General features: G+C 48.2%; 1 protein-coding gene across 6 annotated transcripts; it reads left to right on the top strand.

Moving 5' to 3' along the window:
• The first annotated feature begins 10,760 nt into the window (after nt 1–10,760).
• FHL1 (four and a half LIM domains 1) lies at nt 10,761–69,326 on the top strand. 6 transcript variants are annotated; one of them, XM_028094125.2, is made up of 8 exons: nt 10,783–10,870; nt 30,395–30,468; nt 64,497–64,678; nt 65,012–65,186; nt 65,808–65,977; nt 66,450–66,636; nt 67,217–67,416; nt 67,787–69,326. In XM_028094125.2, the coding sequence occupies exons 3-8, from the start codon at nt 64,523–64,525 to the stop codon at nt 67,868–67,870; spliced, it is 972 nt and encodes a 323-aa protein (XP_027949926.1). In that variant the 5' UTR covers nt 10,783–10,870; nt 30,395–30,468; nt 64,497–64,522; the 3' UTR covers nt 67,871–69,326. The 6 variants fall into 6 exon arrangements, with proteins under 6 accessions (XP_027949930.1, XP_027949931.1, XP_027949926.1 ...); XM_028094127.2 differs by lacking the exon at nt 10,783–10,870 and adding an exon at nt 11,748–11,766; XM_028094129.2 differs by lacking the exon at nt 30,395–30,468 and having other exon boundaries at nt 10,761–10,870.
• Nucleotides 69,327–70,917: the final 1,591 nt, after the last annotated feature.

The following is a 70,917-nucleotide window of genomic DNA, read 5'->3' as shown; positions in this document are numbered from 1 at the left end:
CATTGTTTAAAGAAGGCCTAAAGAAATTGAAAGACATCCCATGTTTATGCATTAGAAGACTTAATTGGTGAAGATGACAATACTCCCCAAATTGATCTACAAATTCAATGCAATCCCTATCAAAATCCCAGCTGGCTTTTTTGCAGAAATTGACAAACATCATTAGTCATCTGGGGGGGAATGCAAAATCTACAATGAAATACCACTTCACACACACCAGCGTGACCTACTAAAAAAGACAGACAAGTGTTGAGGAGGACATGGGGAAATCCAAACCCTCATGCATTTCCCTCCGGAGTGTAAAATAGTGCAGCCACTTTGGAAAACAGTTTGGCAGTTCCTCCAAAGCTTAAAGATATAGTTACCATCTGACCCAGCAACTCCACTCCTTGGTATGTATTTATTAACCTTAAAAATAAAACTGCCAGGGACGCCTGGGTGGCTCAGTCAGTTAAGCGTCTGCCTTCAGCTCAGGTCATGATCCCGGAGTCCAGGGATCAAGCCCCACATCAGGCTCCCCGCTCAGCGGGGAGTCTGCTTCTCCTTCTGCACCCTGCTTGTGCTTTCTCTCACTCACTCTCCCTCTCAAATAAATAAAATCTAAAATAAATAAATAAAAATAAATAAAACTCTCAGTTATTTTACCAGCAAACATGGGTTTCTTCAGGAATAGCACAGAGTTGCAATCCCGCACAAGCAAGTTAAGATAAAACCATAGGCCAATCCAGAGAACAAAGGAGAGGAAGACTCCAACAGAGGAAAGGGGGCAGTGGGGAGGGCTGTTGTAAACAAGAAGTCCACTGGAGTAAACTGGGAGTTCCAAGTATAGTGGCTTCTCATTGGCTGAGCTGTGACTGTCTCTCATTGGCTGGGCTGTTGCCAGGGTGAGAAGGAAGCCTTCCTTTGTCCCTCTGGGATAGTAAAGTAGTACCCTTATGCAAGGTCTCTCTCTTCCTGTTGGTTCTGCAACTGACAATGACAAATGACTCCTTTCTAAAGGAGGTTTCCCTTATTAATTTTCACTTATCCAAGAGAGCTGAAACATATGTCCATACAACAACTTGTACACAAATATTCATAGCAGCATTATGCATAATAGCCCAAAGGAGGAAACAACTCAAATGCCCTTCAACTGATGAATGGATAAACAAAACGGAATGGATGAACAAAATATCCATAGGATGGCCTATTATTCAGCAATATAAAGGATGAACCTTGAAAAGATTAAGCTAAGTGAAAGAAACCAGACACAAAAGGCCACATATTGTGTAGTCTCATTTATATGAAACATCCAGAATAGGCAAATACATGGGGAAAGGAAGTAGATAAGTGGTTGCTGGAGCTGGAGGGGTGGGGTGGGGGGGGACGGGAAATGATGGAGAGACCGACTGCTAGCGGGGTTCCGTTTTGGACAATAAATGTCCTGGAATTCGATGGTGGTGATGGTTGCACAAGTCGGTAAATATGCTGAAAGCCAATGAATTATACACTTAAGGGTAAATTTTATGGTAGGTGAATTATATCTCAATTTAAAAACAAACAGGTGTTAGCTGAGGCTACAATGGCAATCATGTTGCAATATGTAAATGTATCAAATCGACATGCTGTACAAAAACAGAACAAAAAACTGGAACTAAAGTCACAAACAACAAAAACACCAGAGTTGGGGTTGGAGTGGGAGAAACTGGGAGATGGATAGAGATACACATTACATTGGACTAAATGATATAAATAGTATGTATAATTTCTAAAAATGATGATGGCAGGGAAGAAGGAGAGGAATATATAAAGCCACGATACTGAGTCAAATAGATAAACAAGGGGCGCCTGGGTGGCTCAGATGGTTAAGCGTCTGCCTTCGGCTCAGGTCATGATCCCAGGGTCCTGGGATCGAGTCCTGCATCCGGCTCCCTGCTCGGCGGGGAGCCTGCTTCTCCCTCTCCCCCTGCTCATGCTGTCTCTCTCTCTGTATCTCTGTGTCTCAAATGAATAAATAAAATCTTTTAAAAAACCAAAAACAAATAGATAAACAAAAATAAGTTGCAGAATGATAGATACTAATGGTACCACTAATGTACATTAAACATAAAATCATAAAACAAAACCAACTCATAATAGTGGGTTGACGCAGGGGAGAGAAGGGGGGGTAGGACTGACGTCAGTGGCCAATATTAAATATTTATCTATAATATTTAATTCCTTTGTTTCTCAAAAGAGAAACTTAAAGTAAATATACTGTTATCAGCTGTTAATTCTGAGTAATGGAAGCATGAGTGTATGTTCTATTATTATTCTTTGTATTTTTCTTTTTAAAAATGTCTGAAAGTTAAACATAATGCACAGGGAAATGTCCCGAATTGGATTTTCAGCCCACTTTTATTGATTTTATGTGTCATCCTGGCCACATAACATTTTTTAAACATGCTTTTTAGGCTGTAAAAAAAAATGACTGTCAATGCTACTTGTGTAAAAATGGGCAAGTCAAGGTGGAAAGGTGGGGAAGGAAGCTAATATTTGCTGAGTTATCTACTCTACAGCTGACATTGTGCTCAGCGCTTTATGTGTGGTGTGTAATTCAATTCCATCCTCATATTAATCCTGTGAGTCAGATAATGCCAGTCCCAAATTGCAGCTGTGGAAACTGGGATGAGGTAAATTAAGTCAAACTAGGTCGCGAATAGCAATGGGCATACGGGAAGAATTGCCAGGAGTCCCTGGGCACATTCAGTTGTAAAGAAATCAATTTCTGGACTAAAACTGATCTCCTGAGAACAGGGAGTCTGCCAGGTGGATTCTCTTTCTCACCTCCTCTGGCTCAAGAGCCTTTCTCCCATTTTACAAAAGCAAAGCAATCCTGACCCCCGCCACCTCCCACCCCCCCACCCCCGTCACTAATTTGACTTTGGTGCGTAGCCCAGGGGTGGGGGTGGGGGGCAGAAACCTCCGGGGACCAAACAAAGGGAACAGCCAAAATCAGGGTGTTGGTGTGGAAAAATGAATGACCCTAATCACCGCCTAACAAGCCCTTGTGCAACACAGGTGGTTTCCAATTCTTTGCTTTCAACCAAACTGCTGAAGGCGCTAATGGAATTGTCAGCTAATAAATCATTAAAATTAATTTTTGACGATAGATCAAGATGGGATTTTTGGTACATAACTCAGAAGAAATACAAATAACTGTGGGACCGTGCTGGGAGAAAGAAAAATTTCATTTCATTCTACCTATTTTTGTGAACAAAGCTTCTCAAGCATTTACATTTTTAAAAAGTGAAAAAGGATCAAAATAAAATCAATACTGAATTCTGTCTCATTCTAGCAATAAGTAATATTTATTATCGCACAAATGCACGAACTAATTGAAAAAACACCTCATCCATCCTTAGAGATACATTTTCACCAAAACATTCTTTACATTGTCTATTTAAATTATGTTTCAAACTTCATAAAATATGTGTTCTTTTGATCAGTTGTGTACTAAGGCTAACTCTATCCAGAAAACTTTCTTTTTTTAAAACACACAGAGCTTTATGGTGATAAGACATTTTAAAAATTAATTTTAACTGCCCTGGCTTTATTGGTGGGAATGTAAATTGGTGCAGCCATTATAGAAAACAGTATGGAGGTTCCTCAAAAAAATTGAAAATAGAACTACCATATGATTCAGTAATTCCACTTCTGCATATTTAATTGAGAACACTAACTTGAAAAGTTATCTGCACCCTCATGTTCACTGCAACATTATTTACAATAGTCAAGATGTGGAAACCACCTAAGCGTCCGTCAGCGGGAGGAGTGGATAAAGAAACTGTGGTATCAAATGGAATATATGGAATAAAGTGAAATATTACTTGGCCACAAAAAAAAAAAAAGGATGAAATCTTGCCATTTGTGACAATCTAGATGGACCTTGAGGGCCTTACGCTAAGTGAAATAAGACAGAGAAAGGCAGAATCTAAGCAAACAAAAAACACCCCCAAGTCCATAGATACAGAGAACTAATTGATTGGTGGTTGCCAGAGGCTGGTGGGGGGGCGTGGTCGTGGTGGAGATTTTAATTTATGTTCATATTTTTGCTGCAGAGAAGTACAGAGTGATCAAAAATAGACTTAGAAGCATAAAATATGTTACATTAGGACAACCTTCTGTGGGAGAGGTGGAAAGGGGGAAAGGGGAAAGATGTAGAGTTTCCAACTGCTAAAGATCTTAATCATGTATTTTTAAAATAGCTGATGGTGGGTATGAAATGGCCATTGTATTCAGATTCAGTTGGACAGACTCAAAAGAGTGATGTAACCATTTTATTTTAGAATGTTGATATTTGCTATATACTAAAAATAACTTCCTTTGTAACTAAACATGGATGAAAAACTTAGATACCTTAGGGAGTGTGAGAGCAAAAACGGTTTTTGGTTTTGGGATTTTTTTAGGGTTTTTTTTTTTTTCCCTTCTTGCTATAGTCACCAGCCAAAAACTTTGAAGACACCTGAGTTTATAACTTGCCCTGGGCCACACAACAATCAGGTGGCCAACCTCGAACTTGAACCCATGTCTGCAAGATTCCAGAGCATGTGGGTCCTTTCACTGTACCTGAGGGAGACAAAGGAGTCTATGAATGTTGGTCTTAATTAAGCTCCATCCAGTAGAGAAATAATTTATTTGGTTGTTTAATATGAGCAAGGCTCTGTGCTTGGTGCCACTAGATACACAATAGTGATTAAGGTATATTACTTCGTAGAGCTGAAAATGTTACAGAAGAGATAAGCTGTCTCCACAAAATCTTTAATATAAGATTAAATGTAATAAGAGCAACAGATATTTTGAAAAATGTTATGAGGCAAGGGAGAGATTGCTTTTAGCTGGGGTCTCAGAGGGGAGCTGGAGCATACTCTGGCATCAGATAGATGGGTCTTTCTAAAATGGGTAGAATTTGGACTAGTGAAGATGTGTTAGTGAGAGAAGGTAGGGAGCATTCATTCATTCATTCATTCATCCATTCATCCAAGAACCATCAACTAGAGACATCAACCAGATATAATAAATGAGGCTTTAAAAATGTCCTGGTTGGAATAAATAAACTGTAAAAAACATTTGGGAGACATTTGGGGAATTCTGAATCTCGACTGGGTGTTTGTTGACATTAAGGAATTTTAGTTAATTGCTTTGAGGTGTGATAATGATGTAGCACTTCTGTTAAAACAAAAGAAGAAAGCTGGGGATGCCTGGCTGGCTCAGTTGGTGGAGCGTGCGACTCTTGATCTTGGGGTTGTAAGTTCAAGGCTCACTTTGGGTGTGGAGAACACTTAAAAATAAAATCTTAAAAAAAAAAAAAGAGGGGCGCCTGGGTGGCTGAGTCGTTAAGCGTCTGCCTTTGGCTCAGGTCATGATCCCAGGGTCCTGGAATCGAGCCCTGCATCGGGCTCCCTGCTCGGCGGGAAGCCTGCTTCTCCCTCTCCCGCTCCCCCTGCTTGTGTTCCCTCTCTTGCTGTGTCTCTTTCTGTCAAATACATAAGTAAAATCTTTAAAAAAATAAAAATTTCAAAAAGCCTCTATCTTTTAGCAATGTACACTAAATTATTTCGGGATGGAATATGATGTGTTGCATATGCTTTAAAACAGTTCAGTGTGGGGACACCTGGGTGGCTCAGTCGGTTAAGTGTCTGCCTTCGGCTCAGGTCATGATCCCAGGGTCCTGGATCGAGTCCTGCATCAGGCTCCTTGCTCAGCAGGAAGCCTGCTTCTCCCTCTGCCTGCCATTCCCCCTGCTTGTGCTCGTTTGCTTTCTCTCTCTCTCTCTGACAAATAAATAAAAAAAAAAATCCTTTTAAAAAATGATAAAAATTAAGATTAAAATAGTCCAGTGTGTGTGTGCGTTGGAGGGAATAGGTAGGGAATATAAATGAAGCCAAAATTGGTCATGTGTTGATAATTGTTAAAGCTTGTCGGGTACATGTAAGTTCATTATACTATTTTCTCTATTTTGTATATGTCTATATTTTATCATAATGAAATAATTTTTAAGATTAATATTAATTTAATGCCTACTGGGTTCCAAGAAACTGGAAGTATAAACAGGAAAGACACATTGCCTGCCCTGAAGAAGCCTACGATCTGTTGGGGGAAAAAGACCCCTGAAATCAGCAGGATTGTAAATGATTCCCTGCTGTGCTAATGGTATAAACCATTTGCCATGGGAGCAACAAATTCAGCCAGTGTGTCAGGGTTGACTCGGAAGAAGAGGTGAGGTTTGACTAATTTCCCAAGCAGAATTTATTTATTTTTTTAAGTAGGTTCCACGCCCAACGTGGGGCTCAAACTCATGACCCGAGATCAAGAGTCACATGCTCTACTGACTGAGCCAGCCAGGTGCCCCACAAGCAGATTTTACAGGATTTGGCAACTCAATGGATGTGAAGGAGTCAAAGGTAGTGGAAGGGGCGCCTGGGTGGCTCAATCAGTTGAGCGTCTGCCTTCAGCTCAGGTCATGATCTCGGGGTCCTGGGATCAAGTCCCACATTGGGCTCCCTGCTTAGTGGGAGTCTGCTTCTCCCTCTCCCTCTCCCCCTCCCCCTGCTCATGCACTCTCTCAAATAAATATATAAAATCTATATTAAAAAAAACCTCATGGAAGCTTTTACTTTGGGTTCCCTGGGTAGGTTCGGGCAGGCAGGGGGGCAATGGTCCAGGAAGTTGTTGAAACCATGTTGTCACCAAAGGGACTGCAGGAACAAAATTTTCCAGAGGGGAGTGCACAGGATGTATTTCAAGATCCTCCTAGACCCCAGGCTGCTGGCCCACTGAGTCTGAGAAGGAAGAAATAGGAGGTAAGGCTGATCAGAGAGGCGGATGTGCTCACTGGGAGATGTGCCAGGTTCCACAGGGTTTGATGATCATGAAATGGAGCAATCATCTGTAGGCTTGAGGCCCTTGTGGAAGAAGACACTTGAATCCCATGGGTTTTTTTTTTTTTTAAAGATTTTATTTATTTATTTGAGAGAGAGAATGAGAGAGAGAGAGAGCACATGAGAGGGGGTTGGGTCAGAGGGAGAAGCAGACTCCCTGCCGAGCAGGGAGCCCGATGCAGGACTCCATCCTGGGACTCCAGGATCATGACCTGAGCCGAAGGCAGTCGCTTAACCAACTGAGCCACCCAGGCGCCCCCCATGGGTTTAATTGATAGGGAAAAGTCATTGAGATGAAGGACTTGGCATCACTTCGGAAAAAAGAATCACTGACAGGAAAGAATCGGCCACTTTGGATGACCATAGTAAAAGTGATGAACTCTCCTCTTTTATGGTCTTCAAAGTATAGTATACTGCTTTGGAATGTGGGCTCTGGAGCCATGCTGCTTGGTTTTTTTTAAGCCCTGGCTCCAAAGTTGCTAAATCTCTTTTGCGTGTCAGTCTTCTCATCTGTACAGTGGGGATGAGTATCTAATGTGAAGAGTAAAGAAAATGAGGAGCAAATAAAAGGATGCATATAAACTGGTATAATAATACATTGGTACAGTAATACCCTCAAGAACTTAGAATCATTAGTCGTGATGGTACTTTTTGAAGAGAAGGCAAAGGACTTAACTATTTCATGTGCTGATAAATGCTTCATATTTCCTTCCAAAGGTGTTTTAAGTTCTGCTGAAATCTAAGACCCTTCTCCCGCCTATTTCTTTACTAAAACAGAAATTGAAAAGATCAGATCTGAGATCATACCATCTGAGTTTAGTCTGTGTAATTTATTTTTGCTTCTTAATGCTGAAAACATTACCAGAATGTAGGATGCAAGTTCACAATTTGGGTAGGCTTTTTCCTTTTATTCATTTTGCTTATTCTGCAACACAGTCCCCTACATACTTTAAGTGGAACAATGTGTTTCCATGACCCACAGAAGTTGAGTTCAAATCCAAGGAGATGAAGCGTTAAGAAGCAGACAGCACTGGCCTTGCACTGTAGACCCAGCGGGGGGCAATGTGGGAGATCCATGCCTTGTACCTACAAGGAGCACATCATGAATATCTGTGGAAGTGAGGAAGGGGGGGGAGGGAAGTGAGGGAGGCGGGAAAGAAGGTGGGGGGGGCAGGAAGGAAGGGGAAGCAAAGAAGAAAAGATGGAGAAAGGAAAGGGGTGGAGAACGGGGTCTAGTGAGAAATGAACCACAAATAACACTGATTGAGTGTCAAAGGATGGCCAGGAGGTTCCCGGGAGAGGGCCCTCCATTCAGAGCCCTCCATCTTTGGGTGTCTCTTGGCTACTTTTGGGCTGGACACTGGGCTGGTATTCCATTTGGGGAGTTTCCTGCCTATTCAGAGCCTTCTGGGGATCAGAGTGGGGCACATCAACTTCTTCTTTTCCTAGCAAGTGTGAAGCCGGAGCCTCTTCTGCCATCCAGAAAGACCAAACTTCAGTGTTTCTGAGGGCTTGGAATGGGAAAAGGGAAGGCCCAGGTGACTGGTGCCAGGGACAGAGAAGAGAACTTTGCAAGGGCTTACGGTCTCTCTTAGGAGGCCAGCACCCAGGGTGTGCACCACGGGAGAGAAGAGAAGTCATCAGACTGGATTTGCTTGATCTATACGTACAGCCAGCTGCCCCCACCCGGCCCCCCGATCAACATATACCTCCATGGTCTTGCGGTGGAGAAGGCCTTTGAGCAGGTGGAAGGCCCAGCCTCTGCACGGAATCCAGCTCTCATTTCATCTTGCCTGGGCAGGGACTCTAGGGAGCCCTTCTCTCATCAGCCATGCCTCCCTCCTGTCTATTCCCAAACATGCTCTCATCTCTCAAAATTCAAAAGAGAAAAGGGAACTTTCTCTGCTCCCTACTTGTCCCTCCTGTTCCACTCGACTTCTGTTCCCCTTTACAATGAAAGGTCTCAAAACCATTGTCCACACTATGCTGTCTCCACTTGAATTCCAATTTCCTCTTCAGATCCGGGAGGAATTTCCTCTTCAGATCCGTCAAGTCCAAAACCAAGGTGATCTTTTAAAAATATCAATCAGACTGGAAATATTAGTCAGCAGTAAAAAAGAACGATGGATACATGCAACAATTTGGATGAAGCTCAAGAGAATTAAGCTGAGGGGGGAAAAAAGCCAATCCCCAAAGGTTACATACTGTATGATTCATTTACATAACATTCTAGAAATAACAAAATTATAGAAATGAAGGGCAGATTAATGGTTGCCAGCAGCGAAGGACTTGGGGGCCTAGGGCAGTGAGTATGGCTATAAGAGAGGAACAGGATGAAGCCTTGTGATGGTGGAACTCTTTTGCATTTTGATTGTGGTGGTGGATACATGAGTTTACACGAGGGATAAAATTGTATAGAATTAAACGCACACACCCATGAGTCCAAGCAAAACCAGGGAAACCTGAGTAAGAGCAGTAGATTGTACATTAGTACAACATTGACATTAGTCAATATTGTGGTTGTGATCTTGTTCCATTGTTCTGCAATGGGGTAAGCTGTACATAGCATCTCTCTGTAAAAGTGTTTACAAATGTATGTGAATTTACAATTATTCCAAAAGAAAAAGAAATATAAATGAGATCATGTCATGCCCCGGGATAAAGCCATTCATTCAATGGCCTCCCATTGTTTTTGGAATAAAACGGTCTGCCCATCACCTAGGACGCAGTAGGAGATCCGGTCCCTGCCAACCTGTCCTGTCCAGCTTTATACTGTGCTTCTCTCCCGGGCTCTGCTGGTGCCAGTCAGTCACCACCTCTTAATTCTAAGGCATCAATATTTGCCTCCTTCTGGCCTTCATACATCTGCTCCCTCTTTCCGGAAGGCTTTTCCTATGGTTGCTTCTGTCCTAACTTTCAGGGCTCCGCTTAAATGTCACCTCCTCCTTTCCTAATCATACAATTTGCAACCTCTTCTTCTGCACAGGCCTTAGCCCAAATCCGATTATTTTCTCCCTTCTTTATCATCGGTCTCCCCCACTAGATTGCAAGCCCCCAGGGCAGGGTGGATGGTGCTTCGCATGACTCTGCGCTGTATCCCCAGCACCTGGCACAGTGCTTGGCACGTGGTGAGGGCTCAGTAAACCAAATGTCGAGTGAATGAGTAGCCACGTGCCGCTTTGCCATCAGTGCTTTTCTGAGTGCGGTAAAGCCCTCTGGATGGATGGAGCTCCTTTCGCTCCCACCAGCTTGTTACTAAGCGGAAGGGTCACCGGCGGCGTTCCGGCCCACGGGGTTCCGCAGTCTGGCGCCGAAACCGGGCGCATCCCGGACCCCGGCCGCTTTGCAGGGAGTGCGCAGGTTAGCGGAGGCCCCTGGTGAGGCCACCTTCGCTCGACTCTCTTTGTTGCTCCCACCTCCCCTGCCCTGGCCGCGGCTGCCTGCAGTGACTCGTGACTCCCCGCCGGCCTCGAGGGCTGCCGCGCGAGGGAGGGGGGCGGGGGCCCGGGCGCCCCCGGCCCGCCCTCCCCTCGGTCTCCAGACCAGTGCCGCCCCTCGGGGGAGGCGGGGGGAGCGCTCGCCCCCGCCTTCCCGCAGCCACCTTCCCCGCGCGCTCGCGCCGCGCCAGCAGCCCGGCCGCTCCCGAAGCGGGGGCACGTGGCCGCGCGGGGTGCGTGGCGCCCCCGCCCCCTGCCCGGCCCGCTCCCGCGCGCGCCGCGCCCCGCAGCCCCCGCGGGCAGAGCCCGGGCAGGCGCGCGCCGCGCCCCGCCCCCGCGCGCGCGCGCGCGCCCGCCCCCTCCCCGCCTCCCCCGCGCGCCCCTCCCCTCGCGCCCCTCCCGCGCCCTACATCCAGCGCCCGGCCCAGGGGGCTCAATCCGCAGCCGCCGCCGAAGCCGCCGCCGCCGCGCCTCGGTTTCGGTGCAGGCAGCGGCCGCCGCCGAGACAGCTGCGCGGGCGAGCATCGCCAGGCAGTAAGCCCGCTTTCTCTCCGCGTGTGCGTGCGGGTGCGCCGCCCGCCCGCCGGTCCCACGGCCCGGGGGAGCGGCCGCCCTCCTGCCCCGCCGCCGCCCCCCTGCCCCGCCGCCGCCCCGGCCGCCCGGCCTGCCGCGGCGGGTACCTGCGGCCTCGGGCCTCCCTCGGCCGCCCGGCCGGGGTGGGGGCCGCGGGGTCCCCTCGGGTGCGTGCCTCGGCCACCCCGGGCTTGCGCCACCGTGGTGGCGGGCGTGGGGATGGGGAGCGACTGGGGAGGGAGTGGCGTGGGGGCGGGGGAGCGGGCGTGCCAGGGGGGCTCCGGGTGCTTTCTCCGCGGAATGGGGGGGCGGGGCGGGGGAAAGGGGCCCCTGGTTTTCCTCCGGAGGCTGGAGGGCGGTGGGGGCGGGGTGAGGTGGGGGCACCCCTAGGTGTTCTCAGCCGGGATGGCTTGGGGACGCGAGGCGGGGGCTCCCCGCCCCCCCCGGGCGTGCTCCTGGGGTGGCGGGGATGGGGAGGGAGCGAGGGGGGACCTGCCCGGCGTCGCACAACGAAGAGGGCGGGGGTGGGGACGAGCGGGCGTGGAGGCGAGCGGGCTCGCGGGGTTTTCTCGACGGGGATGCTGGGGGCGGTTGGAGGAGTTGGGGGTGGGGTGCAGAGAAAGTGAGGGGGCCGGGAGGGTCCGCAGCGGGTCTTCCTACTGAGGGGAGGGCGAATGGGGGTGGGGAGAGTGGGGGATTTCAGCTCCAGCGTGGAACCTAGAGAAGCCAGAGGAAGGTTCTGTCACGTGGGTTGAGCCTTAGAAGGTGGATTTTCAGAACTGCAGGGTGTGACCTTTCCGCCTCGAAAAGCGTGAAATCCCTACAAGGTGCTGTTTGTTCTAGGTTCTGGGAGAGAGGTTTGTGCTTTCGAAGTTTCTCGTTCTCTTCCATTCCTTCTCTTTCCCTTCCATTCCTAGTGACCTCTTCTCAGCCGTCCAGGACTAGGTAGAGGTTTGCAAAGGAGCAAGGGAAGACTGTGTGTGGTTCGTGTTCAGTGCTATATTATTTTCTGCACTGGGGACTGTGCGAGTTTCTCAGGTTTGTTTGGATTGCCCTTTACAATAAAAACCCTGTGCCAGGGAGACCCCTTGGGAAAAGAAGAGGGAACAGGGTTTATAAAGGGGACTCCAGGTTTGGTTTTTTAATTTCCTGAAGGGAAAGAGATATACGTCGTGTTAGCATTTTGCTTGGCTTTTAGAAGAGGTAGAAATAGAATAAACGTATGTCTTTGCTGGAAGTCCCCTCTATTCGCTTAAATTATTCCATCGGGATTTTCTGAGCCCCCTTTGATTTGAATTTGGAAAAGATCCAGTTTTCCTAATTGGAGCCATCATTTCGTAATTGCCTGTAATTCTTCCCTGGGTTATCAAATCTATGGCAAGCTTATAGAGCAGTAGGAATAATTTTTTTTCGTTATCTTGATTAAGACAGTTTTAATGTAAATTTGATGTGAACATTTGCAGAATAGCAGAAGTTTAAATTACGAATCCCTTGGAATTTTGCAGAGCCTTTCCCTCCCCAACTCATCTTCTCCAGGAACAGAACCCTCCCCATTCTTTACACTGAAGAAGCAAGGGCTTCTGGGATGGTAGCTTCGCCTTTGGAAACTCATGCTTGTATTTGCTTAAGAAGAGTACATACTAAAAAGGCATACGCCTTTAATGTGGTGAGACTATACGTGCTTTCCCATTTTGGTTGCATAAGGTTCCAATCTAGTCTTTACCTTCAGTCTTTAAAAATGGTTATTTAACATTTTTAAGAGCAAATATAATCTTTATGCAACAGGAAATTGGTCAGATGGGCCATGATTTGTGAAAACTGCCTTGCAATAAGTACGTAGTCGAAGACTGCCATATAGGATCTGTAACCATATATGGTTTTTAAAATTCTACGCTTCCATTCCCATATTGAATTTTTGGAGAAGGAAAGCTTTTTTTTTTAACCAAGTCTAGATTTTTGAGTGAAACTTTCAAAAAAATTTGTGTAAGGTTCCTCTTGTATGATACCAGTGCATTGGAGCTAATTTAGTTATCTACCAAACGAATGGACCACTTAAATAATTACTTTGTTTACTGGAAATACTGAACTGGAAATAGAGATTCTGATCTCAGATTGATGAAATGCATTTAAATAAGCACTATTAAATGCACCATTTCTAACGTTACTGCGATACACATTCTGTATACAGGCAACAATCTAAAACTTATGCTTTTAAAAATACAATATAAGTCTGATTGTTTTCTCTCTTAGGAATAGAATGCTGAGAGTGGTAAAAAGAGGGAAGCCTGTTGATGGGTGTTGGGGACTTCAGTTTCTCCAGACAAGAGGAGTAAATCGATGTCTTTAGCCAGCTTTTTGAGAACATGTTGTTTGCCCTGCAGGACTGGAGGGGGGAAAAAAGATGAAGAAATCTCAGAAATTAATGAAAGTATGATCAAATATCTTTCTAAATAGTCTCAAAGATTTTGCTTATAGCCATTGGAAGAATAATTGGCAAATCAAGTCTTTGCATAAATTTGACCCTCACCCCTAAAGTTTTGACATTAAAAAAAAAATAACAGTTTGTTGAAAGAATGGAAGCCAGCCTTCAGAGGCCGATCCCTGTTTTTCTGCTCCCCACCTCCTGGTTCCCTTCTGCCCCACACCCCTCCCTTATCCCCCCTCTGGTGCCAGCAACATTGGGAGTTGAACAAATGTTTGTGCTTGCTTGAACTTTAGGCCTTATCTATTTGGCTGCTTTCCCCCAACTTTTGCCTACAAAATTTTTTTGGTTAATTGAACTTTCCAGTTGTTTGGATTTAGGGTAAAAGGGAGTAGGCTGTAATTATTTTCTCTTAAAAAGTTCCTTTCTTTCAGCTCCTGCTGGACAAGAGCAAAGAAAGGTTCTTTTTTTTTTTTTTTTTGTCAGCAGAATACTTAATTAAGCAGACTGTATGACCATTTATTCAACAAACGTTTACTGAGTTGCCACCTGTGTTGGAGGCTCTGCTCTAGGTGCAGGGATACATGGTGGATAAGAAATGGCTCCCGCCTTTTGGGGCAGTTATTAAAACGAAAAACAGACCATGAATTTGTTTTGAATAATCAAGGGGTGTCCAGGGTCTTTGGGGCATTAACATAGCACTTTACATACATTAAACATGCTTCAACCATGTGCACAGTGGAGTCATTTCTGGCCAGGGAAATATTCATGGTATAAATAGTACCTCACCTTCCCAACTAAGACATACTTTTTCATTTTGGGTAATAATATGGTTTATAAGTCATCTTTTAAAAAAAGATTTATTTATTAGAGAGAGAGAATGAGAGAAAGAGCACAAGCAGGGAAGAGGGAGAGGAAGTAGCAGACTCCCCGCTAAGCAGAGAACCTGATGTGGGGCTCGATCCCAGGACCCCGGGATCATGACCTGAGCCGAAGGCAGATGCTTAATCGACTGAGCCACCCAGGCGTCTGGTTTATAAGTCATCTTAAGGGTCTTAAGGCCTATGGCCTTTTTTAGCAAAAGATAACGTTTTAGGTGAAGTACATAGGACATAGGAGACTTCCTGATTTAAGGTCCACACTTTATATCACTTCATGGAGCTGTGAGGAGATAGCGGCCAGGCCAGCATTCCTTCCCGTGACTTAAAATCATCTGACAGCAGATGGGGCCAAACAAAATTATTCTGTGGTCAGCTTTGGGTTATGGATAATGGATGATGATGCCCAGAAGAGTGAATGATACTGAAGAGTAGCTCTAGTAAACCTTCGCCCTCCTGCCGGGGTACCTCCTGAGATCTTTGTGCATTGCCCTGTCTGTGGATAGTGCTAGACCAGTAGTTTTTAACTGGGGCAGTTTTGCACCCCCCCCCCCCCACGGGACATTGAACAATGTCTGGAGACATTTTTGGCTGTCATGAATTGGGATGCGGCATGCTGCTGGTGTCTAGCGGGTGGATGCCAAGGATTTGGCTTCGACAGTCTACATCACCTGGGGCAGCCCCCACAACAAAGAATTACCTGACCTGAAATGGAAGTTGTGCTGAGGTTGATGGAATTCCTTCTATGAGATGCAGTAAAACGTAACTTCAGGCAGAGTAGAAAGCAGTAACAGCGTCTCGACGAGACATTCAGTGTTTGCAGAGCTCACCCTACTAGTCTTAAAAGTGACTAGTCCCAGTACATCGACCTGAATGATTGAAAGACCAGTAAGAGGTACCATCTACGGGACTTGCACTGTGCCAGGCAGGCCCTTGTGTACATTCTATATTCTTTTCATCTTATACATGAGGAACCAGGCTCAGAGAGGCAAAGTGACTTGCTTCAGGTCTTTCGGCTGGTCAGGGTTGGAAGCAGACATCAAAAATAAGATCATCTTACTCCTCAAGAAGTTCATGATTTTTGAGCACAACGTCGTCGTACCATCTCCCTTGTGGCGTGCTCCATTCAAAATCTTACTTAACAACATTAAAATTACTACATGTCCTATATACCATTGAGCTTGCTTGAGAGTAATTAAAACCATGAACTTTAAATTTGATCATACTTGGAACTAAGTGGCCAGGAGTAGGGGGAGAAAGGGAACTGACATTACTTGAAGGCCTGCTATAGTTCTAGAAAATACATTCATTGAATTTACACCCACTGTGTAATTTGATCCTCCCAGCAACTCTGCAAAGGAACGATGCGCATTTCACAGATGAGGTTAGGAAAGTAACTTGTCTTAAGATTGCACAACTAAGTGGGAGAGTTGGGATTTGAACGTAAGTCCCATGACTAAGCCCCGGTGCCTTGCTGCTTTCTAAATCTTGGGGTCGGTGTAGGGGGTTGAGTTGAGCGTGCTGCAGAAAGGTGAGTAACTGGTCCTGGATTAAAAAAAGACTTCAGAGGTAACGTGTCATAGATGATGGATTATATTGAGGTAGAGAATGGGGAGGTGAATCACTGTCTTTTCCTCCACTGATGAGAATTGAGGTCAACAGGGAATTTGTTCTAGGGATCTACCCGAACTAAGCCTGTAATTGTCATTTTGGAGAACTTCATTTGCTCTCTTTGCTATCTTACTTGAATTTTTCAAATACTGTTTTGATAACCATGACACTGGAAATTAGCTAATGGTGTTTATATTCTTTCTGCGGCTCACCTTCTACCTCTTAGGACTCTCTTGTAGAACTTAGTAATGACAGCATTTGGTTCTGTCATCTTTTTAAACAATTTAAACATTTGTTTTTGCTATGGAAGTTGTTTTTATAATAAACGTCATCAAACTCATACTTGGGTTTTCCATATGAGGGGTGTGTTTTGTTTTGACAGCTAAATATTTATTTTAACTTTTGATGTGTTTTCGAACGTAACAAGAGGAGAAATTAAAAAAAAGAAAACAAAACAGCCCAATAACAATCATGTTTTGTCTGGCAAGCAGTTTTTTTTGTTTTTGTTTTTGTTTTTTGTGGGTAGAAGGAGGACTTCATGTTTCATTTCATTTACTTTAAATTGGAAAGGAATTTCAACCATGATTCTCAAGGGCCAGGGTGCTGGGGGGAAAAAAATGAAATGTTATTTAGATAAAATGCATACTTTGACTTCCACATAGGTCTGGGAGCCATAGATTCTGATTATAATAATAATGTCATGATTCGGACTGCAGCAATCAGCCACTGGGGTGATGAAGCACTGGGTATGGGCATGCATCATGATACGGATTTTGTACCCTCCCCCTCATGATTTTAGAGTAGACTTGAGAAAGCTGATAAAACTTGCAAGAATGCACAAATCCTTTAAAAACTCCAACTTTTTCATGACAGTAGTGGTACTTTTTCATTGTAGGGAAGTTCAGAAAATACAGAAAAGCTTAAGAATAGAAAAATCAGTTATAACCCACCACCCATAGATTAGTGACTGTTTTTTTTTTTTGTATTTCTTTTTAAAGGTGGATTTGAACGAGTGCACTGCAGAGAGTCCAACTTGCAAATGTAGCCCAAGTCATTTTTTAAGAATTTTACCAAAAGGTTTTTTGAGTTGCTATTGTATCTGTAGAGAGAAGTCATAGTCCTAAGGAGTGAAATGGGAACAGTGCTGTGGAGTTGGAGAACGATCATATACGCTCCTTAAAATTTCTCCTCCTCCAACTTGAGTGATAGAATTCCCACGCTAGAAAGGGCTGTCAGGACCCACTTCCCCTCCTTTTATGGATAAGTAAACTGAGGCTCACAGAGGTCGAGCATCTGCTTCCAGGTCATACAGTCTGTTAGTGTTGGAGTTCCCGTTTGAAGTGTTAGGTCTTCTGTACATGGGTAAGTTTTTATTTCCTAAATAAAAACTCTTTGCAGTCACGGACTTTTTGTTGGCCTGTCCCTCAGAAGAACAGACTTTTATGGTGAAAGTATATTAACTATATTAAAGGATACCAAAAAGGCCAAGTATTTCCCAATTTCAGAAAATGATCAAAACAGTTGGGAGTAGGGGCACCCGGCCAGCTCAGTTGGTAGAGCCTGGGACTCTTGATTTTGGGGTTGTGAGTTCGAGCCCCATACTGTGCGTAGAGAGGACTTAAAAAAATCTTTACCAAAAAAAAAAAAAAAATCAGCTGGGAGTATTACAGGAATTTGTCCTCTTGTTTGCTTTATTGAAATTGAAATTGAGTGTTAGTAGTGGGGAACCTCTTTAATGCATCTAGCCCTCAGTTTAATTTCCCCCGGCCTATGGAGCCAAGTACCAAGTACCTGTAGTCACAGAAGTGAAAAATGACTTTATGAGAGTCTTCCCATGTGGTAGTCTGGAAGACCACAGGGCTATTGTTGCAGGAATTTTTTTTTTTTCCTTTATAAAGTGGGATGTCTGTTCAAATTGTGGGAAGGAAATTTTAAAGATGGCATCTGCTTCCAGACTTAGGTAGGAAGTTAACAAAATCGTAGCAAATGCTGCCTAACACAGGCCCCCAGAGTGGTGGTTGTAATGTGGCACTCTGAAATCCGTCAGTAAGCTTCCCTCTCTTTCCTCCCCTACCCTTCTTTCTTTCTTCCTGTAGCTCGCTCTCTCTGTGTCTCCTTGGTCTGTGTGTCTCTCACTCTTGGGGCCACTCCCCTTTCCGTCCGGCAGACTCTCCCCGTTTGCCTTTCCTGGGCTCAGCGTGTAGCCACATCGCCCCATTCATCCGACCCCGCTTGCCAGTGTTAGGGTTACCCCACCCCCAGGCCGGGCAGGTATTTTCTGCCTGGCACGGCGGGGAAGCGGCTCTCCAGAGCAGGTGTGGGGTAAGGGGAGCTGACGTCCCTCGGTAGGGAAACGTCACCAGGAGACTAGAATTAAGCACACACTACGTATGGAGATCACGCGGGCTGCATAGACACAGAAACCCGCGAACACGACATCCTCCCTCGTCTACAGCCAGGGCCCCAGCAAAGCTACAGTTACGTGAGATAATGAGTATGGATTGGATATTCATTGCCAAGGGCTTACCATTTGAACAAATGAGAAAATTGTACCCTTGCCTAGGGGTGTGTTCTTAAGTTGTTTTTACTCCTGTTCCTCATTATTGCCTGCTAATGAGTATGTGCATTGTCGGAGAGCAACCAGCTCTTCCTGGCATCCTGGAGTACACCGTATTTCTCTTCCGAAAAGGGCTTTTCCTCTGTGTTTAAACCAGCGAGATTTGCTTGTGCTTCATTTTTGAACTGCCGTGGATCTAAAATGCATGGAAGATATACGTGCACTGGTTTTTAAATGCGGTGAAACCTAGAAAAAGAACACTCAAAATAAGTCTTTGTTGTCAGCACTTCAGTGCTAGTAGAATTCATATTTTATTTACCCACATAAAAACTCCCTGCGTCTTACGTATATTCCAAGCCAGAAACTGTTCCATATGCACCATAATCACAAGAATTTGTAACAGCCACAAGGGTTTAAATTTACTTTTCAATACTAAGAACATGATAGCTGGGAGTACACAGGTTTTATCGTCAAGGTGATATTTGATGAGAGGACAAAACTAAAGTTCTGTGTTTGATTAAGACTTGTTGTTCACTTTCAGTTTTCGGGTGTGGATAAGACTGCTTGACTCGTGTCGCTTTGGAAATGTGTGATTCATTAGGAAGACACCGAGGATTGGTTTTATACATCATTCTTGTTTGTGAAACCCAGGCATAATCCATCACCTGCACTATACGTGGCCAGGTGAAGGGAAGTAACAAGTGTCTCCTCCCCTCCCAGGTTCTAGAGACCAAAAAGTAGACACAGGCATACACATAGCAGCCATAAAGTCCAAACATTTCTTTTTTTTTTTAAAGATTTTATTTATTTATTTGACAGAGAGTGAGCACAAGCAGGGGGAGTGGCAGGCAGAGGCAGAGGGAGAAGCAGGCTTCCCGCCGAGCAGGGAGCCTGATGCGGGGCTCGATCCCAGGACCCTGGGATCATGACCTGAGCTGAAGGCAGGCACTTCACCAACTGAGCCACCCAGGCGCCCCAAGTCCAAACATTTCTGCATCACTAAGCCATGCTAGTGGATTTAGAGATTTGAATTAACATGATTTTATGTTTTTCAACAGCTTCTAAGAAACAGCCTGTAAATAACTGTAGTTTCAAATACCTAAAATGATCAGTTCCTCAGCCAGGTAGCTTCTGGAAGCTAAGGGGACACTAAGTTCCTTGTCAGCGATTCTGCATCTCCAGATGCCAGGGTCAGTTCAAATTTTCAAATCCTGGACCTGGGAAGGAATTTTGCAATGTAGTAATAAGCACCCCTCACCACACGAAGGAAAGAAACCAAGCAGCCAAATATCTAATAGGAGGTGAACGTTTATACTTGCATCTACGGATAAAGCTGTCTGCCTTTGTTAGAGCCCCCCCTTTTTTCCAGCTAGAGCCCCTTTTTTAATGTCAAATTTTCCCCTACTTTATTAAAGAATAATCAACAAATTGCATATGTCTAAAGGGTACCACGTGATGATGTGGTGCACATGTACATTGTGGAATGATCGAGATAATTTAAAATCAACTTCATTGATTATCATTTATGGACGATAAAGTGCATCCACTTAAGGCATACAGTTTGATGAGTTTGGGCAGATGTATGCACCCATTAAACCAGTGCCACCATCGGGAGGTAGGATATTTTTATCACTCCCCAAAAACTTTCCTTGTGCTCCTTTGGCCTTACGTTCTTCTCTCTGCCCCCATCCTCAGGCAAGCACTGATCTGCTTTGGTGTGAGAGCCACTTTGTAAGATCAGATTCCAGCCCAGAGAGAAACGATTCTGATAAAAACAGAAAAGTGGTCTATGTTCTTCGAAAGTAGTTACCATGAGCTGTCACATCCTCCAAGAACAGGACAAATAAAATAATTTGAATTTTGCTTCACACTTACAAAGTAAAAATGAAGAAAATGAGAGTAAATATTTTGCATCTCTCTCCATTTACACCTCTAGCTAGCGTATATACATAACCAGTATACAGGAATAAACAAACCCTATCCCTTGAGTCTTCCACAAGGTTTCAGAGGGCATGTTTTTGTGGGTGGAAGGCGTACCATCTTTCCGCGCTTAGGTGCAAAGCAAGCTTTTGATATGTTAAACGTTGCCTTCCCATTGACATATTGAGATGGAAGAATAATTAGGCAATTTCGGGGCCAGAGTACTGAGATGCAGTTTGTCCCTTCCTCCCTTACCCCCTCGAAAACAGTCCACATCACTGTTCTCTGCATCTGGCTGTCCAGCTAGTGTCCATCTGTCGCTCCTGCATGCCACTGCATCTGCCCTGCCCGGTCTTCCGCTCCCCATTTTCTTCTTCCTTGTCTTTTCCGTCTCCTGATGCTCCTGCTCTCACACTGCTCTGCTTTCTCATGACAGAGCTGTTTTTATAAACCTCTCCAGACTGAGTTGCCAACAGACTGACTAATTCCAACATGTCAGCTATCATTTCGGAGGCTGTTTTTCTTACTTTTTGTTTTGTGGTCCAATCATTTCTCCAGACTCCTTTCAAGTTTGGGGCCGTGCTGGAGGTTTGAGAGTGGTGAATGGTTGGTGTTCAGATAATCAGAGGTGAATGTGTTTGTGGGCTATGGGAGGGACAAACTTTGAAACCATGAATCATTAAAAAGAAGCAAATGATTTACATTATAATCCTATGAAACTTCCCTTTACAAAGCTAAAGCAATTACAATTGTCTCGAGGTAAGGTAGGTGATTCATCGCTCCTCAGCATGTACTCTAAAGGGGAGAAAACCTTCAACGTTTGTCAAAATCCGTAGAATGCACAACACCAATGTAAACTATGGACTTTAAGGAATGATAAAGTGTGAATATTGGCTCATTGGTTATGACAAACGTGCTACGGTAATATAAAATATTAACCAAGGAAATCGGGAGGGAGGTGTTGAGGGGGATGGAAACTGTACTTTCTGCTCAATTTCCCTGCAAACCTAAAACTGCCCCCAAAAGCTACTTAAAAACCCTTTAAGATTCAGAAATACAAAGACTATATCAGGCACTTTTTTTACTGTTAACTTGCAGATAGAAGTGCAGTGTGTGTTTTTCAGTGCTAGTAACATAAGAGAAGTGCTTCTCCTGGAGTGATGTAACTGGTATCCTGGGCCCCCTCCCCCCGCAAAGTGGAAGGGTGAGCTTCCAAGGGAGCGGCTCAGTTTTGCTGACCACTGGCTGGTTGCATAGTAGTTACTGGACAGGTCTGCGTGAGCATTGGGTTGGGCCTTGCTTTGTCTGCCACCATTGGGACATCATGCCATCTTTGTGTTGGAGAAGAGCCCTGGACTTAACATAATTCCCTGCCCTACAATCCCATGATCCCTTTTTTGACCCTGTACTTATGGTGTCATGAGCAACAGTGACGATTGGTGAGCTCACGCCGACTCTGAGCCAATATCCTGGCCAGAGTTGGATTGCTTTGGGCCAAAGGCTATCGCATGGCTTGTGGTAGCATAAGACCCAACACCAGAACCTCCATGCAGTTATTCACTGTGGCCAGCTCGCCAGGAAGCCCGGGTGAGAAGATTAGGGTTTTTAAGGTCTTACTGTAATTGGTTTCTATATACTGAAACCGGGTGATTATTATGAGCAACTGCAAGTGTGTGTTGCTTTCTTGAGTTGGCTGTAAAAACAGAACATTCTAGGGCCACCTGGCCAGCTCGGTGGAGCATGCAACTCTTGCTCTCGGAGTCATGAATTCGAGCCCCATGCTGGGGATAGAGTTTACTTAAAAACTAAACCAAAACCACAGAACATTCTGTGGCAGGTGGTAGTAAGCAGAGGTCAGGAGATGGGTTCTGAGAGGGGCATTGAGACTGAGGGAGACTAGAAGAGAAACAACTGATAAGACATCCAGGATTAAAACATAAATGAAGGTGATCACCCAAGGAACGGATACCTTGGGGATGTGGTTGATCAAAGAATGTGTCCCATTGGGTCTGTGATTAGACCCAGAGTGAAAAACTCCAGAGTTGCCTGAAAAAATACGAAGAAAAGGGACAGTTGGTTATAGAGCTCACCTATTTATTTTTTTGTTTTTATTTTTATTTTTTTAAAGATATTTGAGAGAGCGAGAATGAGAGAGAGAGAGAGAGAGCACATGAGAGGGGGGAGGGTCGGAGGGAGAAGCAGACTCCCCACCGAGCAGGGAGCCCGATGCGGGACTCGATCCCGGGACTCCAGGATCATGACCTGAGCCGAAGGCAGTCGCTTAACCGACTGAGCCACCCAGGCGCCCTAGAGCTCACCTATTTAAAACTTATTTTACGTATCAGAAGTAATTTTTTATGTATGGATCTGTTGTGTATACTTACCGTCACACTTGTTATTAGATAAACTTCTTTGTATTTTTTCTTGATGCCACCACGTGGTTTCACTGACCGACGATTCCTGTGCCCCTACCTCTGTTAGGCACAGAAATAAGCTCTCCCCTGAGTCACACAATCCATGTGGACGCTGGGGGAGTCCAGGTCAGCTGCCAAGATCACGGGTTAGTCTCTACCAGTGGTGACCAAATCGAGGCACAGCCAGCGCACTCTTCGTGGTCACCCTCACCATGGATACCGTGGCCTGCAGCTGACTTGATGGTACAGAAATCCCTGGCTGTCGTAGATGTGGCAAAAGTGACCATCCAACCACATCGTAATGTATTTGCCTCGTAGGTATAGACAGGCTTGGTGAGTCTCGAGGCCTCCAGTAGTCTTGCTCCTCCCACTCAAACTGCAGGGGAAATAGCTGGAAGGGCCGGGCAGGTGCAGTGGCCGGGGCATGCCGGGCACGCCTGTGACAACATCCTCTTGCCCCTTGCTGCTTGCCTGAGTGCCTCTCCCAGCCCTTTGGCGCCTCATCTCTTCCTTCCCCTCTGTCTGCTCTTCACCTGTAATTCCGTTCCTTGTGGATTTTCTGTTAAGGAACAAGGAGGACCTCAGCACAAAAGAGTTGGGGGACTGTTGGCCTAAGCATTCAAACTACGAGAGCAACGCCCTTCCCTAACGGTGGGGTTTTTTACTGCTGCACTGGACTGTGAGGTGGACGATGGATCCTAGGGGTACTTTGTAAGTGTTTTCTGACACGCAGCTCAAAAGTGGAATTGCGTCCCCTTATAAAGTTCTCACTCCTTCCACTTTTAAAGCCCCTGCCATTTTTCTTTGTGTGTTTATTCTTGTCCCTGTAGCAGATTCCAGCAGAGTGCACGCTGATGTGGAAGATTTACTCTGTGGCTAATTGATTGGAGCAGGGCTGCCCATTTGCCCACGTGTGAGGGAACAGGTCACGGAGTGCCAGACCCAGCTTATAAAGTAGGAGCCAGAGAACGTCATAAAATGAAATCAGCAAATGTTTACTGAGCGCTTACTCTATGTGCAAGGCACTTGGCTAAGCTTGCTAGATGCTGTGGAGAGTTACTAAAAACAAAAGTGATCTCTTCAAGCAAGAAATTTCCATTCTAATTGGAGAAGTTGTTAGAGACACGGGAAGGGTGTGGTGGAGAGTATGGAACTGACGGGGAGGAGGGGAGAGCTGGGAGTCTTGACTCCCAGCCCAAGTTTGCCAATCATGGAAGAGATTCCAGAAGATGGTACATTCTTTTTTGCCAAATGAAGTGTACCCACGATAGTTAACTGTAGTATGTACACAGTACATATGTGTACTATTACTAATTTTAACTACTGACCACTATTCCTCCAGGTGGGGTTCTTGGACCATCAGCATCACCTGAGAGCTTGTTAGAAATGCAGATTCATGGGCCCGCCCCAGACCTACTGAATCAGAAACACTGGGGATGGGGCCCAACACTTTGTGTTTGGACAACTCCCACTCCCCCTGGAGACCCTGATGCCCACTAAACTTTCACAGCTACAGGTTAGAGGAATTTGGGGTAGTGGTTCTCAAATTTGGTTACATATTAGATTCATCTGAGGGAATTTGGTTGGGGGGGGGGGCACCCAGCCGTCGCGAGTGGTTCTGGCTCTGCAGGTGCAGCCAGAATTTGAGAATCTCTGGTTTAAGGGGAGGGGGGCATGAGCCAAAGCACCTGTTCTTCTCCAGTGGTGACAAACCTTTTGGCCGGGAGTCTGCCAAAGCCAGAGTAGAGAATGGGGCAAGGTGAAAAGCGGGTCTGATGGGAAGGCCTTGAATTTCTTGCTAGAAATTTGGTCTTTAGATTATGATGGAGGAAGGTTTGGGAAGGGAGCGATGCATTCAAGGTGGTACATTTGAAAAATTATTCTGGCAGCTGTATGAAGAAGGGGGCATGTCTGATGAAGTGGTCCAGGTGTGAAGTGGTGATGGGCCAAATTAGGATCACGGACTTGAGATTGTAAGGAAGAGAAGGTCTGGAGGCTCTTTGGCAGGACAAACAGACGTGACTGGGTGATGGTTTGTGGGAGTGAGGGCAGTATTAAAATGTCTTTGACCCAGTACTTCCTCTCAAACTTCTGAGAGAGCCAGCACTCTCTAGATGCTTCTATCAGAATTGTCACATTCTATGGATCTGTGCTCATCCTTTGAGTTAGGGAGCTGGTATTCCCCAGTGAGTTATGTAAAAATACAGAACTGTAGTCACCCAGAAAGCTACCCACAGTCATCATGGCAGGGGAAACAATCCTGTCTCTTAACGAAAGAATGCTTGGAGTTGTGGGAAAGTCGTAAACTTGGCAATGACTAATTCGAGCCTATCAGTCAATTAAGTGAATTTTTATTTTATCATTTGTTTTATTTGGGAGCTGTTGTAATAGTCATTGAAAGGACATCAATCTTCATATTTTTAAAACAAAACAAAAATACCATTGGACATTAGGGCAAAGGACAAGAATTTTAAGGTTTTACCTTTTGACTTTAGCAAATATTTGCCACTTCATTTTTCTTGCTGGATTTCGCCATTTGATTTGTTTTGTTTTGCATTGTTCACATTTGTTCCTGATGCCTGATAATTTTAGTGTCCCCTTTTCTGTTATTGATGGCTTTTTTATTCTTAAGTATTCTTTTTTTTAAGATGTTATTTATTTGAGAGAGAGAGAGAGAGAGCGCAAGCAGGGGGAGCAGCAGAGGGAGAGGGAGAAGCAGACTCCCCGCTGAACAGGGAACCTGATGCAGGGCTGGAGCCCTATGCAGGGCTCGATCCCACGACCCCGGGATCATGACCTGAGCCGAAGGCAGACGCTTAATGGCCCCATGGAAAGGGCTTCTTAGTGTTTATTTGGGTCATGGTGAGGGCACTGCTCACCTTTCCACCTTTTGTTGATTTATAGGTCATGCTATATCGGGAAGGAAAGGCACCTTTCCTTACCTAGTTTGGCAACCTATAAAAACAAATTCAATATTTTAAAGTGTTATGTGTATTTCAATGCAAGGTTTAAAAATGGCTCATCACTCTAACTTTGGTAAAGCTGTACACTTTTTAGTTTTCTGAAGGAACTGTAAAAATCTAGGGAAAAGATCTAGAGTGATCACAACTTTAAACGTGTAGTGTATCTAGTGGATATCTTTTAAAAATATAACGTATCTTTTCTGAAACTGAATAAGGATCAAACCTTTCTCTTTCCAAATTGTGTAGAATAATGGTGAGCCCAGCCTAACGTGTAGACTTGTTGAATCACTGTGTTGTACACCTGAAACTAGTGTAACATTGTGTGTCCGCTAGACTCAAAAAATAAAAATAAATTAATAGAAAAAAATAAATTAATGGAAATAAAAATAAAGTGGGGTGCCTGGGTGTCTCAGTTGGTTAAGCATCTGACTCTTTGATTACGGCTCAGGTCATGATCTCTCGGGGTCGTGAAATTGAGCCCCGCGGCGTGGAACCTGCTTAGGATTCTCACTCTCCTTCTCTCTGTAAAAAAAAAAAAAAAAAAAAAAAAAAGCTAGACATAGTTAAAAAAAAAATTAAAAAAAATAAACTTACAATAGTACTCCCCAACAATGGACTACCAGACAGCTATTTAAAAATGAGGCAGCTCTGTGTATACCAATATGGAATGATCTTCAAAATAAATTGATAAGTAAAACAAAGAAAAAATTGTGAAGAATATTATGATTATAACATATAAAGTGAAGATTAGAAACTTGTGTGGAATAAATAAATGATATTCCAGAGTATGTTTTGTGATATACTCTATACTAAATCCTAATATAAAAACACAAAATTAGATTTTATTGCATTTCTGTAACGTAATATCCTTTCGGTTTTTGTTTATTAAGTTAGTATGTTGTTAAAGATCTGATGACGTTACAGATCTTAATTATGTTGAAATTACTACAAATGAGGCATCTTTCTTCTGTGTTTATTTTTACCAAGAAATTATTTTGCTGAATGACAGCCAGTTTATCAGTTCTGCTAAAGGAAACGAGCCCGTGGCCAGCTCATTTGTATTTATTGCATTTATGGTAACATTTAACATGTGTTTTGCACAGCGCAAATGCCAGTGTTTCTGACTACCGTAGTAGTGTGAGCACCTGAATAAAAGTAGGAAAAATGAGACGTCTGAGCTGCCCGTTGCCATGCTAAGTGTACCTGATGAAGACGTTTGGGGTTCACCGCTCTTTGGTTTCTTAGGTAAGAGAGAATAGTCTGAAGAGCATGATTAAGGAATGGTTACCATGACAATCACATTTCAGAGAATTTAGAGGAGACAATGAATCTGTGGGGCTCATCCGTTTTGATTGATTCAACTGGTCTTTCAGGTTCATTCAAACAGCTGCTGGCTCTGGATTTTCTTTTTCCACGTAATTCACCCAGTTGACTGGTGATCTGGGGATCGTTTAAGCTTGGCTGTCAGTAGTGGTGGGGTCACCACTGTCTGTGACCCCGATAAACTATTGTTCAAACCTGAAGGAGAATGATTACGTATGTTCAGTGTCACTAGAACATAGCTGCTGGCTTCTTCTGGAATCATACAATTGGTTTGCGTAATTTCACTTATTAATTTTGTCAGGGTGGGATGAGAGGAACGTGATTTATTTTAAAGCATGACTAACCCTAAAGTGTTTGGGTTTGACTTTGCTGTCATCACATTATACCCAGTGTGTTTGGCTGCCGTTGGGTTTTTATTCTTTGACTTGTGCACAGTCGTCAACACAATCTGTATGATGTCTGTTCAGAGGCACGGTCACACACCGCGGATCGGGAGGGGTACCCAACTCCCACCTGCCACGAGCGTCTTCATCTTCCCCTCCCCGACTCCATGTTCAGTGGGCCACACTAGCCCCGGCGGTAAAGTGAGGCGGAGATACAGATGCTGGTGAAATCTCAGTGCACGTTGTTATTGCCCTTGGCGGTCTTGTGCTTGATAGGGAAAGCACGAACTATGGCTCTGCTAACTCTGGGGGGGGCGGGGGGGCCCATGGGGGACCCCAGTGTGAGAACTCTGCCTGCTCAGCCTTTGGGCCTTTCTCTTCTGCCCTCTGGAGGGTGTGTGGGGACATGACATGCAAGGATTCCCTACGGAAAGGAGAACCCGGGTCTTAGTGTGGTTGCTAGAAGCCGGGTCTTTTGCCCCTCCCCCACCCGCCTCTCGGAGCCTGAACTTGTAGAGGTTGGGGAGCAGACCGAGAAGGCAGGAAAAGGTCCTGGCAGGGTTGGGGTGTTAGGGAAGAAGCTCTTCCGCTTCTTTAAGCTCAGAACCGATTCCCCCGGGTAGAGCCCAGTGTGTATCAAATCCCATGTCCAGGAAAAATCCATTCCAGAAGGGGGAGTAGAATGAAATAGTGTATTAAGGCTGGTGTGGGATGGATTCGGGTTCGAAGTTTACATTGGGTTGAATCTGAACGGGGGCGTATTTGGTGCCAGGTGTTTGTGGCAGTGCCTGAAATTGTTATCCGAATTTGATACCATTTTTATTTTTTTTTTAAAGATTTTGTTTATTTATTTGACAGAGAGAGACACAGTGAGAGAGGGAACACAAGGCAGGGGGAGCGGGAGAGGGAGAAGCAGGCTTTCTGCGGAGCAGGGAGCCTGATGTGGGGCTCGATCTCGGGACCCTGGGATCACGACCTCAGCCGAAGGCAGACGCTGAATGACTGAGCCACCCAGGCGCCCCGAGTTTGATACCATTTTTAGGGTGCGCCTGCGATCCTGGGGGTGATCATGGCCTGTCTCCTGTTCAGCGCCCTGTCTGTGTGAGGCGCTGCCCTCCTGCCAAACAGCTGCTCTGTGAGATAGCTTCCCATTATGAGGCTCAGAGGTTGTACAGTGGCTGTGAGGCAGGGCCGGTGTTTGAGCCCAGGTGTGAACAGCTGTGCCATGCTGCATTCGCACCCCAGCATGAAAGGGTGTGGCACCTTCTAGAAACAGTGAGTTCCGTGAGAATGGGTTGTGGGTAGTGGGAAAGGAGACGGGGCGAAGCCTTTTCTGTATATGTTTCCGTGCCCTGCTAATAAGTAGGGTCAGGAAAGAGAGGTGGGGTTTCTGGCCCTGCCCCCAAGACAAAGACACTTCAGGGTCCGTAGGATGGACGACACACAACCTGAAACAAGTAACACATATTCATATGACAGAATGTGAAAATGCCAGCTCTAGGTAAATAGAAGTGGGAAGGGGACTAGAAGGTGTTTCTTTGAAGTCCGTCCCTTTCAGACATTTGCTTTTGAAAGCTAGCTCTTGGCCTCTTGGCTGCAGATTGCCTTCCTCTGGGCTTCTGATCTGGGACCCAAGAACCTGTCCCTCTAGTCAGCACCCTTGTCCGTCCTGAGTTGGGAAGGGTTATCTTCAGTGTGACAGTTGTCATTAAGATCTCTACACAGACGAACCCGTCGGCCTGTTGAACTAACTGGACCAGCTACTGCTTTTCCAGCACACAACGCTTTTAAAACTCTCTAGCCCCTGCTTGTTGGGTGAGCAACCCAGAAATGGTTGGTTGGGGGCGGGAGGTGGGCATTCATGAGCCTGGTTATAATCCATGGTTTATGTCTGCCCTGCCTTGTTCCATAGATACTTCTTTTTAAAAAAAAATTTTTTTTATTTATTTTAGAGAAAGAGTGCAAGGGGAGGAGCGTCAGTCAGGCTCCCCCCCCCCCCCCGCCCCACATCGATCTCACAACCCAAAAGCCAAAACCAAGAATCGGAGGCTTAGCCAACTGCACCACCCAGACACCGCTCCACAGATACTTTCTGAGAGTCTCCTGCGTGTCCATCAGACACTGTTCCAGGCATGGAGATAGAGCAGGGAACAGAACAGATGGGGGGCCCTACTCTCAGGGAGCCATCTTTTCCTCAGTTCTCATTTGCTCATGTCCATTTCACAGTTGATGTAAAGGTGCTCTTGGTCTGTGTTTCAGGATTTCACGCGCCTCCTTTCGCCTTAGCCCCAGCCGGCCCTTATGGGGGGGGGCGGGGTAAGGCAGTGAGGTGCCTCTGTGGAGGGTGGCGTGTCAGGGGACTGTCTTTGCTTGGGTGATGGGAAAAGCACAGGGCACACCTGTTTCCTAGTGATGTGAGCCCTCCGCCCCTGGCCGGGATGAGCCTGCTCGCCTGCCCGCATCCTAATGCCATTGTTGATTGGAGATAACTTCAGTGGTCATGCAGCACCTCGTCTCCATGGCAACACCTCTAAATATTCCTCTGGTGACTTGTGTTCTACATTCTGCCTGGATCCGAGCCCTCCTGTGGCAAAATATTCTAAAGATGTTAAAAGAGGGGGGAAAAAAAGGCTCAACTAATAAGTCTATTCTAAACGACTGAGTCATTTGTTTTGATTACCCGGGTGATTGCCAAATGTTAATTTAAAACTGAAATAGGCCATGAGCTCACTGTGCTAACAATGCTGAGTGTTTGAGCTAATACAGCCTGATAATGAGGGGGCCAGATCCACCGCCGGTGCGAATGTTAGATGATAAACAGACAGTGGGGAAATATGCGGAACGTCTTGGCGGTTTAACTTTGAGGGTTGTAAATACAAAGTAGAAGGTGTTAACTGTGAGGCATTTCAAAAGAAGTAGACTTTGGGGTGTTTTGTTTTTGTTTTTGTTTTCAGAGTTTCTTTTCTTCTGAAAAGTTACCTTTGCATCTTGCTTCTCATTTTTTCCTGACTTAGGCGCATTGGAAGTGGTTGTCCACTGTGTCCAGCCCTTGCTCACTACATCCCAGTGTCCACACGTCCAGCGTGAGGTAAGTTTCACTGATTGTCACAAATTCGAACACCGATCTTCAGCCTTTCAATGGGTGATGTTGGGGTCGACACTGTAAAAAAAAAAAAAAAAAAAAAAAAAAAAAGCTTTATTTGTATAGTAGACTGAAGAGGATTCATTTTAATTGATCCAACCAATATCCCTGCTTATCCTAAATATTAGCTCTCTGGGGAAGGTCTTTTCGAGGGGGGAGAAAAATCTCATTAGCTTTTAATTTGGGGGCACGAAAAGTGAATGTGCCAAGCACAAGAGAACTGTTAGAAGGTCTGCCTGAGAATCAAGAGGTGCTCATGCCCCAGCGTGGACAGTAGGGAGCAGGAAAGCTCCGCGGAGCAGTAGTGGCATCGAGGGAGGAGATTGCTGCCCAGGCGACCACGTGAGAGGGTCGGGCCAACCCAGTCAGCTGTCCGGGGCGCAAGGAGCCAAGGTGTGTGCTGGTCCTGCAAGATGCAGGGTAGGAACGCCCGAGAGGGCTTCCGTGGCATTACGTCAGCGGGGGCCAGCACGTTGCTTGCAGATCGGAACCGAAGTTCGGAGCCTTGGGCAACCCTTTCACTTTAGCATATGTCCTCCTTCGTCTTCGTTTAGCCCGCAGGGCTGACGTCGAACTCTGGGATGATTCAGGGTTACTGTGCTCTCCCGGAGAGGCGGGGCATTCACCTGTGCAAATCTCAAAGATGGTTCATCCAGGCCCAGCGTCAGGGGCCCTGGGCTTTCCGCTTTCTGGGCCCCAGCCTCCCCCACACGTTTGCGGGAGAGGAGGTGACATGTGCCAGCGCCAGACTACTCAGGATTTGCACTTTCCATCCATCCAAGGCTTGCTGCATTTTTGCTTTTGCCTCCCCGCCCCCCGGGCTCAGTCTCACATTCGATGTAGGGCGTTGATTTCAGTGAGGGTAGAGGCTCACGAGCTGGCCGTTGTTGTTTCCCTGACGCCGACTTGCTGTAGAATTCTTCACATGTTTTGAAATATATAGATATTCATACCTTAAAGGATAAAAAACGTAGGACAGATTTTTAGGACCGTTTAATCTGAATTTTGTCAGTTTCCTCAATTACATGGAAGCTGGCAGATCTTCCCAGGGCCCGGGGCTTCCAACTGGCCCAAAGACAAAAGCGTCAGCAGCTTCTCAGCCACGAGCATTCTCGACTCTGCCCTCCGAGGGTCTCGGCCCTGCTGTGGCTGTCGTCTGTAGCCTTTACCTAAAAGGGTAGTTTTCAGACTTTCGTTTTTATAATGATAGAAACCGGTCTTCAAATAAAATCTTAGGCCTTCCTCCAGTAGAGAACACCAGAGCAGAACTGTGACTCTCACCATCCTCTGAGGAGCCCGAGGGCAGCTGGGAGCACGGTGCTCTCTGTCTGAGGAGCAGACGGTGCAGCTCTGTGCCTTCCCCCCCCCCCCCCCACCAACAGCCCATGCCTCTCTTTTCCCGCAGCAACAGAGACTAGATTGTTTAAGGAGGGCCACAGAAGGGCACAGCCCATCAACTTCGTTGGCCCTCTACAACTCCGATACACTTCATCAGAGAAAGCTTCCACAGAACCTGTGCGTGTTCTCAGAAGGAAACCTTTTCATTGGAGGCTTTTGAGTACATACTCGAAGCGGTTTTGTGATACTAAACCACCCTCGTGACATCTTTAATTTAACCAAAACTTAGCATCTGTGGGTTTCCTTTTAGAGCAGTGAGTTTTCTCTGGTGACTCGATGGAATCTGTTGAATGCTGTTTCCCTGTGGCGGGAATCTATAGGGCCTGACGGGAAGCAGTGCAGTGGTCACGATGCAGCTCTATCTTGTGACCTTCCTTCACTCCTCGTCCTGATTGGTTCATTCCCCCAGCCCTACTGAGTACGAGGCCAGGAGCGTAGGCCCACGTGAGAGGGTCGGGCCGACCCAGTCAGCTGTCCCGGGTGCAAGGAGCCAAGGTGTGCGCTGCCCCTGCAAGATCCCCTGCAAGTGGGCCAAAGACAAAGAATACCGCATTTTGGTCTCACGCTCTTCAAGTGTAGGCCATCCCTTGATGCTTTTCCTGTTTGCAGAGGGGGAAGCCAAAAGTTGATTTTCCTTTTTAATTAAATTGCCCAATATTGAGTAGGCCCGGATGGGTTCAGGGGGGCAGATCAAAGTCCCTGTCGCCAGTCTGCTCTCTGAGCCTGTGATTTATGCCACCTCCGGCGAGGCATGTGCAAATAATGAAGCATGCGAGCATAGTGCTGGGGACGCAGCTGTGCCTGGAACCCAAATGCCCCCAAAATGAAAGCAAATGTAAATTGCATATTCACACTACATTGTTTAAGTTTGCTCGGAACACTTGAATGGTTTAAGAAAATTGGAGTTTTGCAGTTTTCACGTGAGGATATTTTGTTTTTTAAATAATGAGTCCCAACTTATGTTTAATACAGCATTTGTCACAGGTCAACCTAATCGTTCAAGAATTTGAAATTATTTCATTTGGCCACCTTTTAATTATGGAATTACTTGGAATGAAAACTTAAACCCAACGTAATTCTTTTTTTTTTAAACTTTTTATTTACTTATTCATTCGTTGATTCATTGATTCATTCACTCATTGGTTCATTGAAGTCATCTCTGCACCCAGCGTGGCGCTCGAACTCACAACCGCGAGATCAAGAGTCGCATACTCCTTTGCCTGAGCCAGCCAGGCGCCCCGAACCCAACATAATTGTTAACACACCCATGAGCTGGGTATTCTATGTATTTGTTTCTGTAGTAGTGACTATGTAGTGAATGAATTAAACATGTATTTCACATCTAGGAAATATTTGTATCACTGACATATGGTCACTTTCGTTATTGATTTGGCAGTGTGTAATATTCACAAAACAAAAATTTAAAATCTAGTAGTCAAAGTGGTTTGGTTTGTACCATTCATATTGATGTGACCTCTCTTCTTGGTGCACCAGCAAGTAAGCATGAAAACCAGCACAGATGGGTTACACAAGCTTAAAGAATTTGGAAATCATCAGTCTAGAGCCAAGGTCTCAAACTGGTGGGCTGAATCTGGCACACAGAGGTGTTCTTTTAAAATTTTAAGTGAATTGCCAGCATTTAAAAATTGAGAGATTTCACATGTTTTAAAAACCCAGACTTTGAGCTTCTTTTGAAATATCGGAAGATCTGGTAACATCGAGCCTGCATTCCTGTTGGGCAACACTCGGCGGCAGAGCCGAGTAGCTGCTGTGTCTTCAGATGGAAGGCGAGCTCTGAAATTTGCCGTAGCTCCCGCCACCCTCTTACCTCCTCGATCCCAAGGACAGGGGTCGGTGGCCGTTATCTGTGTGTTTTACTCATTTTTCAGACCTGCTTGGCTCTTAGAGGCATGTAAGCTTTCAACCTCCGGTCTAGATGAAGTTGAGGCTCCAGACGGAGAGCCATCCTTTCAAAGTATTAGCTTTTAATTTTCAGGTACATGATGTTGGGTGATACTCATTTTAACTTAAGGGCATGCATTAAGAGGGCTGAGGATTAGGGCGCCTGGCTGGTTTGGTCAGTAGAGCGTGTGACTCTTAACCTTGGGGTTGTGAGTCCAAGCCCCACATGGGGTGTGGAGATGACTTCCCAAAAAAGGGTTGAGGGTAAACATTTGAGGAGAGAGCTACCTTCTGATGGTGTCTGATTAAGAAGGAGGAGCATTAACAGAGTTTGGGGGATTCCTGTGCTCTTTCCCCCAGCTTTTCTCAAACTTTCACACGTGGATTCTAACACGGGAGGTCTGGGGAAGGGCCTGAGATTGCCCAGTTCCAATAAGCACTGGATTGTACCACTGCTAGTCCGAGGACCCACGTCCCTTTGAATAGCAAAGGGACTCAAACCTAAAATCCTAAGAAAAAGCAGTCGTGCAGTGATGTTTTTACACATCTTTTTCTTTGGCCCTAGAAAGAGAAAGGAGATCTTGGACAGGCTATTTGTGGTTGAATCTTCATAGGTAAACCTGAGTTCACTTCTAGTTCACTCCACCAGTACGGTAAGTTTAGAAAGTCAGTTTTTTTTTTTTTTTTTTTTTTTTAAGATTTATCTATTGGGGCACCTGCGTGGCTCAGTCGCTTAAGTGGCTGCCTTCGGCTCAGGTCGTGATCCCAGAGTCCCGGGATCAAGCCCTGCCTGTGTCAGGCTCCCTGTTCCTGCTTCTCCCTCTGCTCCTCACCTTGCTCACTCTCAACTCTTCTCGCTCTTTCTCAAATAAATAAATAAAAATCTTTTAAAGATTTATTTACTTGAGGTGTGGGGGGGAGAGGTAGGGAGGGGCAGAAGGAGAGGGAGAGAGAGAATCGCAAGCAGACTCCCCACTGAGTGTGGAGCCCAGTGCGGGGCTCGATCTCACAACTCTGAGATCATGACCCGAGCTGAAGTTAAGAGCTGGATGCTCAACCGACTGAGCCACCTAGGTGCCCCAAAAGTCCATTATTTTTAATACGACATAGCCATGTAAAAGATAAATTTTATTTTAAAATGTGCTTTAAATTAAGTACTTACAGTAAAATAGCTACACATGTTAAAGCTGGAGAACCACAAAGTAGGAATTAGAGCTGTGAATTTTGTAACTGTAGGAGAATATATTTGTGAGACGCTTAGAAAACTTATAAATAAGATGACAGAAAACAGGACAGTTATCAAGTCCCTGGATAAATGATAACCTTGTAAGCTATAAAATGATAGAAGGTAGTCAGAAAGGAAGAGTATCAACAGACTCAAATATATAAAAATTTTCTGAGAGAGTGGATCTTCAGTGTTCTTAACCACCCACACAAGAAAGAGGAGCTCTGAGGTGGCAGATGTGTGAACTAACTTGATTGTGGTAATCAGCTCACAGTGTATACCTATGTCAAATCATCTTGTTGTTTACCTTCAGAAATATGTACAATTCTTGTTCATTAAACCTCAGGAAAGCTGGGGAAAATAATGAAAGGAAAACACACCAGGAAAAGTTTGTGGTGCATTTGATAAGATAGTTAATTTCCATATCATGCGCAGAGCTCATAGAGGTTGTAAGGCCTGGCACTTGCCTGGCTGATGGTAGTTGCTCCATAACTGTTGGTTGAATGAATTCTCCAGTAGGTAGAAGGGTAAAAGACACGCACGTTGTATCACAGAGTGAACAAATGCATGGAAAAATGTTCAGCCTCATTCGTATGCAAAGGAAAAAGCATATTCAAATGTCACAAAGGTGTATTTTTCACCTATTAAGTCAATAAAAACAAAAGGAAAACCTAGAGCTCATATGGTTGGTTGCCTCGAAACTGAGAAACACTCACTGCTGGTAGCACTGTAAGTTGGTAATAAGCCTTTTGGAACATTATTTGGCAGTTTATGGCCACAGTCCCAAAGATTGGTACCCCTTGGTCCAGTAATCCTATTTTGGGCAATGTGTTCTAAGAAACAAATTGTTCTAAGAGAAGAGAATGAAAGCTGTATGTTACAGGTATTCATCACAGGGGTATTTGCGTGGACAAAAAGTTTGGAAGAATTTACGTGTCCAACATTAGAGAAATGGTTTATGTACTCTAGAAGGACTCTTGGTTAAGCCATTAGGATACATCTGTGCAGTGGAATTCCGTGAATCTGCTCAAAATGATCATCTTGAGGCGTGCAGACGGATACGGAAGATATTGTGTAACACAGCCTTGCTAGAAAATGCACGATGTAAACTTGTTGATGTGCTGTGATGATGGCCTTGTGAAGAGCCGTGTGCATGCGGACAAGAGCGAGGGGTAACACTTCATTTGAGGTTTTTTTCCGTATTACTCTCCTGTGGTTTGTACATTGTACCAGAAGTCTACGGCTCGCTTCGAGGTTGAGCTTCCTCGGCTTTCACCTCCTTCACTCGTGTCACAAGCCGTTGGTGTTGAGTGAATACCTGTGAGACTATGAAACATGGTGAGGACGCCTGCCGAGAGCCTAGACCTGGGGTTCTGATGACAGGGTTCCTACTTGCTGCTTTGTCCCATCATCCTCCGCTTCTGGTTTTCTTCCCTTTTCCTTCTCTTCTCCCATTTTTCTTCTGTTTTCTGTGGTTGGTAGAGAGGCATCTTGGTGTCCCACGTGGTCGAGTGTAAATCTTTGTCCCTGAGCTTTTTTTTTTCCTTACTGGAGACGCAAGGGCAATGCCTAGTTCATCTTCTGGTGGCACTGAGCTAAGTGACAGAACTCGGCTCTGGTGTCCCGAGCCTCTGTACAGCGCCCACCCCCCTCCAGCTGGGTTCCCTGTGTCAGATAGACTTGTTTCCCTGCCGTAAGTGTCCTTTTCTCCTTTAATTAGGTCAGTTACTTCGTGTCTGTTTTTCTTTTCTGACATGGTTTCCTCTGGCTTGAGCACCACATATTTTCCCCATATGTCATTGCCTCTGGAGCTTCATGTTGCAATCGTCGTTCAAGGGGAACAGAGAGCACATTACTTGGGGGGGGGGTAGCTCTTGACTCTGCCTGCCCTTTGCCTGCATGAGCATTCCTATTGCTTTTGGGCCCAGTTCTGTTTGGTTTTGTAGTCTTCCTCGTCAGTTATGTTTGGACTGAGAGATACTTAAGTAAAAATAATGGTAAGTCAGAGATCTGTCTGGCAAAGGTGCAGCCCATTTGTTAAGGTTACTGGTTTATTTACCTCCCCTGTCTCTATGGTGACTAAGTCCGGCGCTGGGATTTAATGGACTTAATTTTGACCTCTTGGACATGGCCTAGCTTTCCCAGCCTCTGATACAGAAGGAATTCATTTTCACTGGAGGAGAGAAACTGCCTCACTTAGAGGAAGGGTCCTCACAGGACTCTTGAAAAGTGGAATCTCCAGAGTCTTGGATTCTTCAGCCGTCTTCGATCAGAGTTCGTATAGCACTTGTGAAGGAAGCTGAGAAGTCTTCTAGAGAAACACGCACGTGCACACAATATTACTGAAATCATTTTCTTTTCAGTGAAATAAAGTATTATGTAGTTAATGTGAAGGAACGGTCTGTAAGAACTTTTTATAAGAGAACCACTTGTAAGAATAGTCCATCGATGGGAAGGAACATTGACTGATTGGATGTTACATTTTTTTAATTTTTAAAACGTATCTTCTTTGGGCGCCTGGGTGGCTCAGTGGGTTAAGCGACTGCCTTCGGCTCAGGTCATGATCCTGGAGTCCCGGGATCGAGTCCCACATCGGGCTCCCTGCTCGGCAGTGTGTCTGCTTCTCCCTCGGCCCCTCCCCCCTCTCATGCTCTCTCTCTCTCTCATTCTCTCTCTCAAATAAATAAAATCTTTTAAAAAAAAGTATCTTCTTTATCCATTACAGGATTATAAATTCACATACATATCAACCGTATTTCAGAGTGGTTTTTTTTAAGATTTTTATTTATTCATTTGCGAGAGAGACAGATAGAGAACAAGCAGGGGGAGAGGCAGAGGGAGAGGGAGAAGCAGACTCCCTGCTGAGCAAGGAGCCCGATGCGGGACTCGATCCCAGGACCCTGGGATCATGACCCGAGCCGAAGGCAGACGCTTAACCGTCTGAGCCACCCAGGCGCCCTATATTTCAGAGTTTAAGCATATTAAACTGAGCCGCCGAAGTCCGTAATAAAGGTTGGGTTGGACGAGGATTCCCGTGGAAGAAGCCAGATTTGGACACTGAAATTCAGGTCTAGTGTTCCACCTGTATCCACTTGATGTGACCTCCAGGGTAGCTGGTGTCAAGCCATCTTTGACTGAAGTTGGTTCAGACTTTGGTCTGCCCTGTTAAAACTTTGGATCCTCTCCCATATGATGCTTTGAGACTTAGAAGGATACCCCGGTTTTAGGAAGTTTAACGATTTGTCCATAATCACGTCAGAGTGCTTTGCTTTACTTTATTTAAGGCTTGGGTATACTGTGTTAGTCTTTTCATGGAGAATGCACCTGTTTGCAGGTCCTTTCATCTTCTCTAGGAGCAAAGTCATATATGTGAATTTTCTTTAAAACCAAAGCAAAGGAGCCCATTGGTGACTAACAAGCATTGCGCGAAGGCCGAGGCGGGAGGTGACATGAGTGTGTTGCATCCTTATTCCTCAGTGAGATGTTAGGGTTCAGATCGGTCATCACATTTGGTTCAAGTCAAATAGGAACTTGTGAATACCTGATGTTTTTATTAAGATTTTTTAATGTCATAAAACTCCTTGGATGTGGAGGTTGTCTTACGACTTTCTCCGTCATCAGCTCGTCTATTAATAGGACAAAGACTTGAGGAGCCAGCAACAGATGCTCACCTGTAAAGGGATCCATACTTGGGAGATGAATGCTGGATAGTCACTTAAGTCCTGGGCTTGAAACTTCTCAGATTAAGGTCACCCCCAAATCATGTACATTTTTGTCGTGGTCAGTACAACAAGCCCAGCTGAGGTCAAAGCTTTTGCAGACCTCAAACCCTGAAGGCCGAAGCCCTTGACGATGCTTTCGAGAAAGAGTAGCACTTTTATCCTCCTTATTATCATTGTCACCATCATTCTCATCCTATCAGCCTTATGTGCGGAAAGCCCGGCATGGAGAACTGTGCTAATACTAGTCATAATTTATTTTATTATTTCTATAATTGTGAATATTTCCATTTTGTTTAAACAGCCCTAGGCATCAGGTCAATTTAACTAAAAAGGATGAAATATCCAAAAAAATGTGTTTAGAATAGCCGCCTCCCTCTTCACTCTCCTGTCCTGTCAGCCAGATAAGCTTCACACTTCGCATGGCGTCTCTCCCAGAGGGGTATCCAGGTGGCGGGTGAACAGTCAGTTTCTGTAACACTTCTTCGCCTAAGAAGTCAGGCAGTGCTCCCTGGGGAGTTTGGTGAAAATCTGTGCTCTTTGTGAGTCTGTGGCCATCTCTTCAACCATGTGATGTGTGTACACGGTATGACCATTTTCATACATACATTCTTCAGGGCTGTGAATTAGTAATTTACATAAGACATACTTCCAGAAGCAGTGGAGCTTTCTCTGTGGATTCTGGTGATGGGTTTGTGTACCCAGTTGTCAGTGTACGTGTGGTAGGGGATTCGTCGTCCGTAGTGTCTTCCGCTCCCTTAAAGTGGTTCAAATGCTCACGAACGGAGAAGGTGAGTTCCACTCTTGGTATTGGGCTCACGTGACAGGTTTGAACCCAGAGACAATACGGCATGCTGCGTTCTTTTAGCCCTTCCTTCATGTTCCTAGCTGTGTCCTCCATACCCTCGGGCCTTACAGACTTTACACAGGACCTTGCCCAGCTCCTGAGGGTATGGGGACAATCGAAGGCCCAAAGAGAGTCAAGGATTTGGTTGGGGCTGCCATCTTGTAGGGTGGTTCCCCCTTAGCTGCGGTTCCGCTTTCTGGGGGTTTGCCTCACCTGCAGTCAGCCATGGTCTGGAAGCAGGTGATCCTCCTCCCGACGTAGCGTCAAGAAGATCAGAAGTAGCCTGATGCTACGTCAAGGTGCCTCCATCCTTCACTTCGCTTCCTCTCATCACGGAGGCATCTCCCCTCACATGAGCCCCACGCGGAAGAAGAGTGCGCCACAATAAGATACGGAGAGAGGGACCGCGTTCGCATAACCTTTGTGACGGTATATCGTCCTAATCGGTCTATTTTATTGTTAGTTATTATCATTCGTCTCTTACTGTACCTAATTTACGAATGAAACTTTATCATCGGTGTATATGTACAGGAAAAAACATAATCTGTGTCGGGATGGGTACTGTCCGCGGCTTCAGGCATCCACGGGGGTCTTGGAACAGATCCCCTGCGGGTGAGGGGGCACTGCTGTCCTCTGCTTTCCCCCAGGAAACTGGAAGCTCTTTGGGAGTGGAAATACTGTGTTTTCTCTGATGTCCTCCATATCAGCTGTGGATTCAGTGCTAGAGGCTTTGCAAGCAGTCACTGGAGAAACTGTTAATTGAATGAAGGGCATTTTATGAATTAGAAATCATACAGAGCATTACCATGTTATTGCTCAGGGACTGCCTCAGGATCATTGTTTGACTCCCTGTTCCTCTAATACCGGACATCATTGGAGCATGTTCTCGAATAGGTCAGTCCCTCCTACCTCATTGTAACATGGCGTCATTGGTTTCCAACCCTTTATTATGCAGTTTTTCAAATAGGCAGAAAAGTTGAAGCTATACAGGAAATGTTCATATGCCCACCGCCCAGATTCTACGATTATGCATTTCACTGTGTTTGCTGTTTCGCATCCATCCATGCGTTAGTCTGTCTTCATTTGTGGGTGCATTTCAGCATAAACTGCCAGCATCCATGTACTTCACCCCTAAACACTTCAGCGTGCATGTCATTATGTGGTTTTAATTTTGACCTTCTTAGAGCTGCTTTCAGATTTTTAAGGTTCTGGCGCTTGTGGTGGCAGTGGCTAAGAAGAGACGGTAAGCTGAATGTGAAATAAGCTCCCTTTTCAGATGCGGGTGGGTGTTTTTGTTGTCTAACGACAGCAAGCATACCAACCTATACGTATCACTGTGCCCCCTTCCCCCCACGTTACACGGTCACGTTACTTGTATTGTTGAGACTTGGAATGCCAGCCGAGGACCTGGAGTTGAGGGTCTCATTTATATGAGGAAAACTGGAGAATTGGGGTTGAGGGTAGTGGGGCAGAAGGTTAGAGTTAGGTCCGACAAGAGATGGGGAAGGAGGTTCAGAGCCAGGAATCGAGCAGTGCGCTACTTCTTACAAAGTCTAGGGAAGGCTCAGTGGCTGTGTATATTACTTGGGGAGCCATGGGTCTCGTAAACGCTAATAACAGTACAAGTACAGGGTCCTTCCGTTCCTTTTTTTTTCCCCCCAAGATTTTATTTTTAAGTAATCTCTACTCCCATCATGGGGCTCAAACTCACAACCCCAAGATTAAGAGTCACACGCTCTAGCGATTGAGCCAGCCAAGCACCCCATGGGTCCCTCCGTTCCAGTGGTTTTCACGTTATATTCCATGGAATCCTAGAATTCATAGAAATGTTGCAGAGGTTTCACCAACATTGGAATTAGACTTCTCAAAGTGTATTGAACTATTTAAAAAAAAAAAAACTGACATAAAGCAACAGACCTACTCAGTGATGTTTTGTAGTAAATTTTGACATACTGGAGAACACTTACCGGTTGACTTGGAAATAAGTAAAGGTTATTCATGTCAACTTAAAATAAAATTTTGGATAACACCTATCTGTCAACTATCAAAGCCAGGGTAATATTTCTGTGACAGGAATAAAGACAAAAAGGTCTTCAGCAAAACCATTCCACTAAAGCCATGGTGTTAAGGCATTGGCCTGAGAAAGCTGAAGTTACAGTTTGGTTTCCAGTTACCATGAGTGCTTAGCCATCTGTTATATTTAGATTTTTTTGTCTAGTACCTTTAGGAATCTGGAAACCAATGAGTATATGCTTTCAACTTGAAATGGCCATAAAAGGGGGAAAGGTAGTTAAGAGGCTGGAGGCTGGCTCCTGTGTCATCCCTCAGTTGGGGCCATGTGAATGGATTGGGGAACCTTCTAAAAGGTCTCTCTCTTGGCCCATAGCTCAGACTGCTCAATCTAAGTCTGAAGATGTTTGTGTGCAGTATTGCAGTTTACGATGAGATTTTTCAGGGCTTCTTGGATTATGCCCGAAAAGCTTTACAATGGCTTTGGCAGATTCCTTTCAGATGGAGGCGGTGGTACTCACTGTCCTTTCGTTCTGGATTGTACCATGTTCTGTGCTTACCGTCTCAAATGCCTTTTGGAAGCCAGCACCTGCTTGTATGTGGCTATGGTTGTGTTTTGAAATGTTTGCTTATCTATATTTTATTCCCCCCTAACATCTTACGATGAAGATTTTCAAGGTTGAAGTGATTTTGTGGTGCACACCTGTATCCCATCATTTGAGGCTGCCATTAACATTTTACTGTATTTGCTTGATCACAGTATCTACCCATTCCTCTGTCTATCCATAAATAATAAATAATACTCTTTTTGGATGCATTTCAAAGTAAATGCAGTAGATTTCACCAGTTAAGTAGCTTTATGTATTTTACACACTTGGAGTCTGGCTTTTTGAACACTACACAAATGGGCATATGTCGGCCTAGAGTCCTATGAAAGATGTAAAATAAATGCTCAGTTTTACTGGGAAAAAATTTAGAGACCTTATTTTTAAAAGTAACGGATTTTCTGGAATTCTGGCATGGTGCTGGAAAAGAATACTGATGTATTTTTAAGTCTGAACTTTCTCGTGACTCAGATGTTACTGACCCCTAATAAAGAAGGGGGGGTATCCTTGTAAATTTTGTTTTCATTGTTGAGACAGGAGCCAAATAACTTCCACCTCTTACAAAGAGGCAGGAAAAAAAAAATAAAAATGTTATAAACAGCGAGTGTTGGTCACTCCAACAAAATCTATTTTATTTGGAAAGCAGAGGGGAGCAGTTAACTGAGGACTGAGTTGGTCTATGCTGGATCCGATCCCAAACCCTGGTGTCAAGGTGTTAAGTGCAAATTATTAAAAAACACTCTTGTTACAATTGGAGCAGTGAGACTGAGATGGAGATGAAAGATTTGAGTGTGTGGCTTTTGCCCCTATTTGTACGGAAAGCACTCTACATTCTTGCAAACCTGTGTTGTTGTTCCCTTTATTCTCAGTCCCCAGAATCGTGTCCAGACGCTCTCCCTTGGCCCAGGGGGTTGACTGGGTGTATTTCCTTCTGGAAGTCTTCACTTGTGCTCTTGAGTTAGCTGGCAGATCCCTTAAAAGCGTTTCCAAGCAGCTTTTCCCACTCCCCAGCTCATCCTGTAGCTTCCACCCCGGTTCCGGCTGCTGTGGTCCCCATCTCTGACCTCCCACAAAAAGTTAGTGTAGATGAACGAAAAGTTAGGATAGACGATCTTTGGGGTGAGGAGTAGGTGGGGGATGTGGGCGGAGAACTGGGTGATTAGGTACATTTTAAATGTGTCAATAGAACTTGACTAGGACCAAATTATGCGTAGGGAGTTGTACAAACTTTACCAAGCTCCTCAGACAGACACACTACCATTTCAAGCTCATAAAAACTCCTTGGCACCATAGAACAATATGTACTTTGGTCTCGGAAGAGACCGTTAGGTCACAGAGATTTTTATTCCTCTCTACCACTGACTTGCTCTTTGGTTTTTTGGTCTGTTTGTTTTGTAAGATTTTATTTATTTGACAGAGAGAGAGAAAGAGAGAGAGTGAGCGCAAGCCGGCGGCGGGGGGGGGGGGGGGCGGCGGTGGTGATGGCAGGTGGCAGAGGGACAGGGAGAAGCGGGCTCCCTGCTCACAGGACTCGATCCCAGGACCCCGGGATCATGACCTGAGCCGAAGGCGGACGCTTCACCGACTGAGCCGCCCGGGCGCCCCTGACTGGCTCATTGATCTCAGATTGTGACTGGCCTGTTTGGTGCTGGTGGCGTTAAGCACCGATACTGCAGCTGATGAACTGTCTGTGCTATGACAGAGCAGGTTACAACTGCATCTGGTTTTTGTTACAGCTCAAGCGCTTGAATTATTTCATTAACATTTAGATACTATCACGAATCAGGGTTAATGTTTGGAAAGGGTCGTCCCAGGTACGAATACTTTATGTTCTGTCGTCCACGTGTATAGTACCATCTTAATTAAATATTCCCACAGATCCGTTTAGAAGGTGCAATTTCTCCCTGCAAAACATATGTTTAAAACACATCGAAATTGATTAGACTGTGCACTTCTTGCTAGCAGGAAGGCAGACAGTTGTCTGGATTTATGATTAGGACAGGTGACAGGACTTGCGCTTCTATTCTTGGTTTGATCTCACCCCCTCACTTAAGGCAAGATGCTTAATCTTTTTAATGTGTCAGTTTATCCCTCTGTAACACCTGTAGCCTTCTTTCATGAAAACAGTACCTGGTTTTTATATATGACATTTGAGGATGTGATACAGTACGTGGCATGGAGGTTCAAATGACTCCGTAGAAATTATTTGTATGTTGAATGATGATCTTGACAAATTACTACTTACTACATTTAGAAAGTTACAACTCTGGAGGGAATTGATATTTGATATTGTTGTCCTGTGTGTTCTAAGTTACCATCATAACAGTAGGAAAATAAACCCTGTCTTGGCTGTGTTACAAAGGGATTAACTCACTTCTTCAAGTTGTTACTAAATCTCCAGCCCTTTCCACAACAGAAATAAAAAGTGCTCCTTGTTTTCTTTACTTTTTCCAGGATAGAAGTCTTCAGACTAACCTTGGGGTAATTTTTTCTGTTGTTGAGTGTTTTCCGAATGATTCTCTTTGTGGAGACGGAAGGGTAAACCATGTCAGAGACTGAAAGCAACTGAAGTTGCGCCCCTACAAGTGTGCAGAGGGGGAGGGTATGCCTTTGATTCGTAGATCAAAGCAAAGAGCCAAGATTATGTGGAGCTTGCCTATTACACATTTGTTCCCAGCTCCGTGTGTCTTTGCAGAGAATGAAATCAGAACGAAAATACAAGAGGATTAAAGAGCTAGACTCTAAGTAAAAGTGAAATGCCCATATGACTACTTTCTAAATTCTCTATCCTGGGAAGCGTGGGCTAACGAGCGGGAGAATCTGTGTCACGGAGGTTGTCAGTCTCTTCCTGATGATCTGCTCCTAGATTTTATGGTGCGTAATAAATAGGTGTATGTTTTTCGTGAAACTCGTGGGGTGTGAATCAGGTGAAAACTTAGATCCACTTGAAAAATGAGGAGACACTACCTGCCCGGGTACAAAGCCTGATATATGTATGTATTTTTCTTTTCTTCGACAAATCTATCCTTTCAGCGTTCCTTTTCAGTTCGGACAGTACCAGGGCGCAGATGATGTACTTTGGTTCCTAAAACAACCCGATAGGGCTGGCAGGGCATGTATTAATGTCCCCATCGTATTGATGAGGAGGGAAAATGAACCGACAGAGCCAAGGATTCTCTCTGGGATTTCTGATTCCACATCTGTTGTTCGTTCCTTGAGTTAGAAAACAGTCTAAGTCCGCAAAACACTCCCTGGTCTTTTCATTAAATGAAAGCTGAAAGTTAATTTCACTTTTATACCCTTGTCTCTGTTTTTACAAAGTTAACTTGTAATTGGCTTTGCAGTGGCTGAGCTCCTGAATTAGGCTCTTCTCTGCCCACTTCCTTATCCAATATGATCATGTATATGGGCTTCGGCATTTATTTGTGACATTAAACAAGTAGACAGTTTGAAGTGAATTAAAATTAATTCGGTTTTGTGATTTTTATAATACTCCCGGTTTGCTGCACTGAGTTGCCATAACCCTGAGACTGAGGATCCCTGTTTGAACGTCTAACACAAATAGCTGGGAGGCACACTTCTGCATCGATTTGCAACTGATTTATAAACTTCTGTCCTGTTTCCTGATCTCCAAAGAGTTAACTTGTCAAGTGTCTGCTGTGAGGTTGGAGTGCGGTGCTGGGGACATTTCTTTCTCTCGTTGGTCTCAGCTGGTAAGTCAGGGACGAAGAGAACACAAGTCACCTGGCCTGGGGTTAGTGATGTGACCTTGGAGAAAGAAGAGCCCATTTCAGGACTGACTGACTTTTGAGGCCACAGACCTCAAGCTGCTCTCCTGCTTTCAAGAAGGAACACTCACAGGGTTCATTTAAAACCCTGCTACAGAGAGAGTCCAAAAAATCCCTACCCGGTTTCTGTAACGAACGAGGATGGTGTTTTGTTTTCCCAGCATGCAGTTTGAAGGTCAGGCCTGTGAGTCAGAGCCGGGCACTCTGGTGGTGGTATGCACCAGGGACGCGTTCCCGGTCTAATCACCCGCCAGGCCTTGTGCCCGGCTCAGGCCGCTCCATTGTAACCCCCAGCTGAAGCAGCCACCTTCTGTTTTTAAAAATAGATAAAGAGGAGAACGCGAACATTGGAAAATCAGATACCATATGTACTTTTATAGCTTTTCAGCCCAAAGACTTGATGAACACCAAGTGCCTCATCAGCGTTGGGACAGGTCCCGCCCCCCCTCCCCCCCCCGCCCCCCCCCGCCCACCACGGCCAGCGCTGCGGCGCGGTGCAGCTCTGTGTGAGCGTACGTGTACGTTGTCCGGATAAGTGTTCTACTCCCTTTCTTGTTTTGTAATTCACTGGCGAGGCATTGTGGTCTGGTGCAAAGAGCACTAAACTTGGAATCAAAAGCCACTTCCTGTCTGGGTAGCTTATTAACTCAGGGTAACCTTAGCATAGTTGGCATGGGATTTCCAGATGGCATCCTCTCTGCGTGGACAAAAATAATCGACCATTTCAGTAAGCTGTGGTGGGTGCCACCCGATCCACTTGAGAGACTTTCATCTTTTCCTTTTTTTCTCTTGCTCCCTTGCATCCCTTGTAAAGTCACAACTCTTTCGTGCATCCGACCCCTGCTGGGTGCGAGAGGAAAGCAATCTGATTAAATGAACTTACTACTTTTTTTTTTAATTTTTTATTGTTATGTTAATCACCATATATTACATCATTAGTTTTTGATGAACTTACTACTTTTATTACTTGGTTCCTGGTTTGTACTAACAGACCGGGAACAACTTAAGTGTCTGTCAGTAAGGGACTGATTAAGACAATTGTGGAATATCTACCCAGCTGAATACTATGTACCTTATGAACGCTTTATGCACTCATATGCAAAATTCTTGAAAATATATTAAGTCCAAAAGGCAAGGTGTAAAAAAGTATGTATAGTAAGTACATCACTACTATGTCTTTAAAAGGGGAAAAAGACAAAACATATACAGCTCCCTCTTTTCCGAGGCCCAGTATCTCTGGAAACATAAGAAGACACTGGTATTGCTGGTGACTGAGAGAGGGACATGGGCATCTGGGGATGGGCAGGAGAAGATGATTTTTCACTATGTACTCTTTTGTCCCTTTTAAAAAAAACACTTTAATATTTAAAAAATAAAGTAAATCCGTACACAAAACAGAATGTTCAGCAGCAGCATTACTCATAATAGTGAAAAAGTAGAAACAGCTCCTGTCCGTCAGCGGACGAGTGAATAAACAGGGTGTGGTATATCCACACAATGGAATATTATTCGGCGGTAAGACACAGCGAAGGGCCATACCTGCTGCGACATGGCTGAAACTTGAAAAGAGCAGGCTTAATGAAAGGAAGGCAGGGGGAAAAAAAAGGGGGGGGGAAGGAAGGAAGGAAGACAGGCACAAAAGATCACACACATCGTATGATCGCGTTTCTATGAAGTGTCCAGAATCGGCAGCTCCACACACAGGAAGTAGATGAGTGGTTGCTGGGAGCCTGGAGGAAAGGGGGGTGGGCAGGGAGTGACTGCTGATGGCCACAGGGTGTCTTTCTTGATGATGAAAATGTTCTGGAATCAGGTGAGGGTGATGTTTGCGCAACTTTACGAAGATGCTAAAAACCACCGCCGTGTACTGTACACTTTGCAAGGGTAAATTTTGTGGTATGTAAATCGGACCTTCATATATAAACGGAAAAGCAACCTGGTGGAGTCACGAACATGGAAACTTGAAGAATCACTGTGAACATATGAAGCAGTGAACAACTTCCTTACGTTCCCACCTAAGAAATATTTCCATTGTAAAGTATTTCGCGTAGTGTCACTGATGACACCAGGGACCTTCTTATTATCCTTTAGCTACTTTCCCCGACACTCGCCCGTGATCTCATTTCATTGGGGAATATTGGTGACCCAGATGAAGGAAGCCCTGATCCATGTAAAGGACTTGCGGTACGTGGGATCGAGGTGTGGTGGCTAGAGGCCTTCCCCGGTCCCTGCCCCTGGGACAGAAGGCCACGGCAGCTTTGAAAGGAGCCTCAGGGAATCGTGTGGGCAAGTCTGCCCTCTCTCCCCTGATAACTGGTCCCAGAGGGGCCCCCTGTCTCTATCCTGCCTCCCTGCTCCCGGGAGCCGCCCCTATTCCCTTTCTTGTACCCTCCTGGGTTGAGCTGAGTCACAGCATTTAAGGAGCCCTTCCTAAAAGGACGGGAGACCGGTGGGCCTGACAAACATAGTTCCTCTTCCCTCTCGTCGCACACCCTTCCCACACCCTTCACAGGTGCTGTGGCACTGCCGACTGTCCCCCAGCAGGACAGTTCCCATCATGGCAGCTGGCCCGTCCGTGGGGTCGGGCAGGTAACAGTGTTGTGTCAGTGTTCCCAACTCCGGGTGCTTAAACCCGAATTCCTCTTGGGGTGGGCATGGGAGGTTGACCACAACGTGTCTTTGGTCAGGAGCGGGGTAGGCGATGTGTCTTTCAGTTCCGCCAGCCCCTGAGACCTCAGGCCTTACTGTGCTCACTCCAAGCCAAGTCTCCCCACACACCAGCTTACCTCAGGTTGGCTGCTGAGCCCTTCCTCTGAGTGACCTAGTAAGATAGGTGGGGTTTTTTTTTAAAGATTTTATTTACTTATTTTAGAGCGAGGGAGCACGAGTGGGGAGAGGGGCAGAGGGAGAGGGAAAGGGAGAGACTCTGAAGTGGACTCCCCACTGAGTGTGGAGCCCGATGGGGGGCTCGATCCCACGACCCTGAGGCCATGACCTGAGCCAAAACCAAGAGTCAAACACTTAAACTGACTGAGCCCCCCAGGCGCCCCTAAGACAGGTCTTTGAGACCCATGCCCTTGGCATTCATTCAGAATTAATTCACATTATACATACAGAACTAAGCTATGTTATGGCCAGAGCTTACTGTTTCTGATGGTATAGGTAGCCTCTTCTCGTTGTTGATCTCCATGGGCCAACTTAAGATCAGAGATGCGATCCGTGGGTGGCCTGCCTCATTAAGTAGTCCCGTCAAAGCAAGCTTTTATTGGTTGTGTTGGAAAGTCTAGTCGTCCATTGGGGTCACTGGGCCCTTACTTGGTTGGAGGGATGCAGGGAAAATCCCTCCCCACCCCAAGTCCGAGCAGGTGACCTAGATGTAGGGGGTCTTTTATTTTCACTAGAGGATCAAGAGAGCAGGCTTGTTCTCCCTAGGTGTCTGTCATCTCTTCCTAGACCCTCCATGTCCATGCAGGATATACCGCTCTCTCGTCTGGGGTGTCGTGCCTGCCAGAGGCTGATAGCACTGAGTCCCTAGGACATTTAGAATTGTCCTCGTGGGGATGTCTCACGCCCGTAACCCTTACAGTTTGGGCTCTCACTTCTTTTTCACATGTCCTCTGTGAAGCGGTAAGCTCGAAAAGAAATTTTTCTTTTGCAGGCATCTGCTGCTCGGGAATCCTCACTTGCAGAGTATAATTGAATAAATAGCAATATATCGTGCTTACAACAACCCTATTAACATAGGTGCTCCTGTCATCGCCATTGTACAGAGGGGCAGACTGAGTCACAGAGAAGTTAAGTAGAATTTGCTGGCACACAGCCAGTAAGCGGTGGAGACAGGATTCGATTCTGGACATTTTGGCTCCGGAGTCTGTGCCCTTAGCCACTACTACACTGTTCCCCTGAAACTTGAGAAGATAGGTAGAGCCCTGTGAAACTCCAGGCAAATCCCATGTTTGTCTTAGAACGATGTTAGTTGTTCAGACAATCTCATATAAGAATTAAGACTTGACTTTCTTTCACGGAAGCCCTCAAAAGTCCTTATGGCCCAGTCTACACCATTTGATCTGCAAGCCATCGAAGGAGGTGGAATCCTTGCCCTGGGCCCCTGGTTTCCTTCTCCACACCTGAGACTGGCTAGGCTCCTCTACACTTGGTCCACATTCGCGTATTTGTCTTCTTCAATGATCACGCTGCTGGAAAATGAACAAGAGAGGTTGGGATTTGAGGTAAATGTGTGGTAGTCTTTCCAAGTGCGTGACCTCTGGTGGCTTCTGCCACTCTCGCTGCAGACTCCTTGTCGTGTTCTATTTGCCGGACTTTGTGTTCCCGTCATTCTATTCACGTACCCGCTGCCTGGCATGGCGAGCGCATTGCTTGACTTCAAGAGCTTTGGAACCACTCACTCGTGCTCCTTCTGTGTCAGCTGTTGTAGGTGGGCCCCTTTGCTCCTCCCTCAGCCTGGAACTTCCCTCTCTTGGCTCTCCATCAGCTGCTCCATCGCGGTCGCCTCAGCTGAAGTGTCTGCTCCCTGATGAGACTCCTGCCATAGCACGAGAGAATCTGCAGACTGTTCCGCCTGCAAATCATACAGCCGTCCCTGAGCCTGGAGGTCTGTGACCCAGACACCTCGCCTCTGCCGATGACTCTCTGAAGTCAAGGGACCGTAAACTGCATTCCCAAGTTTTGACACTGGCGTGACTGAGCAGCCTGATGTGGTGCAGGGGACCAGGGCATCGGGGGCCTGGACGCTCAGGTTCTAGATCTGGAGCTGCTGCTAAGTCCGTGAGGCAGGTCATGCCCCATCTCTGGGCTTTAGTTTTCCTGCCTGTCAAAGGGCGTGGCTGAGCCAGGTCATTTCCAAGTCTTTGTGAAGGTGGCATCGCGCACAGACCCCGCCTGCCGGACTCTGTCCTCACCGTGCGCAGACTGACAGAGAAAACAAGCTACCCTTTGGGGCAGTAAGGTCATGGCGGGCCACCCACAAGATGACACTGGCCTTTGCCCTGGTCTTGCTGTGGCGTTTTCACGGTCTAAGGCCTGTCCTTGCGCACAGAGTAGCTCTTACCACAGAAAGCAGTTCATGTTTGCTCCCTCAGACGTGAATCACTGGGGTCCACCACCCTCCTGGGTCTGCCTGTGGGTGTGTGCTTCGAATCTGGGTTGCGACACTGCTCAGGCAGCCAGATCATGGCCCTCGGGAAACCCGGCAGGGGGGGACCAAGTGAGGCTTTCGCCCTGATGGCCTTCGAATCCTCCAGAAACCTAGATTGCCCTCTCTCAGTCAATGCGGTTGCCTAACAAAATGTGGACTTCCTTCCTGAGTGACCCCCAGATCCCTGCTTCATCTCCTTCCTCCTGTGCTCCCATTGCCACCCTGTACCCCATGATCAAACCCCGCAGAGCCACTCAAAAGGGTTTCTGACCTTTGCCCTGAATTCCATGGCCACACCAATGACTGATAAGGTAGCATGATAATTACAGTCTTTTGGTAAATGAAGGCAGGATATATGTTACTAGGTGAGGTCTCCCATCAGGAAGCAGGGCTCATGAGGTCCTATGAGGACACCTCTGGTCAAGGGAGTCGATCCCAGTTAGCAGCATTAAGAATGAAGAGATGGGAGCTTATTCGAGGTCCTGTCCTTTCCTGTTGTGGATATTAATCAGCTGGGTAAATTAGAGACTAGGGTCACGGAATGTTTAGCCCTGGAGCATCTATCAGAGGCTTGAAATGTCCCTAACAGGTGGCCTCGGTGAATGCCAGGACTTAGCATGATTGAAAGGGTGTTTTGAGTCATGGCACATGGCAACATGGAAATAAAACAGATATATCACAAGTGGGTGGTAGAAATAGACTGGAAGAGAATTTTAACACCTAAAATATGACAAAGATTTATCCCTGCTAGCTTCTCAGTTTCATGAAACATTTTATTTCCATCTGATCTGAGATTCTGCATTCACGTTACATATTTCCTTCTAAAACTTTTCTGGTTTCTGTTTGTTTGCTTCTGTCATCTTCCTGTTTATTTACTCTTTTAAGTGTCACTTCATTTTTTTTTTTTTTTAAATCTGAGGTCATCGTAGTGGCTTACTTTGAAAATCATTTGTTCAGCATTGTCTCGATGGCGATTTCTGGTCAGAGGCCCATAAAAATATCTATAAGATGTGGTTGGGATCATTCCTACATCTTGGCGAGGGTCTAGGAGGGGCACATTCTGGGGGCAGGAGACATTGAAAACTTCCTAATCCTAGAATGACATTTTCAAAAATCAGATGGCGCAGGCCGTGGCACGTGTTGCAGTTCATCTCCAAGTGAGGATTACCAGGAAACCGTGTTAGCCCTGCTTGGTTAATTGTGAGGGGGACAGGTCTTCTCTGGCGTGATGAACATTTTCGAGGTGCTTGGCTCTGTACAAGGTCATCTTCCACTGCCTGTAGCTTGCCCCGTTGGTGGCAGGCCTTCCCCTTTCCCCGGGCTCCCCTCTTCCTTTGCCCTGCAATTCAGGGAGCCTTTGGGGAGGCACAGTTCTGGGGGTTTGCTTTCATTTGGATCTTGTATGATGAAGTCGCCCCCCCCATGTGGTTCTTGGCGGGAGGGGGACTCCCTCCTTTTACTCCTTGACACGTTTGCCCTGAATTGTGACATTTAAGCGCAGTGACTTCGCAAAATCTGACTTGTCAGTAAGAAAAAGTCCTCTTCCCACCCTAAAGACTGACAGGAACGTGAGATGGCTGAAGCTGTACTGGGCCTTCCCTGGCAAGAGCACACAGGACGGAGATACTCTGGAGAGCCCGACATGGAGTCCCATCATATCATAGTGCATGACTAGATGCCTGAAGCCAGCGGTTGGAGTCGCTCAGTAAAATCGTTGGCGGAGGGCCTAGTGGCCCGACAGAGTTCTCTGGAGGAAGAAACCCGTTACGGTGTTTTCATTAGTGGTGGGCAACGGGGGACAAAGGCGGATGTGAGAAATGGCTAGGACGGAACCACCGGTGTCGGCGCAGACTCCATCCCACGTGGTTATCAGGCTCTGGCCTCTGGCGGTCATCGGCTGAATAAGTTTTCGACCATTTGGAAATTTCTGTGGTCAAAGGAAACTATAGGGAAAGGGAGGAGGGCGCCCACCAGCCAGGCTGCGGGATGAGGAAGCTCCCGCGGTGTTGGACCACCCGGATCACCGAACTGTAGGTGCCAGGGGTGTGGTGTCCCTGAGGGAGAGTGCGGGGTCGGGTTGCCCCGGGGGAAATGCCCACACACTTGACTCCCCCAGCACCTCACGGGCAGGCCCATGTCTCTCTCGACGCAGCAACTCGGATCATCCCCTTAAAGGGGGCGAGCCATGGACCTCTCAGAAGAACCTCCTCAGAACGTCCCAGGCACAGTGCCGCTGTTCCTCATGCCAGCTCTGCCTCCCAGCCCCCACGCCCCGGGTTGCCCTGACCGCCGCGCACCCTCCCCTCCGAGGGCCCCTGCCCGCCCGCACCCCTCGTAGCGCTTCTTCGTCTTCCCGGGCCCATCGCCTCGGCTGCAGCCGTCCACCCGGCCCTCCCTCGCGCCCCATCATCGGGCCAGCGGTACCCTTCCAGGCTATCTCCCTGCCTCCAGGCTCCCGTGCTCCGAGGCTCCTTACCCCCCCGCCCCGACCCCTTCTTCGGGCCGCCCTCGCCCGGCCCTGCCCCCTGCCCCGCCCGGCCGCAGCCCTCCTGATGCCTCGGGCGCAGGCCCCACACCGTGCCTTCTCTTCCCCGTCCTTCAGGGACCGGGCCCCAGGTCCTCACATCTACCACGTCTTTTCTGAGCCCCCACGCAGAGCTCGGCCTGTGCTAAGTCTCGGGGCCTCCCTCGTGTCTGGGAGAGGGGGGCTGGCCGCCGTGCCCTGCCTCGCGCTGACAGTCACCGGTGCACTGGCGAGAAAGGACTGCCTCGTGCACTTTGTGACCAGAAAGAGGTCTTGCGCCTCATAGGAGGACATCCGTTGGGTGTTTGCCTTGTAAAGTACATGAGGGGAGGGGGTGGTGTTATCTGCAGGTGGAGCCCCAGTGTAGGCCACAGCTTAAACTGCAGAGTAGTTGGAAGACAAAAGCGTACAGACAGATAACCTCTGAAGTGAGTGGTTCTCAGAGGATCGCATGCAAGAGGCGGCTCAGGGGTTTTGAGGCCTAACGCTCACTGAACAACCGTCCTGAGCCCGCCGGAGCGTGAGAGGATAGAAGGCCCGGAACGTGGCCTTCGGACAGTAAAGAGCCCCCAGCCCCAGCAACAGTAGATGAAGGTGCTTTGTAAACACCCCAGTGATTAATAAGGAGATTATTAAACATCACACTGTTAACGTGTAACGCAGTCGCCTTGGAGGCTAAGGAAAGCAGCGACTATGCTGGAGCCTGCTAAGTGACTGCCAAGCTTTGCGAAGCCCTGGCCCCAGGCCGGGCAGAGTTAGCAGCCGTCCTTAGGAGAAGCTGTTCGTCACCTCACCAAGGAAGGGCCTTTCCTGTTCTGGTTTCGTGGAAGCTGTGGTTCCGACTCGAGGCCCCCGGCGGCGGGGACACCTGTCGGCGCAGGCAGCGCTCGTGCTTCCCGAGGGTTGGGAAGGAAGGTGGGCTTCAGCCGGCGGGGACCGGGGGGCTCCCGCGCACCCCAGCTTGTCCTCGGCCGCTAACTACTTACGGGTCAGAAGGAAACTCTCTGGTTTGTGTGTGTTCTCTTGTGTTTCGAACAAAAGAGATTTCTGTTTGTTTGCTAGCTCGGTGAGGCTGTCAGTCCGTGCTCGGTTGGGACTTGGCGGAGCGCCCACAGAGCTACTGCACTTGCCGTGATGCGGGGCTTGAGGCCAGAACCGGCTTCCCCGGGAAAGCTCTGCCTCAGGACGCACCTCGCTAACATCGAGCTTCCCGCTCGTAGAGGTTAATCATCTGCTACGACACGCGCGTGTCCGCCAGGCGACACATGGCCCTTTATATCGGGGCACCACGTTGTCCCAAGCGGCCAGTCTCCCTGCAGTGTGTCGTCAGGCTGCTGAGAAAGGGGCTGTGGCGTGTTGGGGGGCACGGGGCCACCCCCCTTCTCCCAGGCTGATTCCTGGACCCAACACGTGATAAATTTGCCTGCCACCTCCCAGCTTTTGTCATTCTGGCATTTTCCAGCTAACTAGGACTTACAGCTTCAGCTGTCTTTTAGAATAACTTTTTCAGGGGCCGCCTGGGTGGCTCAGTCGGTTAAGCGTCTGACTCTTGGTTTTGGCTCAGGTGCTGATCTCAGGGTCTTTCAGATCGAGCCCCATGTCGGGCTCTGGGCTCAGCGGGGAGGCTGCTTGAGACTCTCTTTCTCCCTCTTCCCCTGCCCCTCCCCCTGCTCATGTGCACTCTTCTCTCCTTTTTTTAAAAGACTTACTTATTTGAGAGAAAGACACCATGAGCGAGGGGAGGAGCTGAGGGAGAGAGAGAGAGAGAGAGAGAGAGAGAGAGACAGCAGACTCCCTGCGGAGTGCAGAGCCCACCGCGGGGCCCGATCTCACGACCCTGAGATGACAACCTGCGCCGAAACCGAGAGTCGGTCGCTTAACCGACTGCGCCACCCAGGCGCCCCAAGGATAACCTTTCCATTAAACACCTGAAGAGCGTAAGAATCGTAAAACTCATTCATTCACGTATCCATGAAGCATTTCTGGCTCGGCTGCTGTGGGCTGGGAAGAGGAAGACAAGTAGAGCCCGGCCCGGCCCCCAGCCTGCTAGGGGAGGCACAGAACTGCACTGAATCCGCTGACATGCGCTAGACAGAGCAGCGTCTATGAGGTACCGAGCCCAGGGCCTGTCCGTGAGTGAAGGTCGGATGCCTTCCTTGACGTTCAGTGGCCAAAGACGCTTTCTGGGTTCCAGGTGGGACTGTGTTTTGACTTTATATGAGGCTTGCTGAACACTTTTTGCTTCTTTTAATTTGTTTTTCAGCAGACAGTTAGTATGGGGAATACATTGGGGAAGCGGATAGAAAGTGGGGACGGGGAGCACGGTTGCAGTTTTAAATAGGACAGTCCAGTGAGACGTCCCTGGAAGTGACTTGGAGCAAAGCCTGGAAGGAAGCAGAGGAGCACCTGCGAGAGGCTCCATGCTGGGGGAACGGGTGTTGGGGCCCGAGGTGGGGCGTGTCTGGAGGGCGCCGAGGCCTGCAGGGAGGCCAGGGTGAGGCCAGAGTGGAGGGCGCAAGGGGGGCGGGGATAAGGGCAGAGAAGGAACCGGCACGGGGTTCTGGAGGGACTTCCAGGCCATCCTCCAGCGGTTACAACATGTGAGGTTACCCTCTTCATTTTCCCCCATATTTTTACTTTTGTCGTCCCTGACGCTGAAGAGCAGGAGGTTTCATTTGTGGGACAAAGTATTTTCCTTGTGTACGTGGCGGGTGCACACGCGTCTGTCTCTCGTCTGTGTGGCTAGAATCGCTCTTTCACTGTCTTGCTGGTGTCTGGTACATACCAAGGAGGACATGGGTAATGCTGCTGATCTCTGTATTCCTGGCGTCTAATGCCTTCTAATTACACTGGTTAACGTGTGTCTGTCTCTTATAGTTGTTTCTATCATTAGCAGCCCCCAAATGAGTTCTTCCTAGGGCCCGGTGCAAGCTGTTTAGGCATACAAAGTGGATTAATAAGGGTGGCTCAGCGTTAAGCTATGCCAGAGCCGAGTCCAAATTTTATTCCGGTACAGGGATGACTTTCTCTGTGGCCTCTCTGGCTGTGGAGCTAATTTGGAGGCTGAGTAGCTCCACAGGTATTTATATGTAGTGTTTGGTATTTTTACTGGGTCCTATTCTTCTCCCTTGGATCACCTAAAATGGTTAAGAATTTTCTAGCGGGATTAAGGTTGTGATCTCTGGGGAGGGGTGGGCCATCTGCTCTCGGTTATTTTTGTGTTAGCCGCTTCCCCTTAAATGTATGTTCACAAATGAGCCACAGCCTTATCGGCTGGGGTCGAGGGAAGACGGGTCTAGGTGCTGCTCCCGAACTTGGTCTCTGAGCCATGGCTTCCCACAGACACTCAGGTAAAGCTTCCTATTCTTTATCTTCTGTCGAGCACAGTTTTGTTGGGGCAGTGAATCTGTCACTCGACTAAAAGATACTTTTTGATGAAATGATTTCAGGCTTGTCTAGAGAGTAAGTCAGTCCTAGCTCATCTCTGCTCTGGCCTGGCTTTCTGTAGAAGTGCCGTTTCAGAGACAAAAGTCAGCGCGTGTGTGTGTGTGTGTGTGTGTTTTATTTTTTTAATCTAAACTTAACGACTGTAGTTTACATTTTTCAGGACGTCCTGTGAAATTGCAAGAGATTGTGTGAGGAAAGACTTTGCGGGGCTGGGGGGGGGGGGTAGCAATTCCTTGTTATTTGTAAGATAACGAATGTTGATCTTGACTGCTTTAAATCGAATCTAAGGTGTGTAGGCAAGGGCAGCTGAATGTGGAGCCGGAGGGAGAAAGCCCGTAATGACTCCCCACATCTTCCCCTTCCTGAGCAGTGTGGTGAGTCCTGCCGCAGAGAGGCAGCTCTGATCCTTTTTGATGTGGCAGGTTTAGGGATTGTTCTTAGCAGAAAAGGGGCCAACATTTCAGAATCTCCAGACCGTCATGACCATGAGAGTCGTCGTCTTGTTTTGTAACCTGGCGTGAAGGCAGCCCTCTGGCCGTGGACAGACAGCCGTGGAACAGGGTGAAAGGACTGAAGGAGGCCATCCTCCCCAGAAAGCCTGGCGCGCTGAAGTCACCCTGCTTGCCTGTCTCTCCTCCAGAGCCAGGAACGTCGCTCTGGCGCTTTTCGCCTTCTGCCTGAGTAACGGTCCCCTCTCTCAGAAGCAGGCACTTTGTCCTGTCTCCCGGCTTTCAGGTTACGGGACAAAGTAATTTTTGGTGGCAGTCTTCTCAAGAAAAGTGATTCTCGAAAACTTATAATTGCCCATCAAAATTCCTTTTCTTCTCTTTTCTAAAGATTTTATTTATTGACTCGAGAGAGAGAGAGAGCACAGAGGAAGAGGGAGAAGCAGGCTCTCCTCTGAGCGGGGAGCCTGATGTGGGGACTCTCTTCCACGGCCCCGGGATCCCGAGCTGAGCCGAAGGCAGGCACTTAACCACTTACCGACTGAGCCACGCAGGTGCCCCTCCCATCAAAATCTAAATAATGAGAATACTTTGGGAAATTTCTCCTCGGGTGTTTTAAAACAAATGTGCTGCAATGCATTCTGTGCTTTAATGAATGAATATGCAATGTCTTTCTTGTCCCCAAATGTTGGAGAGCTGTCTGTCCGCCCCCCCTACCCTACCCCACCCCCAGGAGCCATTTTACAAACCTGGTACCACATGCCTGAGATTGCGATAGTCAACATACACATTCTCTGGGTGCAGGCAAACTAGTCAGCTGTACCAGTTGTTCCAATGGACCTTGAACGTGTGTTAACTGGTAGAGTAACTCCCCATTTTGTTTACTAATTAAGTGACAGATTAGGGAAATACATTTAAAAGGTGACCTGTTTACAACATACCCAACCTCTGGTTTTACTTTGCACCAAATCCAGACATGGTTCTTGCTTATATAAATCTGGAGACCATAACCGTGACTAACTTAGATTATTGACACCTTTTAGATGATTTTTAAAGCCAGGGGCTATCATTTTGTATTGCATTAAGCTTATAGGTCTGTGAAAGCAGATGAGAGAGAAGTCCCCACAAGAAGAAAAATGCACGTTGCCCTGAAATGGACTAATTAGAGGTTCAGATCATTGGATCAGGATCCATTTTTAGTGGCCATCCCTAGACCGAGAGGACATTTCAAGGACAAGAATTTATACTTTTGTTATTGAACACTTTCAGTCTGCAAAATTATGTAGATTCGGTTCCTTTACCCTTTACCCTTGGCCTTGCAAGTGGAGGGCCAGGCTGGGGGTGTGGATGGGGAGGGAAGTAAGACCATTTGGCCTGTTATATAGCCATTAGTTCCCTTCGCCTGCCACTGCCCCGTGGCTCACACACACCCAGCAGTCTTTTTTTTGGGGGGGGGGGCAGGGATAGAAAATGACATGGTGGGGTGAGCGAGTAATCAAACCGGGTTAGGTTCTTAAAACAACTGAAAAATGGCAGTCAGAAGATTTGGTCAAGCGTGAAACTTGAGCGCTGTGTACTTCTAATGACCACCCAGCGGCCGCCAACGACTGTACCACAACTAGGAAAACTAAGAACCTATGTTCTGTGGCTGCCTTGTTCGCCTGTGAGAAAGATGGAAGGTGCTCTCCTAATACGCGCAACCTCAAGAAAAGCTTCGCGTCTGGACGAAATAGGACCGGGATTAGAACTTGGCCTGGTGGAAGTTCAGTGGCACATAACTGTTTGTTGAATAACCTCTCTCCCACCCTCCTGTTGCCAGATAGAATCTAAACCTGCATCTCCGTGACCCAAAAGAGATTTATGGGTTTTTCTCTAAATGTACAAGCGACGTTGCAAATAGCGTTGAATCATTTCGTACGTGTTCTGTTTTTAAGGGAAAAAAACACTTTCTGATTTTCTATGAAATTCTCTGAAAGACTGCTTTTCAGCCATGACTCACGAACTCCGTCTCGTTGCAGCAAGTTAGGTATTTATCCCCAGATGTCTGACGACACCTCCAGGTGCCTTGGCATGTCTGCCGCACAAGCGTCCTATTCATCGGCTAAGGCTTCGCTCCACTTGTTGAATGTTCTCAGTAAAGCAATATACCCTTTCTTTGGAAGCCAATATTTATACATGGGGTGACTAACGGACTGGTATGTTGGACTTCGCAATTAACAGACCAGAAAGAACCCGATTTTTCCCCCGCTCTGGGATGCAGTTCATCGTTTACACGGTACGTTATGCCACTCAGGGAAAGCACGTCGAAGAATGTTCCTTTGCCCTAGTATTCACTGTTTCCTTAAATCTTCCAATTTTGAGCCTCTCGGGGGGCAAATAAGGGGGCAAATGGACATTAGCAAGAACTACGTGAGAAAATCCATATAAAAACAAAAGCAAAGTTATTGAGTACAAATTGAGTCTTCTCTAATGAGACGTTTCTCCGATGTGTACGTGATGACATCAAAGCCAAAACTTCTTTTTGAGATACTGAGGTTTATGTAGGCACCTCTTAGCATGTTGGATGTAGTTCAGGAATTTTCTGAAAGAGGAAGCTTACTTACTGAGTGAGGAATGATGTGTCTTTTGAAGCAGGCACGGCAAGAAAGTCAGTCTACCATCTTGGAATCCATCTCTAAAATGCGATCAGCCAGTCACATTTCCAGCCACGTTTGAACCCCCTACATACATCTCTAAAGAACTGAGGGTCGGACATCGGTCCCTTAGGGTGGCAGGAGCTGTGCCCCGGTTTTTAAAAACAAATATTTGTTATAAAATGCTTTGAACGAAAGAGGTTTTAGGAGCTTAGTGGCGGCGACTTACCCCCCCCCCCCCCCCCCCGCCCATCTGCCCATCCACAGCCCCAGTGTGTGACTAGTGGGCACGAGGCAGGCAGGGCCCCTGGGGCTCCTGGGGTATTTGCAAACTTCTTCTGTGCTAGAGAAACCTCATTCCCGCCTCCGGAGGCTAAGATCAGTCCCAGAGCTGCCGGAGGGCAGGGGCGGGCAGAGGGCTGCAAGGGAGGGAAGTCGCTTTGTATCCAGTGCCCCGCGTGATGACTGATGAGGCGCCCTTTCCCAGATAACGGCGGCAGGTCCGGGGAAGCAGATCTGGAAGTTTGGGGAGGTTAGAAGGCTTCGGGTTTCAGGTCCTTAGAACAGGGTAAGGGGATAAGAAAAAAAAAACAGTATCCCCTAAGAGATAAATGCCTTAAGTGTATGCTAATTCAGTAAGATTAAGGAGAGCCCCGAAGAAGAGGTAAAAAGGGTAGCTTCATTTCTCTCCGTTCTGTGATTTCTAACAAAGGGAGGCACCAAGCGTTTCTGGTGAAGTCCGAGTTTCCCTGTGGCTCGTTTTCGTGGAGCCCCCACACCAGAGCGCTGGCTTTGTCTTTGAGGAACCTCTGTGTGTCCCAGCATTGTCACCGGTGGGCTGCTTTCTCAGGGTCGTTAGCTGCTCCGAAGCTGAGCAGCAACAGGATGTCTTGCTTCACGTGGAGTTTTGACACGGGAGCGGTCTCGTCAGCAGGAATGTTCCACGGCAGCTTCCTCCTGAGCATGCTGCCGTGAAGCCTCGAAACCGTTTGGGACCCAGGAGTCCTAAGTTTAGAAAAACACGAGGTAAGCCAATTCAGGTTATCCGGAGCTCGACTTCATTGGAATCGTTGCAAAAAAAACAAAAAAACAAAAAAAAACCCCTAAAGTTCATGAATTTGACATCGGCGTTGTTAACATACTTTAAGTGTTTCCAGCCTGTTTACTTATTAGGCAATAAAAGCCAACGTTCCTAGAAGTGCCTGTTTTGTCTTGACAAATAAGTGTTTCCACACACGCGCGCACGCGCGTGCGCACACACACACATGAAAAAGGCTTGAGTCAACTGTGGAAACCAGCTCTAAGAGGATATGCCCTTTGAAATCTGGCCATGTGGGTGCAGACTCTGGGTTTAAGTGGGCAGCGCAGGGGGATAGAAGATGACCCTGGGTTTTCATGCTACAGAAAGAAAAAGTAATAATGCCTAAAAGCCAGGACTCGAAAACTCGAAGACGTGGGACTCTCCACAGCGGCACCATTAATTCGGGGTGACTTGTTAAATCTTCCTTTGGCTCGGTGCAGGACCCCGTCCTAAAGGGACCGGAGCGTGGTGAGCACCGGCATTGACAGGACTCCATTTGCAACACACTCTGGGGCTGGCGTGTTCATCTGGTGAGCCGTGGATTATTTCACCAGCTCACGCATAGAAACTCTGAGCGAGTCATGTTCTAGAACCATGAAAGTAACCAGGGAAGAACTTGGCATTGGTCCAGGGACGGACGGTTTTAAAGTGAGAAGGGCTTGGCAGGTGAGATCTCTCTGGTGCCGTGAACCCATAGTGGTTTTCCTTCTCCCCGAAGCCCCGAACACCTGAGCGGACCGCCCTGTGCTTTCTTGCTGGTGGTTGTCTGTTCGACGGTGAACCTGCATTCGGGCCGTAAAGCCAGGACTCCCCGACAGAGCACGAGACGGGGGGGACCCCCGTCAGGCGGAGCTCTGCATGGTGCTTTCGCGTAGAAACATTTGGAGGCCATTTCCTCTTCGGAAGACGTCAAAAGAGTGATAGGAAAAGGAGTGAGGCTCCAAGTTTGATTCTAAATAGAGGCTTTGGTGAGGGAGGAGGAGGCATGTGCCAGTGTGGTCCGGGAAGATGGTCTCTGAAGGGCTAAGGCAGCCATGACTCCTGGCCACGCAGGAAGCCAGTGCTGTCTAATCTTACAGATGCTGATTTCCTGCCAAATGGCCTTTAGGAGCCACTGATAATCTAATTTCCTGGCATTTACTGTTACTGGAGATTTGGTTGGTTTCTCTACTCAGCACTTAGCAAGAAAGCAGATCTTTGTTGAGGGCACAATTTCCATATGGAAAAGCTCGTAAGACGAGGATTTTCTGTGCCATGTGAAAGAGCAGCAAGAATGAATGAAGGAGAGTGATTTTCAGCTGCTCTCCCTGTGAGGGGCACTTTTTTCTGTCTGCACAGAGGCCAGTGGCTCTTTAAAAGCTGCCTTCGGTAAACAGTGTGCCGTTCAAGGAGGTAGAACCTTGGTCTCAACTGTGTCTCTACTTTTCCTCTCTAACCCGATTACGTAAAGGAACATCCCGGTTTTGTTTTTGGGGAGAAAGTGCCACTAAGGACCATTCTCTGGTCTCGATGACCCTCTGAACTGTGGCACAACTGTGTCAGGCAACTGTCTTTGCCCAAGAATGCCACCCACTCGCTTTCAGTCGTTCACTCCCTGGGGAATGAGGCGGTCTGTGCAAGGGCCGGCCTGAGCAGGGGCTGCAGCTGGCCCAGAACATTCTGCCCATCCATGGTGCGATCCACTTTGTTTGGAGGCCAGCTTCCGAAATGCACCCAGTTCTGAGTGAGAGTTCACCAGCCCTGGCCGAGGCGGGCTCGGAGACGCAGGGTGTGGTTTCCTTAGCTCACTCTCTGCTATTTGGTTGTCTGTGGCAACGGGATCCAAACAACTCGGACATGTGTTTGTATAAAAAAAACCGGGAATGGGACCCAAAGTGGGAGTCTAGTAGAAGAGCCGCGGTGAGTACTGGGCAGCTGTTCGTTTGTCTCTGGATTTTGCTGGGATATTTGCTAGCACAATAACTGTGTGGGTGGTTGGAGAAAATTCTCTCCATTCTCGTGTTTCCTGTGCAAATTAAGTAATTGCTATCTACTTACCCACGTATGGTTCTTTTTCGGGGGGAGCGGGGAAGGTTAGCGTATGTTTCAAGAAGTTGGGAGCTAATACAAACTCACAGTTGGTACCTTTTTGGTGGCAGGAGGAACAGGGTGCCTTAGCCGTGCTTGTGATTGCAGACGTGTGGTCTGGGGTCTGGGGCAGGGAGGGTGTGGGGGGCCGGGGGACAAGGGAAGTTGTTCCATATGAAGACAGTGGAAGGGGTTCTTGGAATGATCACGCTTAACGCTTTTTAAAAGCCTTTCTTTCTCAGCCGCAGCGTACTTTCATGTTGCAATTTTTAAAACCGCAGATGTCCCAAGTCAGTAACACTTTGTTGACTCTCGAGCCTCACTTGCTCAAACAAAGGGGGGGGGGGGGCGCCTTGATTTGGTGTGTCACAGAAGGGCACATCACGGTGACAAGCGTTCACGGTATGGATGGAGAATGCCGTTGTGAGACGGCCTCTCTGGGGCGATGGCTCGGGCCTCGGGTCCGGGACCTATGTTGGGCGGAACTCTTTAGGATCCATTTGGGATTGAAAAGTGTTCTGCCAGATTTGCAGGATTAGATGCGGGCATCTTGAACCGATCCATAAGGATTGCTCACGTGGCCCACGGGGAACTGACGCCTGCAGAGAGGAGGGAGCGGGGTCTGGGAGGAAGAGCCCGAGGCTGGCAGGGCCGCCGGGAGCTGAGCAGCGGCTGCAGGCGCCGCCGCCCGCTGCCTCCTCCCCGGGCTGCTGAGCAGCTTGGCTCCAGGAGCTGCCGCTGGCGCCGCGCCCAAGCCCTGCGTCCCTTGCCCTGAAAGCCCCTCTCTCTCGCCTCACTGCTCGAAGCCACCACACCTTTGCAGAAGCCCCGACCCGCTTGTCCCCTGCCCCCCAGCAGGACTTTCTCCCATGTCCCCGGGGACCCACTGGCCACGGACTCTGGCCCCGGGCAGGAAGGGAGCTGTTTCTTCCCAGGCTCCCAGTGAAGGACGTGCGGTCGCGGCGCCCGTGGCCAGCCAGGCTCGGGCGGCAGCTGGGACCCGGCCTCCAGGCCCTGGTGGCACCGCGCAGCTGTGTCCCCCCCCCCCCCGAGCCTCGGCAGCAGTGAGCGCGTGCCCCCCCCCGCCCCACGGGGGCTCATTTGCGCTGCCCGCTTTGCCCCCGCAGGTCCCTCCAGCTACAAGGTGGGCACCATGACCGAGAAGTTCGACTGCCACTACTGCAGGGACTCCCTGCAGGGCAAGAAGTACGTGCAGAAGGATGGCCACCACTGCTGCCTGAAGTGCTTCGACAAGTTCTGCGCCAACACCTGTGTGGAGTGCCGGAAGCCCATCGGTGCGGACTCCAAGGTAACGCGGCCGGCAGGGGTGTGGCAGTGGGGGGGTGGAGGCCCTGGCTTCCCCCGCTAGTCCCCGGCTCTCCCCGCCCCCCTCCCCAGTCTGAGGGTCTCCAGGGGCCCTCGCTCGGGGAGGGGGGGGGGCCCTTCTCGGCGTCGCTCACGTGACTCACGAGAACATTCCCCACACGGCGTCCCAGGTGTGAGGGACCGTGTGCTCGCAGCAGTCCGCCCCTGGGATCTCGGGCTTGATCTCGGGCTTGACGGGACATGGGAGGGCCCGCGCCCCCCCCTCCCCCCCGCAGCGTCTCCCCCAGCGGCCCGTCCCCTTCTGCTTGGTCTCCAGGAGGTGCACTACAAGAACCGCTACTGGCATGAGACCTGCTTCCGCTGTGCCAAGTGCCTTCACCCCTTGGCCAATGAGACCTTTGTGGCCAAGGACAACAAGATCCTGTGCAACAAGTGCACCACTCGGGAGGACTCCCCCAAGTGCAAGGGGTGCTTCAAGCCGATCGTGGCAGGTAGTGTCCCCTCTCCCCCCCCCCCGCCCCACCCCCGGGCAGCCAGGGAGGAGGCCCCAAGGGCGGAGAGGGTGCCGGGGGCGCGCGGTGGTGGGGTGATGCTGCTGCGAGCCGCGCTTAGGTTTTAGCGTATATATGCACGCATATATATACACGTATATCTGCGTACACATATATGCTCGCACACACGCACACACTCGGCAGCTAAAGAACACTGGAGAGAGCGGTCTGTGGCAAGAGAAAGAAGTGAAAAGTATGTAGCGCTTTCTCATTTGGGTAGAGTGAGTGAGCAAAGCATGCGACCTCCTCAGGGTGGAATTCTGGGCCAGGTCAGGTCCGCCAAGGCCGTGGGGGGCGGGGCGGGGCTTCAGGCATCGAATCCTGGAACACCACCGCCAGGGTCCCCCCCCCCCCGATGGAAGCTGGGTCGGCAGCACCCCAGTAGGACGGTGGAGAGAGGCCCCCCGCGGGGAGGGTCTTTGGAAGCGTGAGGCCAACAACTGCAGGGCCTGCATTCCCTCCCCTCTGGAGGGCCCGGGCGGGGGGGAGTGGATGCAGCCCCCCCTGCAGGGCACCGTCAGTGGGGCTATTGGTCCTGCTTTTCCCCCCCCCACACCGCAGGAGATCAAAACGTGGAGTACAAGAAGACCGTCTGGCACAAAGACTGCTTCACTTGCAGCAACTGCAAGCAAGTCATCGGGACTGGAAGCTTCTTCCCTAAAGGGGAGGACTTCTACTGCGTGACTTGCCACGAGACCAAATTTGCCAAGCATTGCGTGAAGTGCAACAAGGTACGTTGTCAAGGGAGTTCTGCGCTGACTCTTGTTTCTAGAAGCGTTGGACAGTTTGCAGAGCACTTGCACACACACTGTCCCGTTCCATCCTCACGACAGCTCTGCGACGTAGGAATTCCTATTCTCGGGTTGCAGATGAGGAGACCGTGGCAGGAGAAAGCCGCACCCGGGCCGCATCCGGCCGTCCAGGGGGGCGCGCTCACTCCGGAGGCGCGGGTGGCCCCGGCTCTAGAGGCCTGCCTCCGCCTCCTAGTTGCCCTGCGGGACCTCACGCAGGAGCTCGCCTTCTCTGGGCCTCGGTGTCTTCATCTGTAACTCGGGGCTCCCAATTGCCCCTGCCTCCCATGGCCGTTGTGGCGATGAAATGAGATAATGTATACCAAAGCGCCCAGCACAGTGCCTGGCACATAGTACGCATTCAACAAAATGGTTGTTGAATCTGAATCCGGTGCTACGCTCCCTGGTCTAGGCCATCACATCTGGAGGAATCACTTACCAGGATCAGCCCTGGCATGCCGAGTGCTTTGTGTGTGTTACCTGCTCTAAGAAGCTGGCTGGGCAGCGCTTCACCGCTGTGGAGGACCAGTACTACTGCGTGGATTGCTACAAGAACTTTGTGGCCAAGAAGTGTGCTGGATGCAAGAACCCCATCACTGGTAGGCTAAAGAGTCCTTGCTAAGTCTGCCAGGCTAGGTCTTGCGCATGGTAACCATCTCTCATTCTCCTACGTCGTCGGTTTCATCCACAAAGGCCCCAGAGAATGTCCTCTCCCCCTGCCATTGTGGTCCCGAAGGCCCCCCGGGGGCCCCCCGATAGTTCGGATTCTCCCTCAGGCCAGCTTAGCCTTTGCCATACGGAACACCTCCTGACTACTGCTGACTAACTAACGACGCTGCCGGAGTTCACGAGCCTGAGACCCACGGCCACGGCCACGGGCAGGCAGGCACCGCACGCGCGCGCACGCGCGGGGAGGGGAGCGGTGGGGGGGGGGGTCCGGCGGGGCAGGGAGAGGATGGTGGGGGTTGGGGGTGGGATTTTGGGGGAGGAGGGGCGAGGGGAGGCTGGCGAGCGGCAGGCTAGCTCAGCGGTAGCTGCGATCAGAAGCAGAGCTAATCACTTCATTCCTCATCTCGCGGCCGCGATCCACGTGCCCTGGGCCCTTTCCCTGCCTCCAATTTTCCCATCTCCCCGGGGAGCCTTGAAATGTACATTTGAGAAGACTTTTGCCATCCTCAGGGAAAAGGACTGTGTCAAGAGTGAGCCACCCAGTCTCTAAAGCTAGGAAGCCCCCAGTGTGCCACGGGAAACGCTTGCCTCTCACCCTGTTTCCCAGCGCCAACCTCCGGGGCAGGCATCCGGGTGGAGAGAGGACTTGTCCCTCGTGGGTGGTGGTTCTTTATAGAAAAAATCGAAGCTTAGCAGCTCCTCGAGGCCCGGTAAGTGCACACCCCACGAACAGCCCAAGTTTGCCTCCTGGTGGCCACTTTGATGCCATGGCCCTGACCTAAATCAAAGAAACTGGTTATGCTGGGAGGTCGGTGCGCGTCACAGGGGCGATAGCCGTGGCAGGGGCGTGCGGGCTCGTGGCCGAGCTCTGGCATCTTCTGGGGTCCTGGAGAGCCGGAGCAGGGTGGCGGTGTGTGGGGGGGGCTGGTGCGTGGAGGTTTGGGGGGGCGGCACCGGGCCGATGTGGGCCCCCCCGCCACCCCCCGCGTGCTTGTCGGCTCCGTGAACGGGCCAGGCGGCGGCCTGCCTCCCGCCCGGGGCCCACTCAGCCGGCTCTTCTGTGTGCTCTCGTCTCCGCAGGGTTTGGTAAAGGCTCCAGTGTGGTGGCCTATGAAGGACAATCCTGGCACGACTACTGCTTCCACTGCAAAAAATGCTCCGTGAATCTGGCCAACAAGCGCTTTGTTTTCCACGAGGAGCAAGTGTACTGCCCCGACTGTGCCAAAAAGCTGTAAAGTGACAGGGGCTCCTGTCCTGTACAATGGAATTGAGTCTTGTTCTCCGCGTCCTCCCCACCCCTGGGGCCAGAGCGGCCTCTCCCCTCCGGAGCGCTCCTCCTGCCGCTGCCCCCATTTCACGGTGTCCCTCCCCGGAGGGCGCCTGTCACCGCGCTAGTGACCGCACTAGGGTGTAGCCGCCCGCTTCGGTTCCCCCACCCCCGGTGCCGTGAGGACACCCGCACGTAGCTAGAGCCGCTCTTCTGCATGCTTGTCCTAGCGCCGGCCAGCGCCGGCCACGTAGCTGCTTAGGGATGCGAGCGAGACGCCACGGTGCGGGACCCCCGCTGAGCTGCGTCTCGCGACTCAGCCGGGACCCGCCACGTTCCCCCCCCCTCCCCGGGGACCCACCGCGTCCCCGGGACCCGCGAGAGTTGCAGCGGTTGCCCACGACTTCCGTGAGCAGAAAGCGAGCTTACCGAAATGCATGGTTGAACTTCCGCATCAGGATCTCCCTTCGGTTCTTTTGTGCTTTCAAACGACTAACACGAGTTTCCAGAAAGTTAACATTTGAACTTTAGCTGTAAGTCCCTCTAAACTGACCTCCCCCCCCCCCCGCCCCGCCCCAGTACTAACCTCCATTTCCCCCGTGTGGCGTGTTTTCTGAACGTTCCTACTTTCAAGCGTGGAACGTGCGGGCGATTTGCAAAGTGCAGGCCGACCCGAGAGAAGGAGCCTGTTTCACAGGAACATTGTCACAGCAAATCCTTCTGGAAGCTTAACAAAACTAACCCAGCTGCCCTTTCTCTGTTTTGTTTTGTTGTTTTTTTTAATGATTTTGTTTTAATGAATAGTAACATAGTTTATGGGTTTGGAGACTTGCATGTCGATATTTTCGCCCCCTCAAACGTTCCTGCAGTTTTGAAATTCATCCTACAAACACTCGAGAGGGGTAGCTGAGCAGGCGCCAGGACGGCCACTGACACAATAGGATGTTTCCGAACAGTGACGAGTTGAATCCCTTGTAACACGGTAGCTGCCTGCTCTTGGTCCCTGTCGGTGAACAGGCCCGCCCAGTCCCTCCTCTTGTGACTCTTAGGACTGTCCCTCAGAGCTTAGCTGGACCTCTGGGGGAGCGGCGACCACCCTCACGGGCGGAACCGGAGCCGCACGTAGCGCTTCCCTGAGCTGCAGGCTCCCCTCCTTCCTGTACTCTCATCGACATTGTTATAGGACATAGTATAATGAGACAGTATCACGAGTCAACACGTAACGCCAGTGCATATGAACATTCTCGTAGGAGTGGTTAGCAAAGCCGATGCCTCATTTCTACGTTTTGTCATTCGCTATTATCCTCTAACGTTTCAGTGTATCCTTACAGAAATAAAGCAGCATATAAATAACTCGCCTGGCCTTTCACTTCTGCCGCCGGGGTTGCCCTCAGGGGACACGACTCATCCCAGAACCCCAGTGATGGTTTTCCTCCCTCCAAGCACGGACTCAGTGCAGTTGCACAGAACAGAGGAATTCTAAGATGTAAAACCTGTAAGAGCACTTGGATCCAGTTAAAAACAACAAAAACCCACTCTGACCCAAAATAAGCATTTGGCAGATGCTCACATCCCTTAAAAAGGGCATCGGTTTTCTTTGGCTGGGGGCCGGGGGTGGGGGGTGGGGGGTGGGTGGGAAGGGAATGGCCGCTGGAGGGTGTAAGAGGATCACAGGCCCCATTTGGTCGGCTGCCCCTTCGCTGTGCCCTCCGGAGTGCGGATCCGCCGCTGTCACCCGCTGCGGCGCCCGCCCCGGGGTGGGGGGTGGGGGGTGGGGGGCCGCCGGGAGAAACTCGCTCCCCCTGGTGGCCAGCCCGGGGAGAGGGCGACGGTCTGAGGAGCATCGGGGCCACAGGGCAGGGGACCCTTTGGTGCTAACGTGGACCTGACCGTGTTAGCAGGCAATCAAAACCTGTCAGCAAGAAACCATGGGCATTTTTGTGAACAGGTGACATCCCCTTGTGTCTGTCTCCCTAGAGAAACGAGCAGTTAAAACCACAAAAAATGTCTGGTCCTCAGGCCCCAAGGGAGCAGGGGTGGGGTGGGGAGTTGGGGCGGCACCCCTTTGCTTCCCAAGGGAGCTGGCTGGCTTACAGAGATGGCAAGGGACAGAGCCCAGAGGGGACAAGCCTGGGATGGAGCGGGGACTTCCTTCAGGCCTCCTCCTCACTGAGCTGGTGCTTGCCCCCCACCCCAGTCCCTACTGCCCCCATCTGCCCTAGATTCTACGCTCATCCTCCATCCTGTGTCACCCTTCAGCCTTCCGATCCCACGAGGCCTGCAAGACTCCAGCCCACTACAGGCCGGGGCTCTGCTGCGAAAGCACTGCACCACGACCACAGCTATGGGCGCCGCACGAGCCCGGCCCGCGGCCTGGCCAGCTCGGCCTTGCCTTCCCCGGCCCAGCACACGCCCCTGGCCTCCTGGCAGGCTGGGGGGAAACAGGTCTGGCTCGATAGCGAACCCTCACAGCCCCCGCTGATGGCACTCTCGCCCCGTTTTCCAGATGGGAATGCGGAATTCCGGCCCGAGAGGTCTGCCGGGGGCCATTGAGACCAGGCATTGCCATAGGAATGGTGAGCCCGTGTGGGCCGCATCACAATGAGGAAACCATCAGGTCCCTGCCCAGTACTCAGTTTGCAGAGTGACTAAGACACGGGAGGAAAGCGGGGCGATTTCTAGTTAGCAACTTTGCCTCAGAGAACCCTGCTCTCCCTGGTGATTACGGGGGTCAGAATATCAAGAACGTCCCTACCTGTGGTGCACAGGGTGGGTCCTGGAGCGGACGGCCTGGGGTCAAATCCCAGCTGCTCGGCCCCTCACTATGCCCCCCGAGACCACAGGCAAGCTTACCTGACCCCTTGGAGCTGCCTCCCTCGCCTGTAAGAGGAGACAGAATTCCAACCTCCCAGAATCACATGCAGATCACATAGTAGGAGCGCTT

The sequence above is a fragment of the Eumetopias jubatus genome, unplaced genomic scaffold (genome assembly GCF_037043125.1).
Source record: "Eumetopias jubatus isolate StellerSeaLion01/CBP00866 unplaced genomic scaffold, mEumJub1_p1.0 scaffold_11, whole genome shotgun sequence".
NCBI lineage: Eukaryota > Metazoa > Chordata > Mammalia > Carnivora > Otariidae > Eumetopias > Eumetopias jubatus.
This window is presented reverse-complemented; position numbering and strand designations above follow the sequence as displayed.

Coding starts and splice junctions, on each gene's coding strand:
- FHL1 (XM_028094129.2), top strand. CDS start 64,523: ATGACCGAGAAGTTCGACTGCCACTACTGCAGGGACTCCCTGCAGGGC. Junction 65,978..66,449: donor ATTGCGTGAAGTGCAACAAG/GTACGTTGTCAA, acceptor TCCCTGGTCTAG/GCCATCACATCTGGAGGAAT. Junction 66,637..67,216: donor ATGCAAGAACCCCATCACTG/GTAGGCTAAAGA, acceptor TGCCATCCTCAG/GGAAAAGGACTGTGTCAAGA.